General features: G+C 42.2%; 1 protein-coding gene across 5 annotated transcripts; it reads left to right on the top strand.

The window, feature by feature from the left end:
* The first annotated feature begins 31350 nt into the window (after positions 1–31350).
* Positions 31351–60636, top strand: LOC147434792 (uncharacterized). 5 transcript variants are annotated; one of them, XM_086491208.1, is made up of 9 exons: positions 31351–32282; positions 32407–32949; positions 33190–33602; positions 57613–57812; positions 58372–58438; positions 58546–58678; positions 58786–58881; positions 59265–59320; positions 59472–60636. In XM_086491208.1, the coding sequence occupies exons 1-6, from the start codon at positions 31487–31489 to the stop codon at positions 58597–58599; spliced, it is 2073 nt and encodes a 690-aa protein (XP_086347334.1). In that variant the 5' UTR covers positions 31351–31486; the 3' UTR covers positions 58600–58678; positions 58786–58881; positions 59265–59320; positions 59472–60636. The 5 variants fall into 5 exon arrangements, with proteins under 5 accessions (XP_086347334.1, XP_086347332.1, XP_086347335.1 ...); XM_086491206.1 differs by having other exon boundaries at positions 58786–58996; XM_086491209.1 differs by lacking the exon at positions 59265–59320.
* The last annotated feature ends 11453 nt before the right edge of the window (positions 60637–72089 follow it).

Below are 72089 nucleotides of genomic sequence, written 5' to 3'. Positions count from 1 at the left end.
TGAGAAGGTCTGATCCTCTGATGATCTATCATTTTAAACATAGGATCCTCTATTCCTCCTCTATGAGCCCTTTCTAGCCGAGCATATGGTACATGTTCCTCCCCTAGGGGTGCTCCTAATCCATAATGAACATCAATTTAGGGACGAATTTTTGTTCGCTCGTGCCATTTGCATGTAGGGTAGAGGTTAGAGGACTCAATAATATGGTTAGCCTTTTTGAAGAGAAAAGGCATGTGCATGAGTTTGAGAAAGAAATAGAAGCCAAACTATTTGAAAAGGCTACCTTCATATGTTCTAACCAAAGCTGTGCCAATCTTTAAGGTCCTATATAGAAAGATAAATGGAAATGCCCACCACATATGGAGACAGGAATTTCTACATTGATGTTGGAAAAGGAACAAAAGAGTGTATAATGTACAAGAGTATGAGAACTGAAGGAGTACGAGCGGAAGTGCGACGCGAGAGAGAGTGCGAGAAGAAGAGCACGATGATATGGTGAACTCGCTCTACTCTAATGTGTAGAGCATAGTGAGTTCTTGTTAGGTTTTTACAAAAGAATATGTGTACATACCTGGCGGCCCGCCCACTTACCTGGGCGACCACATTGGGCTTTATACCCCAACAACCTCCCACTTAAAGTCCAATGTGGTACTTTAAGTGTGAGAGAAGCTACTATACAAGCTAATACACAAGAGATGTAGAGAAGTGATGTACTACCCTACACCTAACTGCTTGCGAAAATGCGCAAAGCTCTCTGAGGGAAGTCCTTTTGTAAGTAGATCAGCAGGATTTTCTGTGGTGTGAACTTTGACAAGCTGAAGTTGCTTATCCTCAAGCATTTCCCTGATGAAATGATACTTCACATCCACATGCTTTGTCTTTGAGTGATAAACTGGATTGCGAGCCAATTGTATAGCACTTTGACTATCACAATATAACACGGGCATCTCTACTTTGATTCCCAAATCTGTTACTAGTCGATTAAGCCAAATTGATTCTTTGCATGCCTCTGATGCTGCAACATATTCAGCCTCTGTAGTAGACTGAGTAACACAATCTTGTAATCTAGAACGCCATGATACTGCTCCACCAGCCAATGTAAAGACATACCCTGACGTAGACCTTCGGTTGTCTAAGTCACCTGCATAATCTGAGTCTGTAAAACCCTTTACACTTAGCTCCTGACTCCCATAGCATATACGCATACTCTTTGTAGCTTTCAGGTATCTCAATATTCCTTTCACTGCCTCCCAATGTTTCTTGCCTGGGTTTGACATGTATCGACTTACTACTCCCACTACAAATGCAATGTCTGGGCGAGTAGCAATCATTGCATACATCAAACTACCCACTGCAGACGCATATGGAATCTTATCCATTTCAGCCTGTTCTTCCTCAGACACAGGACAATCTTGTTTGCTAAGTTTCACATATGGTGGCAATGGAACACTCAATGCCTTTCCCTTCTCCATATTGAAACGTTGCAAAACCTTGTCAATATACTTTGTTTGAGATAACCAAATCAACTTCTTTGATCTGTCTCTCTCAATGCGCATACCAAGTATATGACTTGCCTCACCCATGTCTTTCATGTCAAACGATTTTGCCATCTTTGACTTCAAAGCTGAAATCTCTTCCAAGTGCTTGCCAGCAATCAACATGTCATCCACATACAAAATAAGGATCAGCCAACTGCCATCCTTAGCCTTCTTTGTATATAGACAGTGATCGAACTCGCTACGTTTGTAGCCTTGAGAAAGCATAAACTTGTGGAATTTATGGTACCATGCCCTCGGTGATTGTTTTAAGCCATAAAGACTCTTTAACAACTGGCATACCCAATCTTCCTTGCCTTTCTCAACAAACCCTTCTGGCTGCTGCATGTAAATTTCCACATCTAAATCACCATGCAAGAACGTTGTCTTGACATCCATTTGGTGCAACACCAAATCTAATATGGCAACCAATGCAAGAAAGCATCTCAACGTAGTCATCTTGACCACCGGAGAGAAGACTTCATCAAAGTCAATGCCTTGTTCTTGCTTAAAGCCCTTGGCAACAAGTCTTGCTTTGTACTTTGGCTGACTATCATGAGCGGTGATCTTATACCTGTAAACCCATTTACAGGGTAGAGCCTTTTTGCCCCGTGGTAATTTAACTAGCTTCCATGTCTGGTTTTTATGCAGAGCTGTCATCTCTGACTACATGGCCAATTGCCAATACCCAGAGTCCTTCATTTGCACTGCTTCCTTGTAACATGAAGGCTCATTACAATCAGTCAACATGACATAATTCATAGATGGAACAAACCTATCAGGAGGTCGCGTGACACGTCCAGATCTACGCACAATAGGTGGCTCAGGCTCAGCCACAACCTGTGGTTCCACTCTATCCTGTCCTTGGTCCTCTTGAGCCCTGACATTTTGTCTTGCACGTGCAGGTCCATCTTCTTGGAAGACAACTCTTCTAATCTCCTCAACCCTCTCTGGTTTAGAATGATATTTGGATTCATTAAAGTGAACATCATTGCTGCGGACAACCTTTCTGGATTCGGGATCCCAAAGTCTGTACCCCATCTCACCAGAATTACCATAGCCTAGAAAGATGCACTTTCTACTCTTTGGCTCAAGTTTGTTCCTAAATTCCTTTGGAACGTGAGTATATGCCTCACAGCCAAAGACTCTGAGATGTTTGTATGAGGGCATTTTGCCTGACCATACCATCTCTGGCACTGAATCCTTCTACAAAACCTTGCTAGGAGATCTATTTACAAGATGAACAGCTGTTGATACAGCTTCAGCCCAAAACCCATTTGGCAGCTGTGCATTAGATAGCATACTTCTGACCTTCTCTTGTATGGTCCTATTCATCCTCTCAGCAACACCATTTTGAGGAGGATTGTAAGGAGCAGTAAGTTCACGTTTTATACCTTTTGACTCACAAAAGTCTTGAAAGGCCTTTGAAACATACTCTCCACCATTGTCAGTGCGTAAGCATTTAAGCTTCTTGCCACTCTGATTCTCCACAAGTGTCACAAACGTTTTGAAAACACTAAACGCTTCATCCTTGTGCTTGAGAAAGTAAACCCATACTTTCCTCGAGTAATCATCTATAAATGTCATAAAGTAAGAAGCTCCCCCTAGAGATAGGTTAGGCATAGGTCCACACAAATCACTATGAACAAGTGCCAACTGTGTATCTCTTCTACTGCTTCTATGCTTATGTGGCTGCTGTGTTTGCTTACCATACAGACAATGTTCACAGAATTCAAAATCATTAAATGAAAAGCCAAGCAAATAACCAGAACGAGACAATATTTCCATTCCCTTCTTGGACATATGTCCTAACCGGCTATGCCACAAAGAAACGTTCGGCTGCTCGGTTACATTGATTACATTTTTAGAGACATTTGATACATAAATCATGTAAAGTCCTCCAGACTTTACTCCATGTGCTACTGTCATAGAACCCTTGGATATCTTCCACATGATCTGTCCAAAAATGGTGACGTAACCAGCATCATCAAGTAAACCTGTGCTGATCAAGCTCTTTGAAATTGCAGGAACATGTCTCACATTCTTCAGCGTGAAAGAAGAGCCATTCTGAAACTTCAATTGAACATCTCCAACACCTAAGATCTCACATGTCTGCCCATTGCCTAGCCGAACATGATCTTTAGTGGGCACATAAGAGGTAAACCACTCCTTGTTTGGAGACACATGAAGTGATGCCCCTGAGTCTATAATCCAGTCACTCAGTGCATTTCCATCAGATGCTATAAGAAGAGCTGAGTCCATTGTATTCTTCAAGAAGTAGATGTCTCCTGACACTAGACTGTCATCCACTGCAACAGTGTTTGTCACATTTATTTCTTGGATCTTCACTGAGGACTTGTTCTTCTCACCATGGTCTTCAGCTTTCTCTTTGCCTTTTTCTGCTTTCCATTCTCTGCAGTCTCTTTTCATGTGACCCTTCTTGCCACAATGGTAGCATTCTATGTCACTCTTGCCTTTAGCACTGCGGGACTTGCTACGAGACTGATTCCTCTTTCCACCTTTGTACTTTTCTTTGGTCCTTCCCCTGACAACTAAGGCTGTTCCTTTGCCTTTGTCCATTGTCTTTCTATTGGTTTCTTCAGTAAGCAGACTTCCTTCTACACCTGCTATGTTCAAACCATCTGGAGGTGCAGAACTACTCAAAGTTGTGCAAAAAGTGTCCCAACTTTCCGGCAATGTGATCAACAGGAACATAGCTCTAACAGGTTCATCAAACTTGACACCTTGAGCTGACAACTGACTGTAGATTGTGTTGAATTCATTCAGATGATTGGACATAGGTGTCCCTTCTTTCATCTTCAAGTCAACAAGCTTCTTACGCCAGTATACCTGTGAAGCTGCACTCTGCTTCTCATAAAGATCACTCAGCTTTAACCATGTGTGATAAGCCGACATCTCGTCTGCTACATTGAAGTAAACGCTTTCTGCCAAAGTCAGCATAATGGTAGAAAGTGCCAATTCATCCATTTCGCTCCATTCATCTTCGTCCATATCTTCCGGTTTTATCCCCTTGAGCTTTATAGGTTTTATCTGCTTCTTTTGTACCAACACGTGCCAAATCTGCTTCTTCCACAATGGGAAATTGGTTCCATCCAGCTTCTTGATATTGTAAAGAGCAGTGTCCTGTGATCCAGCCATAGCTACGCTTCACAGTGGTTTACTTTCCTAGGAAAAATTCGGCAGAGTTTCCCCTGTAAACTGACCTCTGAACCAATATCAACCTGTCAAATGAACCAAGAAAACTTCAGATTCTGCATAAATTTTGGCAGAGTCTCCTTTGTAAAATGGCTTTGGTGTACTCAAAAAACATACCAAAAAACAGCTCAAAAAACACTGTCTCTCTGACACTGTAAGCTGCGGATAAACCTGTCCTGCACCTGTACTGTCTCTCACTGTCATGTCACTGTCCTGTAAGCATAGGCTGTGACAATGCCTCAACGGCAGTAAAGCAAAGATGCAATCCCAACTGTCTAACTCACAGTCAATACATCCTAGCTGCCTATCTAAGGGTGCTCGAGGGATCGCTCCAAGACCTGTATCACCGAAAGGATCTCAACATTCGAGAATCCCCCAACTCAATAAAACCTCACTCGACCCTCAACAAAGGCTGCAGTAAATCTGACAGTACATAGACTTCCCACAAAGTCATACATCCACAAATTTCCCACTATATGCTGTAATCGCTGCGGCGGTTGTTTGCTGCGTGACTCACAGCCAGCAAACCCTCAACAAACATACATCATCTCTGACAATACATCCCATGTGGAAGTACCTGCAATGTCAGGATGAAATCTGGAATATCAAGCAGCAAACACAAGCTACCTGATGAACTAGTGGATGTCGCCTACAGTCTGTGTGTAGATGCGCCCGTGTCATATGTGACACGCCTCCAAGAACTGTGAGTCGTCCTTCGATGTGTAGACAGCCACAAATCAACACTCTGGGAGTGTCGATATCCTCAGCACCTGCAGTCGCAGGCCGAAAACCCCAAATTTGCAGAGTCGGATCTGCACCCGTCGAGACCACGTAGTCGAAAATGGCCTGCGCAAATCTTTGTCGAAGCCGAACGGTGGCCGAGATGACCTCAGAATGAAATTCTGAGAACACCATGCCCTTTGGGCCTTCCCACAGGATTTGGGGCCGTGTCTTCGCCTGTCGAATTTCACTCCAATCTGAGTTGGTGACTCTAGCCTCCTGCAGTGCTGCCCCGAGCCTCGATCTGAGCTCTGATACCAGTTGAAGGAGTACGAGCGGAAGTGCGACGCGAGAGAGAGTGCGAGAAGAAGAGCACGACGATATGGTGAACTCGCTCTACTGTAATGTGTAGAGCATAGTGAGTTCTTATTAGGTTTTTACAAAAGAATATGTGTACATACCTAGCGGCCCGCCCACTTACCTTGGCGACCACATTGGGCTTTATACCCCAACAAGAACGAGATCAACATTTGAAGCCTCTATGATTTGGTTTCTATTCTATATGTATAAAGTTTGGACGTGTATTTTGTGTGTGATGTGTGAACACAAAAAGAAAAAGGAGGTAAGTACTAGTTTAAAGAAATGATAAGAAACAATCTTTATCATACATGCAACTAATGTTGCACTAATAGAATGGTAGCTTAGGGATAAAAGTGTCATGTAAAGCAAAGACTTGGACTCAGCTTGATATAGAGACCCTTATGTTGTACTCTACTATAATTGCCAATCAAACTTGTTAGAAGCAATGATAAAATTTTAAACACACGTGTTTAAGTGCATCATACATTAAAACACAATATAATTAAGCTTGCTAGCACTTTTAGAGGTCAATGAATCAAGGAATCTAGCTTTACCAGTTTCATTGATAGTAAAGGTCAATTGTTAATCCCATAGTCAATTCTTCTAACTATCCTTAGTCAATTAAGTTGTTTAATCACGAGAGCAGAGTGTTTCATGTCCTAGGGATGACGAGAAGCTATACCTAGAAGACTCTCAAGTTAAGGTATGATAAAGGAAATCACACATGAAATCATCGCCTAAATTGATTCCCTTTGGCTGACCCCAAAGTGTTTGTGCGACTTTTTGGCTCTTTTTGTTTTCTTTTTTTTTTTCCCTTTTTTGAGTGTCTATTGTTGATTTTCAATTGTATATCTTTGAGGGGTTATTTTGACATTGTTACCCTCCCCACGCTCATCACAATAGTCAAACTTCCTTTATAATACTTACTCTAAAGGTCAAGAGGGATCAAACCCACTAGAAAGCACTGGCATGTTGAGCTCATGTGTCTAATAATGCATTATATAGTACTTTCTCATAGGAGCTTATCAACTCAGTTGGGTAATGTAAAGGCGTTTCAAAGTCTATAGAATCGTTATCTGATTCAACTTTGAATGAATGTGTAACTCCAAGATTATCTTCTCATTGGTGTCTAATACATTGTTGTTGCTCCCGAGCTTCAATCCTCGCTTGCAAATTTTTAACCTCAGCTTATTCTTTTGTTGCTTTCTTGTGATGGATGGCATGTAATTCCTCTTGGCTAGGGGATCATAGTATCTTTTGAATTTACTCCCATTCAGGAATCCAATGGTTTCAACTCCGTCTAGAATCTCCACACAAACGATACCTTGTAGGGTAATTTTGCATACTCTATATGGCCCTTTGGCAGCGTATTTCAACTTTCTCTTTTTGTTGCACACTCAACAACATAAGAACTTTATCATTGACTTTGATGTCCTTGTTCTTTGAATGGCAATCAAACCACTTTTTTCTGCTATCCTTCTCCACAAGGGTATTTTGCTTAGCCAATGATTGTCTCTCTTCCTCTAGACTTTTGAGGATATATAAACGCTCGACTAATGGGTTACCATCTCAACCTTCTTGAGAGGTACTTGAATACTAAGAATGACAAACTCCCATGGCATTAGTGATTCTTGACAATACACCATTTTAGACGTTGTGCAGTCAATAGCCACTTTATAAGCGGTATGATAAGCCCATAGAGCTGATGTAAGCTTCAAGTCCCAATCTGTATGATGAGCCTCTACTATCTTAGTCAAGATAGAAATTAGAGTCTTGTTGGTACTCTCAACTTGGCCAGTCGCTTGTGGATAATAAAGTATAAACTTATGGTGGGATAACATGAAATCTGATGTGAGTTCTTTTATCACTTCATTTATAACATGGGTACCATTGTCACTCACAATCTCAAAGGGACATTCGAGTTGTGTAATAATATTTTCAAAGAGAAACTTGGTAGTTGTCCTTGCGTGTAGCTTTAGCTTTGACCCATTTTGTCACATAGTCAGTGGCAACGATGATATACCGAGATTGAGTATTACGAGCTATTAGACTAATTGGACCTACAAAGTCTAAGCCCCACTTTTCAAATGGTTAGGTCACCTTAATAGGATGTACAGGCATCTTATCTTTTCTTTGTGGTTTTGTATAATGTTGGCATTCATCACATCCTTTTGTAAAGAGTGATGCATCCTTAAATAAAGTGATCCACCAATAGTGAGATTGTACTACCTTTCTAACAATCAATTCTCTTAAAAAGTGACCACCAACTACATCCACGTGTGCTTCTTGCAAAATGTACAAATATTCATCCTCACGGGTACAACACCTAAGAATGTCATCTTTTCCTTGCTTAAAGAGAGTTTCGGCAATCAAGCAATAAGGTTCACATTCCTTGGTTAACTTTTGAGCTAGATCCTTTCAAAGCTCTTTGGGGGAAAGAACATTAACTAAAAAGTTGACAGTTTTTTCACTCCATTCAGGAATTATCTTGACTATGAATAGGGAAGTGTTGGGCAATTCATCATCAACTTTGATAGGGGCTTCACCATTGGTATGCAAGACAAATGGTCTTCCATAACATATTTTTTTGCTATGTACAATAGTGAAATCAAACTCGAGAAAAATTAACAACCATCATGTAATTCTTCTTGGAACATAAGTTTTTTATGAGAGAAGACAACACTTGATGATCAACGTAAAACACAAACTTGGTAGGAAGAAGGCAATATCAGAATTTCTTTAGAGCATAAACCATAGCTAAACCTTCTCACTTTGTAGTGGTGTAGTTCACCTCGGTATCATTTAATTGGCAACTTGCAAAGCTAATAGGGTAGCCCAATTTATGTTCTCCTGGTTGAGTTAGAACACACCCAATAGCAGAGTTTGATACATCAATATATAACATGGAAAACCAATATCTAGGATTGGGGCACTTGTCATGGCCTTTTTTAATAACTCATAAGCATGGTCACACTCCTCGGTCCAGTGAATTCGATAAGAAGCTTGTACAATGGATGAGCTTTCTTGACAAAGTTTAAAATAAACCGCCAATCATAAGCAACATGGCCCATGAATCTTTGAGCTCTCTTATAGTTTGTAGGTGGTGCAAAATTGGCAATGGCTTTAATTTTGCTTGCGTCTGTGGAAATCCCATTCTTGGACACTATATGCACTAAAATGACTTTATGTTTAACCCCAAATTGGCGTTTGAAAGGGTTCAATGAGATGTGATACAATCTACACCTTTCAAACACTTTTCATAAACATGATAGATGCTTCTCCCAAGAGTTTTAGGATTTTTGGGATAGTTCGTAAGTAAATGATCTATCTCACAACCATCACAAGACCCCAAAAATCTTTTTGCTCACCCTTGTGCGAACAAACTCTTTCCCAACGATTACCTCCACATTCATATCAAAGGACCTTCCTGTTGGGATGCTTGTTGAGCCCCCATTGGTTATCTTGTCCAAGGAGGATATCCTCTAGGTTTGTAATTATGACTTGCTATGAGCATGAGTGTGTCCTTATCTGTCATATAATGATTCTTTGATAGATGTGCAATATATGATGGCTCTACAACTTCATCTAAGCTTACCCACGAAGCATAACCTTCGTCAACATATGCAATTTCCTTTGGTTCTCTCTCGTAAGTGTCGATTGGTTCTTCATAATACGAAGTCGGTGGCACCATTTTCTGACTCGTGAGTGTTACCATAGGCTGTGTGTATCAAGCAATTGTCCGGTTCTCTTGAGCTAAAGGAGGCTATTGGCCAACATTGGTTGAGGCTTAACTCCCCGTTTGCTACCTCGGTGGTGGTGGAAAAGGTTGCACCACTGGAGGTCCATAGGGCCTTTCCCTCACATAATTCTTGTTGTAAAAGCACTCATTCATTTTGTGATTGGCATACTTGTGTGTTACCATATACATGTGGTAGTGATGTGTCTAAACACACTTAGGACCGCCACGGCATTTTTTCCCTCGTTTGGAGGTTTTTCCCCCGTGCATTGTATATACAACCATCACTCTAGGGCTATCTAATCTCTCCATTGCACACTATGTAATACACTCTCTGTTGTGTGCCGTGAGCTTCCTTCATCTTTTCTAAGCTGGGTGTGTTTTTTTGCAACCCTAATTCCAAAAATTGGTATTAGAGCAGGTTGTGTCCTCCCGGGCTTAGTCGCCAGCAACTCCAACACATGCCTGCTCACTTTCTCCGATTTTTGTGAGCTTTGGCGAGCGTTCACAGGTCGAAAATTGTTTTGGGAGAGCTTGAAGATCTCGTTCACAAGTCGAAAAGTATTTTGGGAGAGCTTGAATATCTTAGTCTGCTTAGATTTCTGATTCAGGCTCATTTCGGCCTCTATTTCCACTACAGACAGTACTGCGTAGGCAATTTCATCATTTTAAGCAAAATTTTTGTCAATGCCATTTTCTATATAGCAGGTCCCTTACAGTTTTCTACAGTCTGTGCTATATAGCACGTGTTGTTCCCACTTTCTTTCTCCTCTTTTCGGACAGTTTTCACCTCAGGTGCAACATTTACTATGGCTAACAACAACACAGATGTGTTCAACATGTTTGCTACTGAGGACAGATTAGATGGAGACAATTACCCTATGTGGGCTTACATGATGCAACAGGTCCTTGTATCCAATGGCATTTTGAACATTGTGCAAGGCATTGATGTGCATCATGGTTCTGAGGATGTAGGCGATGTTGAGGATGTTGTAAGTTTTGGTGGTAGGATTGTTGCGGCCAAAGTTGTTTTGCCTATGGTTGAGCAAGCTCGTTGGGATGTAAAGGATGCACAGCTCATGCATTGATTGCCTTGTCTATGAAGCGCACTATTACTCCTCACATTCCTTAAGCGAAATCTACAAATCAGGCTTGGGATATTCTGGCTGGTCTTTATGCAAGTCGCCAATGAGGCAAAAATTGCATTGCTGTGTAAAGAGCTGGAGTCAATGATTATGCATGAGGAAGATGACATGGACACTTTCCCTGCTGGTGTCAAGGATATCAGTGAGCAACTTATTTCTGCTGGTGAAGTCATTTCAGACAATTCCGTTGTGCAGACTGTTCTTGATGCCTTGCAAGATTCTTACTAGACTTTTGCTAGTATTTGGAGACTTATGACCCAAGGAAATCCTGAGGTTATCAAGTTTGATGCATTATGCACATTGTTGTTGCAAGAGTCGCTTTTGAGAAAAAATAGGACTAGACAGTGTGCAGTTGAACATGCCTTTATTGTTGCTCAAAGAAAAGGTGGTAACAATAATGCAACCACTTCTTATGGTTCTTCTGTGAGTGGAAAATCACATGTTTTTAATGCTTCTGCTAGCAGAAATTCGTCTGGAAATTTTGGTAATAAAGGAAAAAAGAAGATGTGTTGCCATTATTGTAAAGCTAAGGATCACTTGATTAAGCATTGTCCTAAGTTGAAGGCCAAAGAGGCTGGTTCCACTACTAATGTTGGTTCCACTACAAATGTAGCTATTGTTGAGTCTTCTGTGAAAGGAGACTATGATGCTAATGTTGATGCAAAATGGGCTTTCAGTGCATAGTGCACTTATAATCCAGTTGTTCATGATGCATGCATGTCAGTTGTTGCAGATTCACATGTGTGGTTTTTTTACAGTGGTGCTACAAAGCACATTACTTCACATCGTGATTTGTTCACCTCTCTTGAGTCTGTCCCTCATGGGAATTCAATTACTTGTGCCAACAATGTCTCTTGTTCGATTCAGGGAGTTGAAAAGATTGTGCTTATTGTTGCAAATGGCAGTTATTTTGCACTTGTTGATGCACTCTATGTAGCTAGACTTGGACTTGTAGTCAAATTTGTGGATGACAGATGTATTGTACATGATCTCAGTTTTGATGATGAAATTGTTGCATCTAGTCTTTTATGTTGTGGGCTGTATAAGCTAACTTTGTATGAAAAGTGTGGGCAGAATTTTGCAAATGCAGTTGTGGATTCTAAGGCTACTTCAGATGCAAAACTTTGGCATGCACATTTTGGACATCTGAATTTTGCCAGTTTGCTGCGTTTGCAAAAATTTGATATGGTTGCTTCTTTGCCGCCTCTTGAAGCACATGTCAAACATGTTTGTGAAGGCTGTATTTTGGGTAAGATGTAGCATTCAAAGTTTCCAAAGGATGGTTCAATGAGGGACACATGCAAGTTGCAGCTTGTGCATTGTGATGTTTGTGGGCCCGTGCAAACTCCATCCGTGGGCAATCACCTTCACTTTGTGACTTTCATTGATGATTACTCGAGGCATGCATGGGTATTTCCGCTTAAAGCAAAGTCCGAAGTGTTTATGTGCTTCAAACAATTTTTGGCTATGGCTGAACTTAGGACCGTCGGGTATTGCCCATCACTCTAGGGTTATCTAATATTTCCATTGCAAACTAAGTAATACACTCTCTATTGTGTGCTTTGAGCTCCCTTCATCTTCTCCAAGCTGTGTGTGTTGTTTTGCAACCCTAATTCTAGCATTCTACTTGATCACACAATAATTCAAGACTTGTAGTACATTTGCTACTACAGCTAGTGGTTATCGCAGGTTTGGATTTTGTCGATAGCTCTGGTTCATTCTTCTGATCACTTCTTTGACCATTTGATCGACATTTGGTACAAGTGGATCTTGAACACTCTGCTTTGTTGTAACTTCACTTATGGTAGAAGAGGCACTACTTGTTGTACTATCTACATCTTTTGATATCTCTCCATACACCTTACAATTGTCAACTAGATACAATGCTTCTGTAGTGACTTGCTCAAATGGAGCTCAAATGTGTTGCATGCTTTCAAGTGCACGTCCTTTTTTAGAGTCTCGTTTCTCAAGCCCTCTATGAAGAAAACTAATAACCTCTCATCTAGCGGTAGCTCTCTAACAGGACATCTCTCTACGTATTGCTTGAAGTGAAGTGAATCTTCCTTCACATTCTCGTTCTTTTTTTGCTTAAAAGTGTAGATTTGGTACACTATGTTGTGTTTGATTCCCCTTTCAGAGAATACCTAAGCAAATTCTCACAGAAGTTGTTGTATGTTAGAAAAATATTTTGTATTCAATGGTTGGAACCATGTTAAATTTTTTCCCTCCAATGTTAGCCCAAATCCCTCATATTGAATATGGAAATCCACCACTTGTTCAGCTCTCAAAACTTGTTTAAAGAGTGAGACATGTACATATGGATCCCCTTATCCATTCTACTTTTTGGCAACACACTTTGCCACTTGAGATAGTCGCATATGTCGTGTTTTGGCCACCAATCTCACAACTCCAAGTTCTCTTATGAGAACATCTCTTGCCTCATAACCCCCACTAGGAACTCTAATTGGAGTTCATTCTGTGGCTCTCTCATCAGGTCCACATCTCTTGATTATGTCTAGGTTTCTATATTGTGCTTAGAGCCTCACTACCCCTATGTGTGGTCATTAGAACCCTTGAACTCAAGGATCCCATTGGTCTTAGTACTAAAAACTCTGGGATCAACTAAATGAGTTCAACTCTCATTCTATCCGGACTCACTCTCTCCATTTCTGGTGTGGCTTCAAATATAATAGGCCTAACTGTGCTTGGAGTGACATAATATTGATGGAGTAGCCCCCAAAGTATGTATATCTCTCTAGCTCCTTACGGTCTACTGCAAAGTATTCTCGCCCATATTTATCAAGCATGATTACATGGGTTTCTCTGCCTTCTATGTTTGTAAAAGTTCCAATGTAGGGCTCATCGCACTTGTAATAGAGTATTTGCTTTCCTTTATTGTACTTGTACAACCCCACATGAGTGTTGTCCATGTTGACTCAAGTTGTCTCATTCACTCGCCTTAGTTCTGCTTTTGGAATGTCTAACTTAGGCGGCTTGTCCTCGACTCTATGTGAACTTTGTCCTTTGTGCCTATCAATCCCCATTTGTCCACAATGTAGGGATTTTGCACAGCTATATATATTATTCCTTTATCATCAAAGTACCACGATCACCATTGTAGTCCACCAACACTATGTCCTTGAACTCATTAGGTCTCTCTTCTAACTTTACACACAGTAGCAATCCATATCGTCTTTGTAAATTCTTGCAGAAACTAGTATTTCAAGTGTAACAATTTTGTAGTTCGTGCGGGTTGGGATGGTCCTGCTCCCATGTTTATTCCCTCTTTGAAACTCACACTCTTATACCCCTCAACCATGTTGGTATAGGATCTTTCTGATGAAGTACCAGACAAATTTTCCTCTAGAGTCGGCTCTAAGGTAGGCAATGGTCCCAAATTCACACTCTCTTCCATGGAAATATGGCTAGCTTGGTCATCTATGGTAGGGTTTCTATTTTGTAATAATATACCCAATTTCAAATATATCAAGAAAAAGCACGATTGCAAAACCCTGACCTGTTACGTCTTTGGTTGCTACCAGATCCTCAACTTGAAATCATATCACGTTGCTATGCTCTAGCTCTTGCAATCTATACAAAAAAAACTTGGTGGCTATGAGTTTACAACCGCTCTGTTACACAAAATCTATTTTAGCTTGCAAAATCCTCAAATGAAGTCCAAATTCAATTTTGAAAAGACCACTATGTTCCTTGTGACTAGTTCTAGATATGTTGCAATTCTGGTCTTAGTGTGTGAAAGTAGGACATGGATCATGATCCATGAACCTTAGTGGTTGTAGAATGTGATGAAACTTCACACACATGTTGCCCTTAGGACCCTGACACCAGTTGTGTGGTTTTTGTGCGGTTTGGCACTTGATTAGGCCAACTAAAAGTCAAACCCTAGGGTTGCTTTGGAATTTTATACTTGGAAGTGCTTTTGTCCCTTTAGAACCACTTTTTGTTCTTTTTTTTGCTTTGGGAAGTATTGCTTGCAATGGTTTTTTCTACATGCTGGTATAGTCTGTCCAAAAACTCAGATGGAGGACATGGATTGCGATCCATGTTCCATCACTTCTGGACCTGAAACGTAACCTATTGATTTCTTATGATGTTTGCAATCTACTTCCAACTTTTTTTTGGATTTGAATCACTTTTTACCTGGGTCTGTTTTGCGGTTTTTGACTTTTTTTAAAATTTCTCTCTTTTGACCAACTTTTTTGCCAACGAGTCTTTTGGGAAAAGTGTTTCAAATAGTCTTAGCTACCTAGTGTTTAAATCTTAGTCAAAAATCATGATGAGGTACATGGATCATGATCCATGTTTGACCTATTTTAACATGAAACTTGGTGTATTACAAGACTGGGCATCCTCTTGTTGTATGTGGTTAACTAAAATTGGAATAGGTGGCCTGTAATGATTAATTACTATGCTCTCTTTTTATTTTTACTAATGGTGAATTGATGACTTGTAGATTGGAATTTTTGGAGTTGAGGAGAAGGCATCGGTAATAAATTACTATTGGCCATTTTACATTTTCATAGTGTTTTAGATCTTTTATCCATAAGCCACTATGGTTGCTTTGTAAATAGGATGGTGAGAACTCACCCTAAGAGGGACATGCAATAAGTGATATGCTCCACTCATAAAAGTGTAAAAGAGGGGCCTCCAATTTTTGGCACCAATAAGCAATATCAAATATTAAATACCAAACTCCACAAAGGTGCCATGGAATTTGGGGCTACAATCTTTAGGCCATTGATTTGCAAAATTCCTCTCTCTCTCTCTCTCTCTCTCTCTCTCTCTCTCTCTCTCTCTCTCACTCTCATGCTATGGTATGCTATGTTGTGTACTCTCTAATCTTTTCTACATCATCTTCCCCTTGCAATCTTTCATTATCAATTCTATACTTGTGTGTGTCTGTGTGTGTGTGGTGTCATAGTGTAGGTGTTTGTACTTGGGATTTGGGAGAGATGGAGAGAGGTTGACAGATAAGTGTGCAAGGAAATTGGAATTCTGAAGCAATCATTCTGCCCCTCTACTCCCAACAATGGTATCAGAGCGACGGATTCAAGTTAATCGGCAAATTTGAATAGGAATTCTCAAATTGGTAGCATAAAATTTCCACATCAAAGCTTAATCGAAGAATTAATCAGCAACTTATTCAATAATTTCCTCTTTATGGAAATCGAAAATGGGTATGTGCAGCATTGAATTCCAAGCAACGGCTAAATTTCCTTGGATTTGTGAATTTACAAGCAAGGAAATGAGAGAAGGAGATCTCGAAGAAAATTAATAAGACGGTGAATCTGACTTGGCATCGGAGAGCTTGGAAGGAGGCTGTACTTGACATCGTTAAAGAAAAGAAGAAGAAGTGGAATTGGAAGAAGGGAATTGGTGATTCTTGAAGAATCCCGAGAAGAAAGCAGATAAAGCAAGGAGTTGCCTTGTATTGCTTCTTCTAACTCGATGGCAATCAACGGTGGGAATCACCCCTAGCATGCAAAGAGTCCCTCTCTGTTGACCACCATCAAATCGTGGAAATCCTGCATCATAAGGGGCACCCTGGCTTCCTTAAAACTTTTCTCTTTTGCCTCGCGGTCCGGGGGTGCCTGCAGGAGTCGCCATCTCCACTTTCTCTATCGCGCGCTGTCTTTGTCCAACTTGGTTGTTGCCTCACAGTTTTTTTTTTGCTTTACCTCATGCATTTCACACCTAACTTAAGTTAACAAAAAAAATTTATTGAAGTTATGGTCGGTCGTCCACTGAGCATTAGAGCCACCCATTTTAAGCAACAATTCACCCCCCCTCTCAACTCCTTGGTTGGCCGCCGAACATAAGAAGAAAATAAATAAATTTTCTTTATTTACGCTGACCGCCCAACAAAGAATTTAATTTTAGTTTGAAACTTCAAGGCCACATGCTATCAAAGTTGCTTAGCCATTTGTATAGCCACATAACCTTTAATTGCCGCCGTCTTTGATTTCTTTGAGCTACAAATTTTAAATTTCTTTCCAGTCGCCCACCAAGGCTTTTGAAGATGGCCTCCGAAAGTCGATGAATCTCGACTCATAAGAGCTTCGGCTGAATTTCAAATTCTAGATTCTAGTATTCTCGATCTCGTGTTTGTCGAAAACCCCAAAGGCAGTAGTATATCGTCGCGTTGAGCTAGCCATGACCAGGTTACCATATGCAAAAGTTGATTGTCCTCTTGATTGCCATTGCCATTGGGAACACAGAAGATTGGACACTAAAAATTCAATCTACTTGCATCCGACTTGTCATAATAATCAATATCTAATTCTCCTAAATGATTTTCTCATGTTAAACTGATCAGTTAATATGGGAAAGTGCCAGGGGAGAAAAAGCTAGAATATTGGTTAAGCTAGCAGACCGGCCACAGTAGGGATCCAAAGGAGGAAAAATAGGGAGCCACCTGCAAAAGAGCCATGTGCAACAATGGGCTAAAAAGATCCTAAGGTTCAACCCATTAAGACTTCCAAAATGCTAAGGTTCCAAAATTCAAAGGTTGTGTCCAAAGGTCAACCATGGGGGGAATTGGATGCTTTGTGTGTGTCCCAAAAGTCTTTACAAATCCCTACATAGTAGGGGGCGAACCTTGCTTGTAGGGGATGAGAGAGAAAGTCACACACACACACACACACACACACAAGCTCCCTTTACACAAAGGGAATGAGGGACACATGTCAGCTACCTAGCCCAGATGCCCACAAGGTGTACCCAATTCCTATTGGATGGCCTTGGAGGTGGACCAATGAGAATTAGGCTAGAGTAAATCTAGTTTAATTAATTTAAAAACACTTAATAAAAGAACCAATGAGGATTAAGCTCTCTAGAAGACTATTGGACAGTTTTCAGGGGTCCAATGAGCATTCAGCAGCCCAATGGCTTGCCTGATTCCTATTGGCCAGGAGGCAAAGGGGTCCAATGAGAGTTTAGTTGCATTTATTAATTACATCAAGCTCTCGCAAAAGGGGAAAGGGGGACACATGTCAGAAGGCTATCACTTATATTGTTTAATTATCATTGGCTAGACCTAGGGAGGTCCAATGAGAGTGGAGCATGAGCAAATAGCAAGAGGGGTCGACCCAGAGAGAGAGAGAGAGAGAGAGAGAGAGAGAGAGAGAGAGAGAGAGAGAGAGAGAGAGAGAGAGAGAGAGAGAGAGAGGGGGGGCTGATTTTTGCAAGGATTATCACACACACACTCACACAATCTCATGTGTGAAGTAAAGAAGACTCTCTCTCCTTCTCAAGCTTTAATGGAAAGCTTATCACCTACTTCAAGCTTGTGAGAAGGGAGGCCTACACCAACAACTCTTGGCTTTGTGATGCAAATCCAACCAAGAGCCAAGCTTCAATGCATGCTCATCTCCTCTACATGCTAATTACTAAGCTAAGCTATGCTAATATGAGTGATTATGTGAGGAGATGTACATCTTTCTCGTAAGAATACTCCTTCTTCCTCTCAATCTACTCTCATACCCCGCTAGCTCTCACCATCTTCGAAGGTGTGTGAGGTCTTGGGTCTGAGACCGGAGATAATTGATGTTGTGTTTGAGAAGTGTTTTGCTTGGTGCATGAAGCTTTCATCTTCATTGCACTAGCTAGTCTTGAAGGAACATAAAGAATTGTATTGTACAATGTCTCTCTTGATGGGAGAAACCATAATACAAAGTCTTTTGGAGGGGGGACCGGCTCCATGTAAATCCAGTCCTCAACTGTTGTCAATAGCTTAATTTCTGTCTCTTTTGAAAGTATTATTCATGCTATCTAACTAGGTGTTATGCTTTTTGTTGCTCTCTCCACCCAAGCACTCTTGTAATTCTCATTAGGAATCTATTCTAATGAAATGCCCACTGTGTTCATGCTAATTTTTGCTACACACAAGTATTTAGGCCATTTAATGTTACATTGGTATCAAAGCACAAGGTTTCTCTTTTCTTGCTCAAGAAGGTAGGTCCTCAAGCTAGCTATAAATGGTTGGTATTATTAATTGCTTGTGAGTAAGTAGAATAGGGATTTTTCAGCCTTGCAGTGCGCCTGCCTTCGTGCAGTTAACAGGGCATCACCGTCGAGAGCTATGGTCTTAATAGTGGAGTCCTACGGGGCTTGCCTACGGCTTAATCACTATTGAGCTATTAGAAGCTTGACAGGAGCCGGTGTTGTTTTGGTGTTGAACGACCCTCTCTTCTATTCCTTGCAATTAATGGTATTCGAGCCACGGGTACAGTAGCTTGAGTGCTTTTTCTAAAGGGGTAAAGAGGAGTAGCAACTACGGCTTGAAGTGCCAAAGTACACCTAAAAGTTGTTAGAATGGCTGACAATAGTAAAGAGAGTGAAATTAATGTTGATAACTTTGATTTTGCTAATGAGCAAGCTACTAATGATGCCCAGATGCTTGTTAAATATCTTGTTTCTAGGCTTCAACAAGCCATGGGCAATCCATCTCTCCAAAGTGAAGTGCAACGGCAGCTTTGTGCTCATGGGATTCTCCAAGCTCACCACCATGACGAGAGAACACCTAGGAAGCCTCCTCGTGAGACTTCCGAAAGAGGTCTCTCTCCGATTTGGGAAGAAGAAGAGAATCCATACGAAGGGCTCAAGAATTTACTTCTTGATGATGCATCTCCTTCCCAAAGGAGAACTCAAGAGCCTCCACCGAAGGAACGAGAAAGAAGTGAGTCTACATCCACCTCGGCGGAGATGGCTCCACGAAGATGGCGGGCTAAACGCTCTCCAACACCTCCAAACCGGAGAAGACCATCGCACCTTCTCCACGCCATAATTCAAAGAGGGATGACAAAAAGCAAGAGAAGAAAAAGGCGAGAAAGAGGACACCCTCTTCTCATCTTCTTCATCCTCTTCATCTTATGAAAGTGATGGTGAAGACGATGAAGATCAAGACAAGAAAAAGGCGAGAAAGAGGTCACCCTCTTCTTCACCTTCCTCAAATTCTTCACCTTCTGAAGAAAGTGATAGTGCAACCTTTGAACCAGCAAAAAGAAGAGGCCATAGGAAATCCTATGCCGCGTGGAAGAGGTCGCCCAAGCTCAAGAAGTTCAAAGAGGGAGGGAAGAGCATCTCTTTCCTTACCTATGATGGCACCTTTGGTGCTACGGACAAAGTCTTGGCCTTTATCCAACAATTTGATGTGGCGTTCGGAGATGAGGGCTTTACAGAGTCCTCTAAGCTACGCCATGTAGCTATGCACTTTCAAAAGTCTGCTAGGCAATGGTGGTCTAGCCTACGAGCCAACGGTGCAGCTCCACGAACATGGAAAGCTTTAAGAGCTTCCATTATGAAGCAGTTTTCGGCCACCGATGCCAAAGACAAAGTACTCACCGAATGGCGAATCTTAAAGCTCTCTCCCTATGAATCCATCCACAAATATGTAGACAAGTTTTGGGACCTACAACTCAAAGCCACGATCTTCAAAAAGTTGGATTTTGGAGAGCAAAAGCAACAATTATGTGCGGGCTTAACCGAAGAAATGGCGGAGTATGTCAACTCCCAAAGGCCACGTACCATATCGGTGGTAATACACCATACTATGGTGGCCTCTCGAATCAATTGTCAAATGGGGGCTAAAAGAAATCATAAGCCCACGGAAAACAAGGGTTCCAACGAGCCTAAGGGGAAGGACAATGTCCAAAGTCTCCTAAGGGAAACTCCAACAAAGCTAAAGAGAAGGGAGTTTACAAAGGTAAAAACAAACTCTCTCCTAAAGATCTTGAGCGTTATCGCAAGGATAACCGGTGTTTCAAGTGCGGCGAACAAGGGCATGCATACCACGCTTGTCCCCAAAAGAACAACCGCCAAGATCCTCCTAGAGCTACCTTGGTTGAAATCCAAGAGGAGGAGACTCACCAAAATCACCACAAAGGATCTCCTCTATGCCATGCTTGGGGAAAGGTAAGAGAACATGATGCTTTTATTCTCTTTGACCCTAGTTCTACTCACAATTTTATATCTATAGAGGTGGCCACCAAGCTAGGCATACAAGCCTACGAGATGGGAGATGTCCTACCCGCAGACAGTGCTTTCAAGGGGCAAGAAGCTTCAGTCACTCCCTTAATCGAGAAATTAAGGCTTCATGTCCAAAGCTATGTGGACAAAGAGGACTTCTTTATCTCTCCTCTCAAGCATGAGGATGTAATCCTAGGGGCAACATGGTTTGACCGCCTGGCTGCCAATGTTAAATTCCTTGAAAGGAGAATCTCCTTTAAGTTCAGGGAAAAAGACATGTATATAGATGCTAAGGAAATGGGTAACACTATCCCCATTGTACATACACTAGCTTTCAACAAGTCAATAAAGAGCTCTATTTCCGTGTACATGATTTTTGTTAAAGATTCTCAACATGAACCTAATGCTTTAGCAAAAGAAAATAAAAGCAACCAAAAGGAATTAGAGTTATCCAATTTTCTCAAGGGGTTTCAAGATGTCTTTATTGACGACATCCCTTGTGAGCTACCTCCTAAACGAGGTAATGATGATCATGCAATTGAACTTCTTCCAGAAAGTTCACCGCCTAACAAACCTCCTTATAGAGTTTCTCAAGCTCAACAAGAGGAGATTATGCGACAAGTGCATGAGTGAGTTGAGAAGGGCATGGTTAGGCCTAGCTCATCTCCATTTTGCTCACCTGTGCTATTAGTGCAAAAAAAAGAAGGCACATATCGTATGTGTGTCGACTATAGAGCACTAAATAGGATCACTATCAAAAATAGGTTTCCCTTTCCAAGGGTAGAAGACCTATTTGATAAGCTACAAGGGTTCACCTACTTCAGTAGGATTGACCTAAAAAGTGGCTATCATCAAATAAGGATAGTTGATCAAGACATTGTAAAGACCGCATTTTGCACTACGTTTGGTCTTTACGAATACATTGTCATGCCTTTTGGCTTGACCAATGCACCAGCCACATTCAACCGCTTGATGGAGAAGCTGTTCAGGCCTCATCGAACCTTCACTGGAGTGTTCTTTGATGATATTATCATCTACTCTAATTCATTAGATGAACACAAGCAACACCTCCAGGTAATATTTCAAGTTTTAAGAGAGAATAAACTTTATGTAAATCGAAAGAAAAGTGAATTTTTCTTGCAAGAGATTCAGTATTTAGGTCACATTATCTCTCAAGATGGCATCCAAATGGATCCATCAAAGTTAGATGTAATAAAAGGATGGCCTAAACCAAGGAATCTTCATGAACTAAGAAGCTCTATGGGTATGTGTGCATACTATAGACGCTTCATAGAAAAGTTCTCACAAATTGCGGGACCATTACATGACCTAACAAAGAAATGCGTTAGGTATACATGGTCTGCTAAGGAGAACAATGCTTTCGAAAAGCTTAAAGAAAAGCTTATCTCTCAACCTGTGCTTACACTACTGGATCTCTCAAAACCGTTTGAGGTCCAATGTGATGCTTGTGGTGATTGCCTTGGAGCTGTTTTACTTCAAGAAGGGCATGCCATAGGCTATGAAAGTCGAAGGCTCGACCCTGTTGAGCAAGCTCTAGGCATATATGAAAAGGAACTCCTTGCAGTTCTACATGCCTTAGACTCATGGAAGCACTATTTATTGGGGACTCCTTTCATTCTGCGAACGGATCACCAAAGTCTTAAGTACTTCATGACACAGACCAAGCTCTCCGACAAACAAATGAGGTGGGCAAATTTCCTTTCCTAATTTCATTTTCATATTGCTCACATAGAGATGTGATTTCAGCCCTTGCATTAGGGGAGAAAGAAGAACCATTTACTTGACAAGATGGTTATCTTCTCTATGGAAATAGACTATGCGTTACTAACTCACTACGTGAGAAAGTAATGTATGAATCTCATGCTCCTTCTTATGCGGGGCATAGAGGGATTCAGTCTACCTTAAAGAAAATTGAAACATATTTCTATTGGCCTACCATGAAAGTGAACGTACAAAAGTATGTTTCTAAATGTGTGGTATGCCAAAAGACAGAATTTGATAGAGGGAAGCAACCTGGATTGCTTCAACCCTTGCCAATCCCTAATTCACCATGGGAGAGCATATCCATGGATTTTATCTTTGGATTGCCTAAGTCTATCCATGGGAATACGGGAATATGGACGATAGTAGACAGGTTCAGTAAACAAGCTCATTTTATACCTGTCAAAAAGACTATCAAAGCCCATCAAATGGCAACCCTCTTCATTTCACAAATTTTCAAGTACCATGGCTTGCCAATGTCCATAGTGTCGGATAGAGATCCTAGAATGACCAGTAATTTTTGGAAGGCTCTCTTTGAGAATTTAGGGACAAGGCTAAACTTCTCTTCGGCCTATCATCCACAAACGGATGGCCAAAGTGAAATAGCTAACCTAACAATTCTCGATCTACTAAAAGCCTATGTATCGGAAGTAGATCAAAGATCCCAATGGGAGAAGTACTTACCCTTAGTGGAGTATGCTTATAATAACACTGTACATACTTCCACGGGAAAAGCACCTTTCGAGGTAATTGAGGGAAGATCAAAAAGTCCCTTGCTACTTAAGGTACATGGGAAGATCTTCGTTGTAGATGAGTATAGCCGAGACCTACAAGAATCTTTTCAAAAGATTAAGGATGCTATCTCTATCTCACAACAAAGGCAAAAGGCTGCTGCTTACAAGCATAGAAGAGCCCAAGCCTTTAAAGAAAATGATTGGGTCTTATTAAAATTTCCCAAGGCTCGATTAAGGCACACGACGCGCAAGAATCCTACGGGACACCAAAAGTACTATGCTAAACTAGCAAAAAGGTACTATGGTCCCTTCCAGATTCTTAGGCCAATCAATGAGATGGCCTATTAACTCAAGTTGCCCAATCATTGGCTCATACACAATGCTTTCCATGTGAGCCTATTAAAGCCTTACAAAGGAGAGCCACCTCAAGAACCAACTACTGAAGACCCACCGGAGATCGAGGACCAAGAAGAGGTGCTGCAGCCCGAGTCCATTCTCCGACATGAAGACAAGGTACTAAGAGGCGGTAAGACTATCCGACGATATCTTATTAAGTTTAAGAATTATCCTTTTGAAGATGCTAGATGGATGCAAGGCATACAATTAAAGGATAACCTAAACCTTGTCAATGCTTACAATGCTTCCCAAGAGTAAGCAAATGTACAAAATGTTAAAAATGAACAAAGTTTTTGTCTTATAAGACTCTCTTTTTCTTTATTGTGCACAAAAATGAAGTAGTATGCATGCTTAGATCAAGTTTGCAGAGACGACGTCTCCCAAACACCAAGTAGAGTTTGTCACTCTACTATGGAAAATTGATAGGACTAATGTGCAGACATGCTTGCGGCAGCCTCAGGCTCTCAAGCACCAAATGGACTAGTCATCCATTGTGGAATGATGTCGTAGGGTAACATAGGGATCCTCTACCCGCTAAGGAAAGGACTCATGAATATGCTTTATCTTCTCTACACCATAGTCGAGGACGAGTATGATTTCAAGAGAGAGGTAATGTCATAATAATCAATATCTGATTCTCCTAAATTATTTTCTGATCATTTAATATGGGGAAGTGCCAGGGGAGAAAAAGCTAGAATATTGGTTAAGCTAGCAGACCGGCCACAGTAGGGATCCAAAGGAGAGAAAATAGGGATCCAAAGGGGGGGCCATCTGCAAAAGAGCCATGTGCAACAATGGGCTAAAAAGACCCTAAGGTTCAGCCCATTAAGACTTCCAAAATGCTAAGGTTCCAAAATTCAAAGGTTGTGTCCAAAGGTCAACCATGGGGGGAATTGGATGCTTTGTGTGTGTCCCAAAAGTCTTTACAAATCCCTACATAGGAGGGGGAGAGCCTTGCTTGTAGGGGATGAGAGAGAAAGTCACACACACACTCACACACAATCTCCCTTTACACAAAGGGAATGAGGGACACATGTCAGCTACCTAGCCCAGATGCCCACAAGGTATACCCAATTCTTATTGGATGGCCTTGGCGGTGGACCAATGAGAATTAGGCTAGAGTAAAGCTAGTTTAATTAATTTAAAAACACTTCATAAAAGAACCAATGAGAATTAAGCTCTCTAGAAGACTATTGGACAGTCTCCCAAGGGGTCCAATGAGCATTCAGCAGCCCAATGGCTTCCCTAATTCCTATTGGCCAGGAGACAAAGGGGTCCAATGAGAGTTTAGTTGCATTTATTAATTACATCAAGCTCTCACAAAAGGGGAAAGGGGGACACATGTCAGAAGGCTATCACTTATACTGTTTGATTATCATTGGCTAGCCCTAGGGAGGTCCAATGAGAGTGGAGCATGAGCAAATAGCAAGAGGGGTCGACCAAGAGAGAGAGAGGGGGCTGATTTTTGCAAGGCATTATCACACACACACTCACACAATCTCATGTGTGAAGTAAAGAAGACTCTCTCTCCTTCTCAAGCTTTAATGGAAAGCTTATCACCTACTTCAAGCTTGTGAGAAGGGAGGCCTACACCAACAACTCTTGGCTTTGTGATGCAAATCCAACCAAGAGCCAAGCTTCAATGCATGCTCCTCTACATGCTAATTACTAAGCTAAGCTATGCTAATATGCGTGATTATGTGAGGAGATGTACATCTTTCTCGTAAGAATACTCCTTCTTCCTCTCAATCTACTCTCATACCCCGCTAGCTCTCACCATCTTCGAAGGTGTGTGAGGTCTTGGGTCTGAGACCGGAGATAATTGATGTTGTGTTTGAGAAGTGTTTTGCTTGGTGCATGAAGCTTTCATTTTCATTGCACTAGCTAGTCTTGAAGGAACACAAAGAATTGTATTGTGCAATGTCTCTCTTGATGGGAGAAACCATAATACAAAGCCTTTTGGAGGGGGGACCGGCTCCATGTAAATCCGGTCCTCAACTGTTGTCAATAGCTTAATTTCTCTCTCTTTTGAAAGTATTGTTCATGCTATCTAACTAGGTGTTATGCTTTTTGTTGCTCTCTCCACCCAAGCACTCTTGTAATTCTCATTAGGAATCTATTCTAATGAAATGCCCACTATGTTCATGCTAATTTCTGGTACACACAAGTATTTAGGCCATTTAATGTTACACGACTTATTCAACCGATCGCCGCTTTCGACCTTGTCTTAGTGCTCCTCATTTGGATTGGACAACATCAGACAGTCGAGCTAAGTACAAATTATTCTATTATTTCCTTTATCTTCTTATTATTTTTTGCATACCAATCGTTTACATCTGCATATATAGCCGTTTAAAAATATATATACATATAAATATATTTTAATAAGAAAAGGAAAGAAAAATATATATACATATTTTTAAAAAAAGAGAAAAAAGAAGAAGAGAAAAAAGCTTGGCATCATGGCCCATCTTCCACGGCCGCCCACTGTCATTGAACAACTCACAAACTTGCCTGGCTTGCATATGAACGCATGTAAAGGTAGGAACTAGAAGATAAGCTATTGCACGTTGGTCGCACCGAATTTGCACCTACTCTAAAGAAAAATAAAATTAGCGAAAAAACTTTCACTTTTAAAGATTTTTTATGGCACTAAATATTCCATCACAATACTGGCATAGGTTAGTCAATTGGATGACTACTTCCATGATGAAGACTTCCTCGGGAGTGACATGGTTAAGTGTGCATCAAATCACCTTACTGGTAGCGTTGCACTATGGTGGAACACCACCAAACAACACAATAGAAGACCTTGCCTTTACCCCATTTTCTACCCACACAGTACAAAGCTAAAGGTAGAAATGAAGACGTGCAGGCTTACACTGACAGTTTTTGGATTTGTCTCATTCAGCTTCAAGCTATCAAACATGTCAGCCGTAGGAAACTAAAGCGTAAGTATATATCTGGGTTAGCACTATAAACTAGTGCTGAAGTGGACATGTTTGAGCGAGATTTATTGTCAAAGGCCATCAACTGACACTCAATGCGGAGAAAAAGAAAGGCGAACATCAACGTCACGTTGATCAATCCACTAACACTAATCGTAACAAGAAAATTCCTTCCACTCCTAACTTTGACAGGAACAAAAACCAGAGTCGTACCTTCTTCAAGAGATGCAAATTTGACAACTCTGCTACCTCTTCTCAACCTCATGGCAACAACAACAACCTAATGAAGCAGAGGGGCAACCAAAATTCTTCCAACAATCAACACCCTAATCAATCTTCCAATGGTAATAAAAAGGTGAAACATTACAAATTCTTTCAGTTTGGTCATTATGTAGATAAGTGTCCAAACATCTCTGCTAAGAACAACGGTCATTCCAATGGCCAATCTAATCGAGCGCACGCAACCACAGCCAAAGACCATTCAACAAAAACCGCCCAAACGGTGCACAAATAAACCTCATCAAAGATGCTAATCCCGACGACAATGAAGTTGAGGTCAATCATGATGAGGGCTATGATCATGAGTATCATGCCAATGATGATCCTTCTCCAGGTATTTCTATATCTCCACACACTTCTCAAAGTAAAAGGCACAGTTAAAGGTGAAGATATCACAATTCTTTTAGATGATGGTACTAGCCATGACTTCATCTCTACACAATTGGCACATCAACTATCTCTTTCACAAATCAACATTATAACTGTAAAACTCATGTCATTGTTGAAGTTTGCACTGGTGAATTTTGTCATACACGTACATTTATAGTCGCACCTTTGCATGGTGTTGATATGATTTTGGGGATTCCTTTTCGACATGAATTTAACCCACCAATCAATTACAAAATACACACTTTAACTCTCACCCATGAAACCAAAACCTACTCCATCCAAGAAATCCTAGAACATCATAAATTTTCGCAACTCTCTCACACTCAAGCCATACGAGCAACTCGAAAGCAAGGAAAAACCTATCTAGTGCTTTTTGTAACCAACTTTTTGCTCAAACCGAAACTTCTCAAGACTCTTCACACGATGAATTTCTCTCACAATTTAAACATTTCTTCATGCATGATCTGTCTCCTAGAATACCATCATCACGACCCGGAGACCATAAAATTGATATAATCCGGGGTAGTGAACCTCCCTGTAGAGCACCATGTCGTGTAAACCCAACAGCTCATAGGGAAGTACAAAATCAAATCACAGACTTATAGACCTAGTAGTTCACCATGTGGAACTCTAGTACTTCTTGTTAAGAAGAAAAATGGAAGCTTTCGTATGTGTATTGACTACATGGCTTTAAACAAGATCACCATTAAGAATAGATTTCCTATTCCTAGAGTGGATGATCTACTAGACAAACTTAAAGGGGCAAACATCTTTAGCAAAATAGAGCTTAAATCGGAGTATCATCGAGTTAAAATGTTTGAACAAGTTGTCTACAAAGTTGCATCCAACAAACAGGACCCTATGAATTCCTTGTCATGCCATTTGGTTTGACAAATGCACCAACAACTCTCACTCATATGATGAACCAAATTTTCATTGACCATCAAGACTTTGTCATTGTATTTTTGATATATTGGTGTTTAGTAAATGCGAGCAAGAACATAAGGAGCATTTAAAATGTGTCTTTGACCTTCTATCACAAAACCATCTATACTTGAATCCCGAAAAAAATTCATTTTTCAATCCGAAATAGAGTATTTGGGACACATTGTATCGAGTAAGGTAATACATGTAGACCCCAAGAAAATTGAAGCTATACAATCATGGCTAGACCCAGAAACCTACATGAGCTACATTCTTTCATTGGTCTATGCAGTTATCACATAAAGTTTGTTCGTAATTTTGCTTACAAATCTCATTATTTGACTCTCTTGTTAAAGAAAAACACCCCATACGTATGGACTCACTTACAAGAAAGTTCATTCATTGTACTCAAGAATGCTTTGACTAATGCATCTATGTTACAATTGCTTAATTTTGACCGACCATTCTTTGTAGTAGTCACTATGGCACATCATATAGTGGAAAGTGTTAGCGTTAAAGGACCATTGTACCCAATCGTGTCCGGTCGCCCACTAACAAAACCATTCATTATTTTGTTTATAATACACTAAGAAAATAAAGAATTTCACACTACATTGTTGCAAAGCTCCATCCCATTCACTGTCTACTCTCTCGTCTCTCTCTCACTCATGGTGCACACATGTGTATTCCTACCTTTAAGTGGTATCAAAGCCAACTGTGGCTCGATCTTGGTAGCATAGTGATGGCGATGCTCTTTGTTGTTGTGGCTTTCTGATGGAGATTTGAAGCTTTATTTTGGATCCAAGAGTCGGGCATCAAGAGCTCAAAAGAGTGTCTTTAGCTGAAGATTGAAGAGCAAGTGTAGAGTGTGAGAAGAGGGATGTGTGTGTAGGCACACATATATGCAACCCATTTTTTATTAAATTTGTATCTCCTTGAAAAAAGAATTTTTGGAGAAACTTCCCACTTTCCCTACTAGTGTTGATGCAGTGTACAACTTTGCAAAAGAAACTTTTTGCAAATCATGCATGGTTTTTTAAATGCTATGCATAGACTGGATGTTTACAGTAAAAAACAACGTCAAATCTTGTTTTTACCAGAGCATTTTTGTTCGAACTCCGTTTTGCACAACCTTGGATTCATTTTTGAGGTTTTGGCACACTCCAAACTCATTTGTGACATCAAATTTATCAAATTTTGATTGTACAAATTTTTTGTAGCACATCTCATATGTTTTGGTCAATATGTATGCCATGTGTGCTGATCTCACAAAGCACATAAATTGCTTAACAAGCTAGAAATTCAGCTCTGCATTCCATTATTGAGAGCCTCTCTTGTGCAATTATGCTACTAGCTTACGTCAAAGTATCACATTATGCACATTTGATAATGATTTATGGTATTCGTGTGTGGTTGAAGTCGGCTCTTTTGCATCCTTGAGGTTCGAGTCATTGTTGTTGATGACTTGGTTTTGATGCAAGTGGATGTTATATTTTCAATAGTTGATGCATCCACATCTTGATGCAATTCATGCATGGAAAATTTCTTTTAGGGTAATGGCCAAGCGGTTGATCAGACAACCACTAGCCCATCTACTAACTCTATTCTTTCTTATCTATAGAATAAGGGGTCATTGAAATACTGCTCACTATTGAACTCCACCCACACACTATGTCTCCTTTGTCTCTTGCTCACTATTGAACTCCACCACACACTATGTCTCCTTACTCTCTACTCCCTACTCCCACACACTCTTCAACTGGTATCAAAGCTAAGGGGAGGGGCGGTTATCATCCCCCTCGCATGCACGAGCTCTTGGAGGAGCTAAGGCTTGCACCTTACAGTAGGAAATCGAAGAGAGCTTGTGAAGACTGTGAACTATACTGTACAATGCACACTAAGTTGGAGAAGGTAAGCTATTGAGCAAAAGACTCAACACAATGTTATGTATTAACTCTTACAAGATAGCATTATAAAATTTAACGCATATCTAGGAGGTAGCGACGAAGAAGAAAGGAAAATTTTTGTTTTCTTGAAGCAACAATGCAAGAAGCAAAGCATAGTGAGCATTAAAATACTTAGCTCAAGGCTTACAATAGCGGTAAAAGTCTTTACACAGTGGCGCTGGAACTAACTGGCATCACAAAATGTTGTTTAACCACAAAGGAATAGAGAGGGTAGCCGCATTTGCAGACTAGCCAGTTAGATAGAGCGATCTAGTTGGATCACACCCAGATTTCAGTACAGTGCTCAGTGGCACAAGCACCTCATGAGTTACTACCAATTCAAGAGCCTAATTAATAGTTGATAATTCTTGTACATAGCCTTCATTTTTGCAAGGTGGACCTCTACTTTCTATGAAAGGTCTAGCTTAAAACATGCCTTTCTTTATGAAGGGCACTTTTAAAAAAATTGCCCTGCCCTTCGAAATACAAATTGCCAAATCTACACTTCATTTTCAAAGCAAATTCAACAAAAAAATATGTATCAAATCACGTAAATAAAAGTGCAACCTTGGAGTTATGGGCAATTTTTTAAAATAACCCTTCATAAGCAAATCCTAAAAAATTTTCCATATCACAAGTGGTCTTGAAGCCACCAAACTAATTGCCACCTTTTTCTCCATAGGGATCAAGGGTGTGCAACATCCAGGGCCGTCTGATGGACAAGGGGAATAATTTAAGAATCTAAGAATTCTTCTTGGCCTAAAAAAAAAACGCCACTCGCGTGGGATAGTAGGGTTTGAACTCACCCACCTTAAACTTGTTGATCCAATGCCTTACCATTAAGCTATTCATCGCGACATAATAGTTGATGCATAAATGAAACATAAAAATCAAATCTCAGATTTTGACGTTTTCGTGGATCACACCCCATGTGTAGCTCACATGGCGATCACATTGTGATTATGACAAAATCACATGATGATCACGTTGCGATCACAAACTGAGCTCATCCTCGATCCGACGACGTGGATGAACATCGCCTGCACCTTTTGACAAGGACCATTGATCCCCACTAAGGAGGAGCGTGTCAATTAGTCGTGAGGGTCTTGAAGGGCTCTGCGACCTTCAAAAATAAACCCAAGATGTACATCAGAGATGTTGATGATGATCCAGTGTTCGGGAATAATTAATTTCATAACCATGCAAAATTCCCTTAGAAATTTTGCATTATAACCATCTCAAGCAGATTTTCTCCTTCTCCCCCTCCCGCCGGTTCGTTTTTCAACCGGCCCAGGCACACTTTTCCCGAACAAATTCAGATCGATCATCGATTGAATTTAGGTGAAAAAGAAGCTAACATACTTCACTGTTGTATGTAGTAGACGAACATGTCTGTGCAAGCGGCATACAGGGCCTTGATGGAGGGAGGGGCTCCGTCAAAAGAGGATGTGATTATGCAGGGCATGTGCAAGGAGTGGATTTGGGAGTTTCTGCTCAAGCACTGTAGCAACAGCTGCCTTCTTCGAGCCCTGGCTGCCGCCTACCCACTCCCGGATAGCAGCATTCACTTGAAACGCCTCTTGCTCCTCAAATCCCTCTCCTTTGATCTCTCTGAGGACAACCTTACTGATCGAACCCTAGAAACCATGTCTGCCCTCTCCTCTCTTTACCGTTCCGAGCACCGCGCCTCTCACTTTCAGGTTCCCGTCACCGACAGCAATGGAAACACTGTCTTGTATCAATTCTCTCTCTGGATGCTCCACCTTGCTGTTCGCGTTGAATGCACTATCCAGTACCTTCGTGCAGAGTCTGATGATTGGCCCAAATTCTATGAATCTCTTGAGAAGTATTGGAGCAATGTCGCCGGGGATACCGAAGAACCTGAGCACAGTGAAGACGCAGATGATGAGGATAGGGATGTTCACAAGCAGTTGAAGGAGGAATTGTGGGCCGTGATGAAGCAGCCTGAGCTCCGCCATAACCTGCTCAAAACTCGTAAACGGGAATTTGTGGTACGAATGATGCAGAGCTTTCTCAATGATGCATGGTTGGATGTGGGACTTGTCTTTTTGGAGGGTGTTGCACAGAATCTCAAGGAGGGTGTCTATGTACCTGATGGGTTTTCGATGGGTGATCTGCTAGGCACAAGAGAAGGGGTACTTGAATCTGAAAAGTTGCCACCAGGTAATGCAATCCACGCCTATCTGTTGACAAGGCAATGATTTGAATAGGTGATTAGATAATCAACCTGCTGGCAAGCTACTTTGGAATGTTTTGCTTTATGTGTGTTTTTTTGGCTTGTTCTCAGTTAGACCCCTTGAGGTGTCCGCAGTTGAAGCCCTAGCCGAAGGATTTCAGAAGGCTAGAGGGTCAGTTGCAGATGGACCAATGGGTGTCTTTGAGCGCAGGAAGGATGCTGATGAAACAGTGAAGCCACAGGAGGAAGCTAATGTTTCTATACTTAACAAGTATGGGAAGTCGAAACTTGTTGATGGGTCAACCTCAAAGGAGTTGGAGAAGGAACCTGATGTGGGAGGTAGGCATCCTGCCAGGAAGCATGCAAGAATCTCCTTGGGCTGCCCAACAGAGAACACAGATGACCACTTAGATATTGTGTTACCAAGGAAGAGGAAGATACCAACATCTCTTCAGAAGAAAAAGACAGAAGTGACATTACCAAGTGTCAGCAGGGATGTCTTGCAGGCAGAAAAGACAGTTCAATCAAGAGTTACAAGAGCTTCCTCTCTTATCAACAAATCACATTTGAGCATGGGAGAGAAGCCAAGAGATGAGGGTGTTCAAGACCTCGAGGAGGAAGAGCAGGAAGGTCTAAGTCCTCCTCCATGGGCAGGTGAGGGTGATGCTTATTACAGTGTATCTAAGCATATTTGCTTGGTCATATATGGGATTTCAATGCAAGCCTGTTTAAGAGAATTGATATCAATGCATATGCACCTTGTGTGACAAAATAGTGCCAGCTCATAGAATAAAGAACCCCTGCAGTGCACAGTTTCTGCATGATTAATGGCTGGATATGTTTTGTGGGTATTACTGTGACGACCTTTATGACGTCTCTTTTTGTATCTGTCAGGGTCCCCATGTCTAAATGAGACCATAACTGCTCGAAAGAGACCCATACTAGCTCCACTCTGTCTTGATACTAACAAGAATGTAACAGTTTGTGGGAATGTGAGCCTCGAAAGTCCAGTTATCTTGAAAGCACAAATAGAGCTCAAGGATGGTCAAGCAAGTTTAAATGCAGTAGTTCAAGATCCTCTTCCTGAAGCCTTAAAAATAGCCGAGGAAGCTGCCAAAATCAGCGGTTTAGTTGAGCAAGCACGTGAACGGACCTTTTCTGGTAATGATGTGAATCAAGGCATGCAACCTTTATCTGAGAATGTCAACATCAACATTGCTCAGGATAGAGGAGTTATGCAAGGACCTCCGGACAGGCGAAGCAAGAAGAGTATCATGGATCGAAATCCCACTGCACACACTGTTGAGGTAATTTTTAACCCTCAGTTTTTCATGAAAATTTGTTTGGCTAATTGTCCTCGCATGCTGTCACAAGCATGTTGAGGGAAAGAGTGAAAGAGAAACTAAAGCAGAAACGGAATGGCACTATTTAACGTTGGGGAAGGTGAGGACGTAAGATTCAGCTCTCTGGGCAGAGCTGCTAGAGCCCCGGTGCCTCCTAGTGGCAGATTAAGGGGAGTGAAGTGACTGTGCCCGGCATATATGCGGCAGTTTTCTCATATTTGGTTATCTGTGCCATGTATAACCAGACCCGTGTTTCTGGAGGTGTTCTGTAGATGTTTGGTTGTCCTAAAGTGTGGATATTTTTTCTCTGATGCCCAGTTTGGAGGGTGCCCACCGTAGGGATTTTTAGGGGGAGACTCCATTATTGCATGTCATGGAGGACAATATGGGGTCAGGCAAGACCCCTGCCCATTTATATATTTGTTTTTTTTTTGGGGGTGGGGGTAGGGGGCAGGTATTGAGGTTTCTAGTCTTGATTGCTATGGTGCCCTTGATTACCATAATGTGGGAGGAGATAGTCCCTATTGTTTTGGACCAAGAGGAGCAGTCGTCCAGCACAATTAGGGGGCTCCATGGGAGCGTGTCAATGCCCAAGTCAGATCCTTTGTCATGTATCCTGTACAATAAATGCAAACAATCCTTGGACCATTTGGTCTACCTAGGAACCGGTAATTCCTAGTTGCTTTCCGGCTGCATGGCCATTTCACTACTATCCTAGATGTTTCACTACTATCCTAGTTACATCCAGTATTTGGATTCTACTAAATTGCTAGTGCACACTGCATGCTTGAATCCCGTCATGTGGGAGGAGGTAGTCCCTATGGTATTGTACCAAGAGGAGCTGTCTTTTTGATCCAATTAGATCTTTTTCACTGAGGCTTTGGTGGGATCAGTAAATTGCAAAGTGAACCAAGAAACTCGTGATAAGAAGCTGAGGGGAAAGCTGTCAGAGAGATTGCAATCATAGCGGTGTGAGCACGAAAAAGAAAGAGGTAAGAGATTCAACACCTTTTAAGGGTCGTCCATGAATCCATCACAAGGTACAATCAATGAGGGTGTCTCTCATCAGAAAGTGCCATTAAAGTTAAGGTATACTACTAACTAAATTCCTAGCTGGAACAGAAATGAAAAGCTTTTGAATGGGAATTGTGGCTTGTGCTGGCAAGTTGTATGAGTTTATGGCATTATGCACAACACAATATTTCTATCAATTGTTGCTTGGCGAGGGAGAGGCCATTGAGTTCCCGCGCATTACTCCTCCGATGGCTGGCAATGATGGCTCAAACTTGTGATGGTGAGGAAGCTGTAAGAGAGGTCCTCGTGGTTATGGATGTCTCCCTCTAGAAATGGCAATGGCCCTATGACCGGATAAGTCTTTGTACGAGGAAACTGTCACAAATTGATAATGTGGCATATGTAACAAACTGCTGACGTGTCAAAGCCTAAAGAATGGAGTCAACTTACAATGTGGCCGAGGGGCCTAAACCCTAATTCTGCCAGAAACCCTAACTGCTGAAACCCTAATTCTGAAAACCCTAACCCTAAAACTTGCAAACCTGCAAACCCTAATTTTGGAAACCCTAACCCTAAAACTGCAAAAACCCTAACCCTAACCCTAACCCTAAGGCCAGTAGATAGATTCCAAAAAATGCGCCGACATGATGACGTGGCAGGCTGTACGGATTTCCGTAAATTGTGTTGGCAGCTTTTTGGCTTTGCTTTTGAACCAGAAGCTTTTTGAGTTTTAAAGGCTTTTTACTGTAACTGCTTTTAAGGCCAAGGGCCTTTAAATATGAGGCTAGGGCTCATTCTCTGGCATGCTTCATGGAGAAGGTGTAGAGTGTGGAGTACCGGCTTGTACTTTGATGATGCAATATAAAGAAATACCGAAAGGGGCGCCAAGGTTTGGGGCCAATACTCTCTGGGGTGGAATTCCGCCACTCCGTGTCGTGTGTCGTCTCTCTTTCAGTTCAGTTGTTATTGAAGTGCTAAAAGTCTGTTCAGTCTGTTCTTTTCTATTGGCACGTGATGCCCGCCTTGTGACAGTGGTATCAGAGCATCAGGCGTGTGCTTTTCTGAAAGCATACCGGTCCTACAAAAGAGCAGACAGAGCTATTGGAATTATTATGTGAGGTATCTTCGGCCTCCAACCCGGGCTAATTAGCCACTCCCACCCATACTTCATCGCGCATGGGCGCGCTCCCGTCTTCACCGCTCATGTCTTACAGAGCATAAGCCAATTAAGATCACTTGCAAGAGAAGGATCCATATTTGTTTCAAGTCACTGTTTTTCTTAGAAGCAGTGCCATGCAGATGTTGATGTCTACAACTACACAAGCAGCATATTCCAAGTACTTGGGAAGCTTTCAAGAAAAAAAATAAATTTGCCCGAAGTTATATGGTTTTTGACATCTTCCTTTGGAGTGCAACTTCTGGAAGTGTGGGGTATCCTGAAATGCTTGCCATGGAAACCCTAGCAGATTATAACTTGAAATTTCTCGACATCTCTCAGTAGATGTCTCTTCACGAGCAAATGACCTTGGAGGTTTAGTGCGATTGCTATCTTGGGACTACCATCGTTGCCAAAGTAACACTGTTCGTCCAAGAGCTGACGGACCATGCTGTGCTCGGCTACGACCTCATGGAAGAAACCTAACTCTAAATTTTGGTGCAGGTTTCAAGATGGAAAGTCAATCGACTTTTCGAGCTCGACTGATGTCGAGATTGCTTTTTAAGTTTGAGTTTTGTTTGATCTTGTTTGGTGATCTTGTTTGGAATTTGTTTGAAATGGATGGTATTTGTTTTGAACCTGTCTTGGTGCCGATTTGAATTGTTTGACTCTGGTTTTAATACTGGTTTCAATGATTGGTGATTTTACTCCCGGGTGGAGTAGTGAGAAATACTGTTTTGGTATTGTTTGAACCTCGGAACGACGCAGGCCGATGCCTGGGGAGCGTTTTGTTGTAAGTTGAAAACCTCCGAACGACACAGGCCGATGCATGGGGAGCGTTTGGTTGTATGCTTGTAAAATAATTGTTGTTTGACTCCCGGCCCAGCCCTGGATGGTTATGCAGGAGGAGTATTAAGAAGTCTGAGCAGTGGTTACTCTCAGCACCTCCAAACGACGCAGGCTGCGGTCTGGGGGACGTTTGGTTGTAAAAGGCCTCTATATCTCCCGGCCCGGACCTTTTTAGGTTATGCAGGAGGAGTGATGAGGGAGTTGTTGAATATCTCCCGGCCCGGACCTTGTTAGGTTATGCGGGAGGAGTGTTCGTCGGCGGCTTTATGTTTCTATGTCTTGTAACATGCATATGTGAGCATTTGTGTTGCATTGTGATGTGCCAACAACTGAATATTCCTAATTGGATGAGATTGCCTGGGTATGTAATTTTAGTGCATCAAGACACCCGTGGAAGATCAGTACGGTCTGGGTTTGATGGCTAATTTTATTATGCCGGAATATCAAGAGTTCCGATCTGGAGAAAGGAGAAGCTAACTCCTTGATCAAAACAGCCGAAAGAAGAAGCTAACTCCTTGATCAAAAGAGCAGAAAGGAGAAGCTAACTCCTTAATAAAAAGAGCAAACTGATTGTCCCTCGGAAATTTTTGAACTAACTTGAGTTGTTTTGTAGATATACTGTAATCGTGGACGATTACTCTCTTTCAAGAAGGGGAGATGTAACAAACTGCTGACGTGTCAAAGCCTAATGAATGGAGTCAACTTACAATGTGGCCGAGGGGCCTAAACCCTAATTTCTACCAGAAACCCTAACTGCTGAAACCCTAATTCTGAAAACCCTAACCCTAAAACCTGCAAACCCTAATTTTGGAAACCCTAACCCTAAAACTTGCAAACCCTAATTTTGGAAACCCTAACCCTAAAATTGCAGAAACCCTAACCCTAACCCTAAAGGCAGTAGATAGATTCCGAAAATTGTGCCGACATGCTGACGTGGCAGGTTGTACGGATTTCTGTAATTTGCGCTGGCAGCTTTTTGGCTTTCCTTTTGAACCAGAAGCTTTTGAGTTTTAAAGGCTTTTTACTGTAACTGCTTTTAAGGCCAAGGGCCTTTAAATATGAGGCTAGGGCTCATTCTCTGGCATGCTTCATGGAGAAGGTGCAGAGTCTGGAGTACCGGCTTGTACTTTGATGATGCAATATACAGAAATACCGAAAGGGGTGCCAAGGTTTGGGGCCAATACTCTCTGGGGTGGAATTCCGCCACTCCGTGTCGCGTGTCGTCTCTCTCTTTCAGTTCAGTTGTTATTGAAGTGCTAAAAGTCTGTTCAGTCTGTCCTTTTCTATTGGCACGTGGTACCCGCCTTGTGACAGCATAACCCGAATTGACGGGAAAAGAGGAGCAAGAGGCCCAATTCACGGTGTGAATTGTGGGTGGATGTATGGTGTGGTCATATACAACCAAACGCTTCCCAGTCTGCAACTTGTGTCGTTTAGCGGTTTCCATCTACAACTTGTCAAAGGTGTAGGGAAAAAGGGTGAATCGGGTGATGAACTTGTCTGCAACCGCGAGCAAACCTCCTCTCCGTATTGGGCAGTCAATAGGGTAGGGGGGCCAGTACTGTCACACCAAACTTCAAGGCATTGAAGACTCATGCATAAATTTTTTCATGTTAGGTGTGGCATGGCATAGTTTGCGCGTACAGATGCCATACAAAAAATTGGGGATCCATAAAGCAACATTTGGGAGCATTTTTAAAGGCCAACTCCAGCTTCCCTGTTAAAAAAAGTCCCGTTAAAGGGATGCACTGTCGCCCCCATTGCTGCCACGTTGACCCCCAATCCCAGAACACACGCTATCGAGTATAGGCACATCGAGTAGCTGGTTGGCGCAGGAGGCTGTCCAAAGAAAGCGAGGAGAAGAAAGAAGAGCACCGCAACCAGGTTCGTCAACCAGCAGGGAGGCTCTTCGTCCACGATTTCCAAGTGAGTTACCAAACTCACTCAGAACAGTTTGCGTTTTGCTCTTTTTGTGTGTTGGAATACAATTTCTTGACTTCTGCTAGCTTGATTGAGCTAATTCCTCGCGCGCGCGCACACACACTCACACACACACACACACACACAAAAATATTAAAATTGACATTTAATAGTGCTTGTCTGTGTTTAAGATTGAGCTTGAGACAATATCCGAGATACAAATTGAGCGACGATTTTGAGATTCTTGAGAAAATTGCATTCGGGGTTGAGCTTGAGCTTGTTCTTGACAAAACCTGAAATTTAAATTGAGTTGAGATTTAAATTGGGTTGAAAATCTGAGATTCAAATTGAGTTTTCAAGGTTGTTCTTGACAAAATCTGAAATTCAAACTTAGTTGAAAATCTGAATTCAAGGTTAATCTTGTGAGCATGTGTCTTTCCTCGATGCTTTTTTCAAGTGAAGTGCTTGTAAGCGTGCTGCCCTTCGAGCTTTTTGCCAAATGTTTGGCACATGTAGAGGATGTAGCGGTGCATGGGGAGTCTCTCCTTCCCATAAGATAGCTCGCATCTGGTGTTCAAATTGGATTTGTTGAGCATCCCACTGTCTTTTTGCTGCCCTTTTCAGCTTCTCTTCTTCCTTTTGTTGCTTTCGATGAAGACTTAACTCCATAGTCTCCTTGCGCTTTTGCTCCTTTTGCTTTCGACGTTCCTCTTTAAGCTGGTCTAGTTACTCTCTCTTGGCTTGCTTTGCCTTCATGCTTTCAATGTATTGAGATGATGTAAGGATAAGAGAATTGGTGTAGTCCACGAAGGCCTCTCCTTGCACTTGTCCTATTGTGACATTCTCATGTGGCACTTTGAGGATTTCAATCACACTAGGGTTTGTCGGAGGAGGTGGTAGGTCAGCCCCTAAAGTAGTCAAGACACTTGCCACATCACATGCTACATCATCCATTGGAGTGCATGGCACTTGACTACAATCTGGCTCTTCTTCCGAGCATGGCACCTGACTACAATCTGGCTCTTCTTCTGTTGTGCTGCTTGAAATGTGTACATCCATGTACTCACACGGCATGCATGAAAGGTCTATTACTTGATGGTTGAAAGGCCATATATGTGTGGCTCTAAAGCCTGCCATTATGTTACTTTCTGTGCAAGCAATCCTCAAAGCACGAGAGGCTACTCCTGTTAGCTCACTTTTTGTGGCTTGAGTGGAAAAGGTTCTTAGCTGCCAGAGATTTCTTTCTTTTTGAAAGTTGCTTTTGAAGGGCTTGAAAACAGCTACGTCAAGAGGTTGTAGCTTATGAGAGGTGTGGGCTGGAAGGGTGACTATGTCTAGTCCCCATTGAGATGCTTTCTCAACCACCTCCAACCGGGTGTGGCTGCCATGGCCATCTACTATAAGTAGGTGACGTTGTGTTGGTGTAAGGGGAGATGGCAACATAGCTTTGAAGTGATCAAGCCAAGCTTCAAACAATTGACCAGTCATCCATGCTTTGCCTTGCATTGACATCACAGCTCCATCCTCGCATTCCATCAGGTAGTTTTGCATTGCCTTCTTTCCCTTGAAGATGTAGTATCCGGGTAATGCACTCCCTGCTGCATTTACACAACACAAGATGGTCAACCATTCCCTAGAGTCGGGGGTGATTCCATACACTACCTTAGAGCCCTGCTTAGCCAACACCCTCATGCCCTTGTCTCTGCCTGCTTGCACTCCTGTCTCGTCTGCATTCCAAATGTTTTTTGGTGGGTAGTCATGCTCTCGATACATGATGCGAAGGTTGTTGTAGAAGCTTTGAAGCACCTCTGGACGTAATGCAATAGCTCTTGATTTATCAAGTGCCTGTGATGTACGGAATGTTATCTCGGGATGGCGGCGCCTAAATGAATCCCACCAGCTTTTGCTTGGTACTCCATTTGTAAAAGGTGTTGCCCGCATTTGGCAAAGCTCAACCACTTTAAGCTTTAAGCTACCAAGTGTCACCCCATGAGCGGCATCTTGCATTTGGAATGCCCAATTGACCAATGCTTTCTCTTCAAGAGGCGGAATAATTGTTGTTGGGCCTTTGCGCTTTGTCTTGGTCCTTCCCTCCATCCATGCCTTGATTGCATTGACACTCATGCCAAATTGACGACTGCATTCCCGTAATGACATACCCCCATCATGTGCTTCAAGAGCTGCCATGTCCTCCTCGGACCATTTTAAGCGGCGTCGTTTTGGTGGTGAGTCTGCTCTCACTTTTGCATGGGCAACATCTTTGGCAGGTGGATTTGTTGTTGGTTTCTCTCTTTGGTGCGAGAGATGAAGAGGAATTATGTATCAAAGTAGGACTAGGTACATTGCAACGCTTGTTGGAGACAAAACCAGGCTGTCTTCCTCTCTTCTTTTTGAACGAAGAGCGTGTGAGCGGCATAGCTGAGAGAATGGGGCGAGAAAAGGCAAGAAAGAGATGGGGCTTTGTGTTGAAAAACACAAGGAAAGAGTGCTGAGAAATATGGAGATAACACACTTTTAGAGAAACTTGATGGTTGTCTAAACCCTAAACATTCCAACAAAATAACCATGTCATGTTATTATTCAAGGTTTTTTTGATCCATGCAAAGAAGGTGAAATTATTTATTACCTCATATCAGCAAATAAGCGTAGTCCACGCAACGAAAGCGTTTTTTCGGATGCATCTCCATGTCATTGTTTTCAGCTCTTCGTACATTCTTTTCGAGTGAACAACTTGGGTTTGCGTTGTTGAACAAATCGTCCAAAGCGTCCTCTTCCTCTATGATTCCAAGAGAAGGTGCTTTTCTTTGTGACTCGTCGTTTCTCTCTATGGGCTTTGAAGGGGTTTTTGTGATGATATTTGACACTTTTGATTGGGCAACACTACGAGTGCAAAGGGCTGATGGTCTAACGTGCACTTGACCACATCTACATACTCTATTTCCTTTCCTATCAACTAATATTTGAGTGCATAAGAAGGGTGAAAGTGTTGGGTGCCTATACAAGAGGCATGACAAACATTCACATAAGGGTGGAGAAATAGGCATGGCAAGTCACGAAAGCAGCAATTCAAGATGGGTTGTGCCTTGTGTATGGGATTTCAGTTTACTATTTAAAGGGTTGAAGCTTGGTTTTGATTGGTCCAGCGTAAAAAGCATGGATTGAGGCAAGACTCAAAGGAATAGAGCATGATTGGTCATATTTTGAATTCTTGGATTAGGGTAGTTAATGTGTGAGACATGCTCTTGTAGATTAGAGGAGGGAATCTGTATTTTGAAAGTGGCTTCCTTGATGGAGGGAACTAGGTTTTGGAGGGAGGCTCTGAGGAAATTGTTTCTGATCGATTGGGTTCTTTTTTTAAATTAGTTTCTGAGCTTTGCAATGTTCTAAAAATCATTATATGAGCTGCAAACCTTTTCTATTTAATCGTTTTCTTAAATCTGGAATGAAAACGGAACATAAATTTGCTCTTTATAAATCTAGAGTTTGTTGTACGCTTCAGAATATTACTCCTGCTGTTAGCCAATTCTGATGAATGCTCCTGTTGTGTGTGCACAGGTCCATTAATGCGGCATGAAGAGACCGAAAGCAGTTGTGGTGCGTGCCAAACAGTGCACACTCTTCCCTCAATAGCGACGGCGAAGCTTTTTTCGTGCAGAGCGTTTTCTTTCAAATTTCTATGCGCCTTAATTGGCCTTGAGATGCGCTTTAAAAATGTGCCTTTATTGGGCCCCGTAACCTTACTAGCCCCTTACCCTAGATCTCGAATCTGTTCTGATGGATCTTGTCACGTGACACCTCCCAACCCTATGTGTCCGTGGACAAGCTACACCACAGCAGGGTTCAGTCAAGTCAAGTCAAGTTTAGATTAGCAATGATCTGGCACTTTTGTGAGTCTATTCATAGACCGTGCATGCCCAGTCACTTAGCATAAATGCATATCCTCCGGTTGCACACAGCATGATCATCGGAATTCTTATCAGAATCCATTAGCATCAGTTAGGGGAATTTTTTAGTGCATTTAGCCTATTTTCCTATTTATTGGGATTTTCACTTATTATTTTTAAGTGACTTTCCAACAAAAGTAGGTAGGGCAAGGTACTAATCCTTAATCAAGTACTTAAACCCATGATTAAGACTTAAGAAACTTAACTTGACTCAGAAATAAGACTTAGAAGACTCTATGTTTGATTGATTGAACGATTGCCTGAAAGTACAATAGGATCCTTATATAGGAGACGAAGAGACACAAATGAAAACACACGTCTTCTGGTGAAGAGACACGACTTTAACGTAAAGACACATCTTTTCGGCGAAGAGTTGCAACCATTGGGCGAAGAGCGAAGGGGTGTGACCAGTCGTTGAAGGAGTGTGGCTTTTGGTGAAGAGACATGTCTTTTGTGCGAAGGGGTGTGACTATCCAAGTGTAGGGGTCCTCCTTGGCATGGCACTTCGCGTATCTGTAACTAGGAGTAGATGTAACATAGTCACAATCGTGACAAAAAGACTTAAATGTAGGGCATGGCTTGCGAGGGGGAACTTGTCCAGCGTCGCGACGTTCATGACCGAGTACTCGAGTAGGGTCGGATATATGTGCTACTAAGTAAGCCCATCTTGATATGCCTGATTGCTTCTTAAGATGAGATCCTTTGGAAGCTTCATGTTGCTGCTTTTGTTGCCGATGATTCCGATAAGAAGTATCACGTGCACATCTAACCCTATGTGCATGTGGACAAGCTACTTCATGTCTAGGGTTCAGGTCAGCTTAGGAAGTGTTTTGGCACCTTTGTGAGTCTGTTCTCAGGCCGTGCATGTCCAGACACTTAGAGTAGATGCATATCCTCTAGTTGCACACAGCATGATCATCAGCATTACCATCAGAATTCACCAGGAGCATTTTACAGTGCACAGAACCTATTTTCCCAAAATTTTCACTCTTTTAACTTATAATTAATAAGTGACTTTGTTGGGAAACTGGGTAGGCAAATTTGCCAAGTTAATATAAAAGAAACATGGCAGTTACTCAGTAGAGCAGAAGAAGCAAAGAGAGCACAGGCAACCTCTTGCAGCAGGCCCTCTAGCACTGCTTCTCAAGCAAACCCTCACAAGATTTAGTGTTTTCTGCAAGCTTCCTCAGCCTAGCGCTGGGGTTCCCTACAGCCATCGTTTTTCAGCAGCAAGATCAGCGTTTCTATATCAGCAGATCAGCGTTTTCTACTTCAGCAGATCAACATTTTTCAGTAGCAAGATCAGCGTTTTTCAGCCTGCTGTCCAGTGCTTTCAGCCCTACTACAACAGCGTTTGCAGCCCAGAAGGAGCAGCGATTTTCAGCCCTGAAGTTAGCGTTTACAGCCAGCGTTTTTCAGCAGCTTCAGCAGATCAACATTTTTCAGCAGCAAGATCAACATTTTTCAGCCTGCTGTCCAGTGCTTTCAGCCCTGCTACAACAGCGTTTGCAGCCCAGAAGGAGCAGCGATTTTCAGCCCTGAAGTTAGCGTTTTCAGCCAGCCGTCGTCCTCGTCGTCTCCGATCTAGATCCTCATTGCATCATGAACTTGCATCAACATAATCAATAGCATAGACTTCTCTCGCCATCGAGAGAGGGGCCCTTGGAGGAGGGTTTTACAACTTTTCTGGTGTCGTATTCTTCTCTCTGTATCTCTCAGTCTCAATACCTTCATGCACAGTGTTTACCCACTTTATTTGTGATCATTTGCACTGTCTCACTAAAGGAACGGAAGGCTCTCCCTTCTGTAAGTAAAAGGAACCTGAGCGCAGTTCAGAGCACTCATCTTGAGCAAAGTTCAAAATTCACTTTCGCTGCACCTTACATTGGTATCAGAGCTTTTGCAGTGTTCTGTATCACTCAAGGAAAGAACCACAAGAATTTTTTTGCTTGTTGCGGTTGCACGTAACCCAAGTCCACTTGGGCGTGTCGATTCCTAATCGTGTTTTTGAAGAGTGACAGGTAACCCAAGAAAGAAGGGCTTGTCCAGCCTCCCCTTGTGTCTCTTTTCACTCATTGAGAGCGGATCGTGCACTTAGCGGTCGGCAATCGACGTGAGGTGGGAAAAAGCAACCTTGGTGTGGGTGCAAGCCAAGGGGTGCGTCCGCAGGAAAGAGTAGAGCTCGGGTAAGAGAAAAGCCTTCTCTAACACGGATTGCAAGCTAAAGAAGAACCTCAAGAACTCAAGAACTGAAGGACTCAAGACCCTCAAGAACCAAAGTTCCTCGTGAACTTAAGAACCTCAACATCTCAGTGTATGGTTGTAAGGTCAGCGGAAGTGAATGTTGAGCTTTGCTCAAGATGAGTGCTCCGAATTGTGCTCAAGGTTCCGTTTACTTACGGAAGGGAGAGCCTTCTGTTCCTTTAGTGAGAGAGTACAAATGATCACAAACAAAGTGGTAAACATTGTGAATGAAGGTGTTGAGACTGAGATAGAGAGAGAATGTTGTCAAACCCTCCTTCGAAGGCCCCATTCTCTATGGCGAGAGCGGTCTAATATTGATTGCACAAATCCCTACAATGCTTGGACTTGTCGAAGACGAGACGTGCTGAAATTTGAAAACGCTAATGGCTGAAATCTGCAAATCTTGTATCTGCTGAATTCTCACTCTACGTCGACGACGACGGCGATGACGATGATGCAACTACGATGCGTTAAAAACGCAGATGCTGAAATCTGCGTTTTCCGAGCTGAATCTGCAAACGCTTGCTGATCTGACCGTGCAGCGGGGATCTGCTGTGGGAAGGTGAGATCTGCGAGGTTCGGGACTTCTACTACGGTGTCTTGATGCTGAAAACTGAAAACGCTGATGCTACTTGTGGTTCTGTCGCGGAGGATCTGCAAAACGCTGGGTATCTGCTGATCCAAAAACGCTAGGGTTGAATGCTGTGCTGATGCAAAAACGCTATGGATCTGCTGTGTCTTGCTGTCGCCGGGGCTGATTTGCAAGGCAAAAACGCCAGGGACTGGATTGATGCGAAAGCGCTAGGCTGTCTGTAGGCTGAAAACGCTAGGCTTACCGCCGTGGAAGGTCTTGCTGAGAAGGTGCCTTTTGGATGTTTGGTCCCTGCTGCCTCTTCTGCCCAAAAGTGCTAGCGCTAGGTTTCCTTATTTATTGGGTTAGTCAAATTGCCCTACCCAGTTTCCCAACAAAAAGTCACTTAATAATATTAAGTGAAAAATGGCTAAAATAGGGAAAATAGGTTTTCTGCACTGTAAAATGCTCTTGATGGAATCTGATGGTAATTCAGATGATCATGCTATGTGCAACCAGAGGATATGCATCTACTCTAAGTGTCTGGACATGCACGGTCTGCGAACAGACTCACAAAAGTGCCAAAACACTTCGAAAGCTAGACTGACTGAACTGAATTGAACCCTAGTCATGAAGTAGCTTGTCCACGTATACATAGGGCTAGATGTGCACGTGACAATGTCATCACCTGAAGTGGAATGGATACTTTGCATGGAGGTGATGATCATGAAAGTGGCGAAGAAGAATTTTCTCCACCAGGAGGTTTTTCCGACCCTCCCCCTTCGCCATCTACGCCAAGGATTGCACCAAATCCTATGGAGGCTTTGGTCAAGACGATGATGGACACGATGTTACAATAGGAAGCGCAATGCGCCACCTTGGAGCGCGAGCGCAAAGAAAGAAAGGCAGAATTAGATCGCGAGCGCAAAGAAAGAAAGGCAGAATTGGAACGCGAGCGCGAAGAAAGACGGTTAGCCTTAGAGCGTGAGCGTGAGCAAGCGTGCTTGGCAGCCGAAGACAGAAGGGTAGCCTTGGAGAGTGAGCGTGAGCAAGCGCGCTTGGCGGCCGAAGATAGACGAGCGGCCTTCGAGTTAGAGCGTGAGGCGCAGAGAGACTAATGCATGCAAGAGTTGGTCCTCCAAATACTCATCTCGAAACCGGAGTGGGTCAAAGATGTTGGTGGTTCGTAAAGTGGCGTAAGCCGAGATTTGGTGTTAGGTGTAGGGGAATGAATGTTGAACTTTGCTCAAGATGAGTGCTCCGAACTGTGCTCAAGGTTCCTTTTTTCTTAGGGAAGGGAGAGCTTTCCGTGCTTTAATGAGAGAGTGCAAGTGATCATAAACAAAGTGAATAGACACTGTGCGTGAGGGTGTTGAGATTGAGAGATAGAGAGAGAAGAATATGACACTAGAATGTTGTCAAACCCTCCTCCGAAGGCCCCACTCTTTATGGCGAGAGTGGTCTACTATTGATTGCACAAATCTCTACAATGCTTGGACTTGCCGACGTTGTTGACGACGATGAGGATGACGACGAGACGGGCTGAAATCTGCAAATCTTTATCTGCTGAATTCTGACTCTATGTCGGTGACGATGTCGATGGCGACGATGCGACGGCGACGTGCTGAAAATGCAGGTGCTGAAATCTGCGTTTTCCGGGCTGAATCTGCAAACTTCGCGGGATCTGACCGTGCGGCGAGGATCTGCTGCGGAAAGGTGAGATCTGCGAGGTTCGGGACTTCTTCTGCGGGTACTGACTGCTGAAAACTGAAAACGCTGGTCTATGGGCTGGTTCTGTCGCGATGGAACTGCAAAATGCCGGTTGTCATGCTGCTCCAAAAACGCTAGGGCTGAATGCTGCTGTTGGAGGAAATCTACTAACGCTAGGGCTGATCTGCTGTTGTGAAGTGGTTTTGCTGTGTCTGCTAATGCCGAAGCTGCTTTGCAATGCAAAAATGCCAAGGCTGATCTGTCTTGCAAAAAACGCTAGCTTGATGCTGTTGCAAAAACTCTAGTCCATGCTGTTCTGGTCCTGCTAAGAAGTTGCCTGTTGAGCAAGGTGCTCCTGCTGCCTCTTTTGCCAAAAAGTGCTAGCGCTAGTTTTCTATACATACAAACTTAGCAAAATTGCCCTACCTAGTTTAAAGTCACTTGAAAATAATAAGTGAAAAATGTCAAAAATAGGGAGAATAGGTTCTGTGCATTGGAAAATGCTCCTGATGGATTTGATGGATTCTGATGGTAATGCTGCTGTGTGCAACCAGAGGATATGCATCTAATCTAAGTGTTTCGACATGCACGGTCTGCGAACAGACCCACAAAAGTGCCAGATCACTTCCTATTCTAGGCTGACTTGACTGAACTGAACCGTGGTCATGCTGTAGCTTGTCCACGGACACATAGGGTTGGATGTGTCACGTGACATCCCCTCCTTTTCAAAGTGAGGTACTGGTATCGAACTGTATGGCGTCGAGGGAGATCGCCAAAAGGGTCTGGAATCCTCAGAAAGACTCTTCGCCGGCCCACTTTGATGCGTGGGTTGTGCGATACTTGAACTTCATAAAGGTATGCAATGCCTTCTTCTTTGGGCCGCTCCGAAAGCGACACAAAGTCATATGAGTCTCCTTCAATGCTTCAACTTCGTCTATGGACGTAGGTCCATCTTCTTCAAGAATCTCCAAGGTTGAAAATTCCTGAAACCACTTCCAACACTAAAACATGAACATACCCATTCCATGTAAAGTGACTGGAAAAAATCTTGTCGTCTTCAAAAACTGTACATGCAATGTAGATGAACAAAGAGACGGAGTGCGAAACCGTTTATCAAACACACGTAAACAATGGGGTCGAATCGTGACTTTCTGATCTAAATCAATCAACTGTGGCAAATCACAATGGAAATGCCTATGCTTGATGCTCAATCTTTCTTGTACTCTTTCTACGACTGTGCGTGCCAAGGAAGAGACATGGAACGTGACTTCCATGAATGCATACTTTTCAGCTTTCATGAACAATCCGCATACATCCGTGCTCATTCATGAGTGAAATGTGCTCAACGTACAATATGTCATGCCTAGGAAAAGGGATCACATAAAGACGCTGACTAAAATACAGGAAACTATCACGAATGCAGCACTCGAACAATGCGTGCTGACTAATCACTCGAACACATAATACTTTCTGAGAGGGTTCTTTGGACCTAGGCTCGAGAGCCAAGACCGGTTCTTCGTGTTTGATCAATTCTTCCTGTGGGGTTCTGTGGACCTCGACTCGAGAGCCAAGATCGGTTCTTTGTGATTGATCGAATCTGCAATGAGGTTAGTTTCACTAGAGAAAGTATCAACTAACACATCATCCTTGTGAACAATCACATCATCTTCATGCAAATCATCATGCTTGTCATTATCATCCAAATCATCATGCTCATCATTATCATGCAATTCATCATGCAAATCCTGTGTTGCATGCTTGGAGAAGAGACAAAGAGAGTCTCTTTTTCCCGAATCTCTTGCATTTGTGCCTGCACTTGAGAAAAGAGTCGCAACATCTCTTGCATCTGTTGGGCTCTTTGTTCGGCCGCCAAGCGCGCTTACTCACGCTCACGCTCAAAGTCGGCCTTTCTTTTTACTTGTCTTGCTTCACGTTCTAACTTCATGTCCATCATCATCATGTTGAAAGCCTCCATAGGAGTTAGTGCAATCAAAGGGAGAGGGTCAGAAAAACCTCCTGGTGGGGAAAATTCTTCTTCGCCACTTTCATGCTCATCACTTTATGTGAATTATCCATTCCGCTTCGGGTGATGACCATACTCTGAGATCTTGGGTTCTTAAGTTCACGAGGAACTTGGGTTCTTGTGGGTGTTGGCCCCTCTTGGGTTCTCGAGGGTCTTGAGGTTCTTGGGTACTTGAGGTTCTTCTTTCGCTTGCAATCTGTGTTAGAGAAGGATCTTCTCTTCAACCGAGTTCTTCTCTTTTCCGCGGGCGCACCCCTTGGTGGCCTTGCGCTCACACCAAGGTTGCTTTTTCCCATCTCATGTCGATTGGCCGGCCGCTAAGTGCACGGTCCGCTCTCAATGAGTGAAAAGAGAAACAAGGGGAGGCTGGACAAGCCCTTCTTTCTTGGGTTTTCTGTAACTCTTCAAAAACATGATTAGGAATCGACACGCCTAAGTGGACTTGGGTTACGTGCGACCGCAACAAGGAAAAAAAATAAAATTCTATGGTTCTTGTGGTTCTTTCCTTGAGTGATACAGAACACTGCCAAAGCTCTGATACCATTGTTAGGTGCAGCGGAATGAATCTTGAACTTTGCTCAAGATGAGTGCTGCGAATTGTGCTCAAGGTTCCTTTTTCTTAGGGAAGGGAGAGCCTTTCGTGCTTTAATGAGAGAGTGCAAGTGATTACAAACAAAGTGAATAGACACTGTGCGTGAAGGTGCTGAGACTGAGAGACCACGTACACATAGGGTTAGATGTGCACGTGACATCCCCTCCTTTTCAAAGGGAGGTACTGGTACGGAGCTGTATGGCGTCGAGGGAGATCGCCAACACGTTTGGAATCTGGAAAGGACTCTTTGTCGGCCCACTCTGATGCGTGGGTCGTGTGATACTTGAACTTCATAAAGGTCTACAACGCTGGCTTCTTTCGGGCCGCGCCGAAAGCGACACAAAGTCATCTGTGGCTCCTTCAATGCTTCAACTGTATCTATAGTCATGCGTCTACCTTCTTCAAGAATCTCCGAGGTTGAAAATTCCTGAAACCACTTCCAACACAAACATGAACATACCCATTCCATGTAAAGTGACTGGAAAAATACTATTCCTTCGAAAAAACTGTGCATTCAATCTAGATGAACAAAGTGACGGAGTGCCAAACCGTTCATTAAACACACGCAAACAGTGGGGTCGTATCTTGACTTCTTGATCTAAATCAATCAACTGTGGTAAATCACAATGGAAATGCCCATGCTTGATGCTCAATCCTTCTTGTGCTCTTTCGGATACTGTGTCATGCCAAGGAAGAGGCATGGAATGTGAATTCCTTGGGTGTAAACATTTCATCTTTTCATGAATCGTTGGCATACATCCGTGCTCATTCATGAGTGAATCGCGTTCATCGTACAATATGCCATGCCTGTGAAAAGGGATCACATAAGGACGATGACTAAAATACAGGAAAGCATCACGAATGAAACACTCGAACAATGCGTGCTGACTAATCATTCGTACACATAGTACTTCGTGTGGGGGTTCTTTGGACCTCGACTCCAGTGCCAAGGTCGATTCTTCGTGAGTGATCGAATCGTCCTGTGGGGGTTCTGTAGACCTCGACTCGGGAGCCAAGATCGGTTCTTTGTGATTGATCGAATCTGCAATGAGGTTAGCTTCACTAGACAAAGTATCAACTAAACCATCATCCTTGTGAACAATCACATCTTTATTATGCAAATCATCATGCTTTTCTTTATTATCATTCAAATCATTATCATGCAAATCATCATGCTTATTATAATCATGGAAATCATCTGTGTCATGCTTTGGAGAAGAAGAGACTGAGAGGGTCTCTTTCTCATGATTCTCTTGCATCTGTGCCTGCACATGAGAAAAGAGTCGCAACAACTCTTGCATGTGTCGGTCGCTCTTCTCTTTTCTTGCTTTGTTCTCACGATCGAATTCTGCTTCTCTTTCTTTGCGCTCACGATCAATTCGGCTTGTCGTACTTTGGCTTCCAAGTGTGCTTGCTTGCGCTTACGCGCTATGGCTGCCATCTTTCTTCGTATTTACACACTATGGTGGCCATTCTTTCGTCGCTTTCTAGCTTCCTGTCCATCATCATCTTGTCGAAAGCCTCCATAGGAGTTAGTGCAATCCTTTGCGTAGATGGGGAAGGGGGAGGGTCGGAAAAACCTCCTAGTGGGGAAAACTCTTCATCGCCACTCCCATGCTCACCACCTCCATGCGAAGTACCCATTCCGCTTTGGGTGATGACCATCCACTGAAGTCTTGGGTTCTCAAGTTCAGTAGGAACTTGCGTTCTTTGTGGGTCTTGGTTCTTGGGGGTCTTGAGGTTCTTCTTTCGCTTGCAATCTGTGTTAGAGAAGCATCTTCTCTTCACCTGAGCTCTACTCCTTTCCACGGGTGCACCCCTTGGTGGCCTTGCGCTCACACCAAGGTTGCTTTTTCCCACCTCACGTCAATTGGCCGGCGGCTAAGTGCACGGTCCGCTCTCAATGAGTGAAAAGAGAAACAAGGGGAGGCTGGACAAGGCCTTCTTTCTTGGGTTTCCTGTCACTCTTCAAAAACATGATTAGGAATCGACACGCCCAAGAGGACTTGGGTTACGTGCGACCGTATCAAGCAGAAAAAATTCTGTGGTTTTTTCCTTGAGTGATTGGAACACTGCAAAGCTCTGATACCAATGTAAGGTGCACCGGAAGGGAATGTGGAACTTCGCTCAAGATGAGTGCTCCGAACTGTACTCAAGGTTCCTTTTACTTACGGAAGGGAGAGCCTTCCATTCCTTTAGTGAGAGAGTGCAATGGACACAAACAAAGTGGTGAACACTGTGAATGAAGGTGCATGAGACTGAGAGATAGAGAGAGAAGAATACAAGACAAGAATGTTGTCAAACCCTCCTCCAAAGGCCCCACTCTCTATGGCGAGAGCGGTCTACTATTGATTGCACAAATCTCTATAATGCTTTGGACTTGCCGACGATGTCGACGGCTATGAGGACAACGATGAGACAGGCTGAAATCTGAAAATGCTAACAGCTGAAATATGCAAATTTTCTATCTGCTGAATTCTGACTCTATGTTGGTGACGATGTCAATGGCGACGATGCGACGGCGACGTGCTGAAAATGCAGATGCTGAGATTTGTGTTTTTCGGGCTGAAACTGCAAAGTATGCTGGTTCTAACCGTGCGGTGAGGATCTGCCTGCAGGAAGGTGAGATCTGCGAGGTTTGGGGGTTCTTCTGCAGGTGTGAAACTGAAAACTGAAAAGGCCGGTGCTACTGTGGATCTTGTTGCGATGGAACTGCAAAACGCTAGGGGCTGCTCTGCAATTCAAAAACACTGGTTGAAATGTGTGTCCTGCTGTGGAGAACTGCTAATGCTAGGGCTGATCTGCTGTCTTTCTGTTGCCGAGGCTGATCTGCAATGCAAACGCCAGAAGTGACTCTCCCATTGTCATTCGTGGAGAGGAAGTTGTTCATTCTTCATCTCTCATTTCTAATGTGCAGGCGAAGATTGAAAAGAATCAGGAGAAGGAGACTCTCAGTCTTGTCTTCTCCAAAGCACGACACATATGTTTTGCATGGTAAAGATGTGATTCTTCACAATGATGATGATTTGCAAGATACAGATGTGATTGTTCACAAGGATGATGGTTTAGTTGATGCTTTTTCTAGTGAAGCTAACCTCATTGCAGATTCGATCAATCACGAAGAACCGATCTTGGCTCTCAAGATCTAAGGAACCCCCACAGGAAGTATTGTGTATGCGCACGATAAGTCAGTACGCATTGTTCGAGTGTTTCGTTCGTGACGGTTTCCTGTATTTTAGTCACCATCTTTATGTGTTCTCTTTTCATAGGCATGCCATATTGTACGATGAACACGATTTACTCATGAACGAGCATGGATGTATGCGGATTACTCATGAAAAGCAGAAATGTTTGCATTCAAGGAATTCACATTCTATGTCTCTTCCTTGGCATGACACAGTCTCAGAAAGGGTACAAGAAGGATTGAGCATCAAGCATCGGCATTTCCATTGTGATTTACCACCGTTGATAGATTCAGATCAGAAAGACAAGTTTCGATTCCAATTTTTGCGTGTGTTTGATGAACGGTTTGGCACTCCGTCTCTTTGTTCATCTACATTGCATGCAGAGTCTTTAAAGAAGACTAGAATTCTTCAGTCACTTTACATGGAATGGGTATGTTCATGTTTTTGTGTTGGAAGTGGTTTCAGGAATTTTCCTCCTCGGAGATTCTTGATGAAGGTGGACCTACGTCCATAGATGCAGTTAGACCATTGAAACAGCTTCAGATGACTTTGTGTCGCTTTCGGCGTGGCCCAAAGAAGCAAGCGTTGCAGACCTTTATGAAGTTCAAGTATCGCACGACCCACACATTAGAGTGGGCCGGCGAAGAGTCCTTCCTAGGGTTCATCCATACGCTATTGATGATCTCCCTCGACGCCATACAGTTCGGTACCAGTACCTCACTTTAAAAAGGAGGGGATGTCACGTGCACGTCTAACCCTATGTGCATGTGGACAAGCTACTTCATGTCTACGGTTCAGGTCAGCATAGGAAGTGTTCTGGCAGCTTTGTGAGTCTGTTCGCAGGCCGTGCATGTCTAGATACTTATAGTAGATGCATATCCTCTGGTTGCACACAGCATGATCATCAACATTACCATCAGAATCCATCAGGAGCATTTTATAGTGCACAGAACCTATTTTCCCTATTTTAGCCATTTTTCACTTATTATAATAAGTGACTTCGTTGGGAAACTGGGTAGGGCAAATTTGCTAAGTTAATATAAAAGAAACCTGGCAGTCACTCAGTAGAGTAGAAGAAGCAAAGAGAGCACAGGCAACCTCTTACAGCAGGCCCTCTAGCACTTATTCTCAAGCAAGAACCCTCACAAGACTTAGCGTTTTCTGCAAGCTTCCTCAGCCTAGCGCCGGGGATCCCTACAGCCAGCGTTTTTCAGCAGCAAGATCAGCGTTTCTATATCAGCAGATCAGCGTTTTCTACTTCAGCAGGTCAACATTTTTCAGCAGCAAGATCAGCGTTTTTCAGCCTGCTGTCCAGCGTATTCAGCCTAGAAGGAGCAACGATTTTCAGCCAGCCGGCCGTCGTCCTCGTCGTCGTCGGCCTCGTCGTCTCCGATCTGGATCCTCAGTGAATCATTACATCATGAACTTGCATCAGCACCTTGTATCAGATTTGTGCAATCAATAGCATGAACTTCTCTCGCCATCGAGAGAGGGGCCCTTGGAGGAGGGTTTGACAACTTTTCTGGTGTCGTATTCTTCTCTCTCTATCTCTCAGTCTCAGTACCTTCATGCACAGTGTTTACCCACTTTGTTTGTGATCATTTGCACTCTCTCACTAAAGGAACGGAAGGCTCTCTCTTCCGTAAGTAAAAGGAACCCTTGAGCACAGTTTAGAGCACTCATCTTGAGCAAAGTTCAACATTCACTTCCGCTCTAGTATAGGGTTTATGACTGGGCAACTTGAGGACGATGCGTTCAGGACTCAGTTAGTTGCCGCGGTGAATGTGTTTTCGCAACTGGTGCAGAACCCAAGGTTTATGGAGTTCTTGCAAGCGCCTCCAGTGCCACTGTCACCAGCGTGTGACTACTATCTATCCTTTTTGTTGATTTCTTTCTTATTATCTATTTACTTTCACTTTTTGGAAACACCCCTCGAGAAATCTAACTGCCCTGCATTGCATAGCTACTGTGGAACTGTCCAGAGGGAGTCCAGGCCTGAGGGCAAGAGAGCACTAAGGTTGGACAAGGACTATGGTTAGCCAAAGTGGGGTCATTGACTAGCCAAAGTGGAATCCTTTGCTACAGAGGCTACATTTCAGTTATGGGTGTGGCTGCAGTGTACAAAGGGGGTCAGATGACCTAGAAAGATACAATGGCAGCATCTCCTAAAATTTAGGGAACTGCTATTTTGGGACTTGAAAATGTGTTTGCGTCATTACCTCCGGAATGACAAGGAGAACATTTTCTTACTCTGCCGTGAAGTCAACTAGGCAACCGGTTGGGAGATTTTTAGGCGGCAACCCCGAAACGGGAAAATGCTTGTAAATGTGCCAAGTGGCACCTTCTGGTGCACTTTCCTCATGCAACAAGAAGTGGCGCTGAATTTGAAGCTGGGAGAGGCTCATTTTCAGATTTTGTCACAGGTTAAGAGCTATGGAGTGCTTGCTTTCCCTCCTATGTACAGTGCGGTGCCAGGAGTGATGCCCTGCACGCTACGCACTGCCCTCTCTCTCCCCTATGGCAGTATGTTATGCCCCTCTAGTGGGCTTTTTAATTGACCAATGTACAGTTGTGTGGGTTCATGCGCGATTGCCGAGGCAAGAGCCTCTTGCACAGGTACTGGATTAGTTAGCGGCTAATCCTCCGCAGGTACAGGTGAATTCGGAGAGATTTCATGCCAGAAATCTCGTCCGATTCAAAGGGCAAGTAGCCCTACAGGTGCGGGAGCTCGAGGACTTGCTACGGATGCGATCGGCACGCGAAATGGAGCCCGAAACAGTAAATTACAGCCTGCTGTGTATTTTTGCAGGTTTAGGGTTTTGGCCCTAAACGGTCCCTAATACCCCCTGGAGGTTCGGGGACTGAGGGGACCGCTACACAGGTGATCTGGCGCATTTTTGGGGCTGAAAACAGAGAATTCAGCGTGTTGCAGATTCTCGCCAGGTCTTGCAAAGTGCCCGTATGCGTCGGGAAAGTCATTCAATGCGTGGGAATACTGATTGTGAAGGAGGAAGTAAAGTCTACCGCCCTTTTTGGATTGAACAGGCCGGTTTCAGCCGCAACAAAATAGGCAACCTACACCGCGAACAGAGCTTGTTGAGGCTCAAGCCCAAGTACTTCATGCATCTCAACAGGATAGGGAACACTCGCATGTTGCGGAGTCGGGGGCTCCAAAACAAGTTCCTCCCGTCCTTGAATAGGTGGTTAGGACGCCTATTCCACAGGCTATGCTAGTTCAGCCTGCCACCTTTCAGAGCCCACATGCTATCTTGAATGGATAGGGAACTGGTTACTAGGCAATGCACCCAGTTTTTCCACCACCCACGGTACATCTTGGGTATTTCGGGGGTGGATTTGTGTTCCAGAGTATGGCTCGTTATGCGCCTGGAAGTCAGCCATACATGCCAAGAATAGTGTTTGGGTGTATGCAAGGCATGATGCCAAACCCCATGTATGGTAGCATCGGCATGTAGCAAGGTTTTCAGAGCAACCAGGGCCAGTTTGGGGTGTCACAGGCTCATTTTGGCATGGCTGGTTTTTCTAGACAGCAGCTAGATATGGCACCTCTGACGCAAAATGTTAATGGCCAAGATGTGCCGATGATGCCTACTACAGCGTCTATGTTGGAGACCATTCCTTATGACAAGTTCGGGGCACTGGAAAAGCCGAAAGCTTACAAAGAAGGTGATGCAGCTGTAAATTTAGCACTTTCAACGGCTTCGAGGATAAGGCAAAGGCTCTCACTTTCCTCCAGCAGTTTGATACAGCATATGCAGGAGGGAATTTTACAGAGGCCTCTAAGGTCAGGAAAGCTTCCACTTTCTTGAAGGAGAATGCGCTTACATGGTGGACGACATTGTTAATGCAAGGACAGGCACCCGCCACTTGGGTCTACTTCGAACAAATGTTTGCATCTGCTTGGCTGTCAAATGAATTTGAAGCCGACGTCATGACAGATTGGCACCAGCTTACTTCGGCTACATTCGGCTACATGCAAGAGCTTGCTGGAGTACAATCGGAGGTTTTGTAAAGCAGTACTCTCAGTGACCTACAAAGCAGATAGAGAAGAATTGTTGTGGGCTGCCTAAAGGGCTTTGGGACTACTGTACCAAGAACAGAGTGGCTACCCTCACTCAGCTTATGGAAGTTGCTAACACTGGTCTTGCCTTGTTGAAAGGAGAGGACAGTGGGTTTCAGAGCAACGAGAAAGGAGTGCAGCAAAAGTTATATTCAGCGAAGAAGCCCCTGCGTTAATCTTCTCACAAATTCTTTCTGCCGCTCACGATTCTGCCTCGCAATCCACATGTGCTTTTTCAACACTCTTCAAGACCAACTATGAAGTCGCCCCAACCTCTTGGTTGGGGACCTTACATAGGATGGTATTTACGAGGGTAGCCTTTTGAGGAGATTAGGCTTTGATAGATAGACCACCAGCTCTGGCTCTACTGGTTGACCTATTTGTTCACATTTTTAGGAGTTGTTACCTTAGTCTGTTGTACTTTCTACTTTTGGACATTTGGATCATATGATGATGATGATGTAATTTTCTGGTTTCTTAGCCTTTTGTGGATGTAACTAAATATTTCTTCAATGAAGTACTCAAAGTTTGTTGGTGGAATACTAATAAAATCCCCCCCCCCCCCCCCCCCCCTTTCTTTTTTTCTCAGAGATACCTCTTGCATGTATCTTTGTTTTATATTCTCAATTGTGAGTTTCCTCTTTATGACAAAGCTAAATGAATCTGTGAAACCCTTCTTTGTTTGCAGTGGGAGACCAGCGATGACATAGCTGACAGCTCAGATGATAGATCACCATCTAATTCAAGGCATATACGCCTTCCAAAACTGCAAACGAGGCAGAGCTTTGCTCGTCAAGGTGGCATAGCAGCTCGCAATGAACCACGGAGGCGCAAATTTAGACGGTGGAATCTAGAAGAGGAGAGTGTATTGAGGAAAGAAGTGGAAAGGTACAATCTTAGTGCAGTTTTTAAGGTTGTTGAAGGAAGTTGTGGTTTACAGAAGTCTGTAATGTCTCTACGATCCCAAATGACGAGCTATCTCTAGGCTGAGTGCATGAATCTGAAGACTCATGAATTCGCCTCTTTTCAAGGTTTACCTATTGTGCTCCTTGTGGTGGGGCCAAGTAAACATTTTTAGCACGTCTTACAACCACTGCAGGCTTTTGTGCCACTGAGAGCACTTCTCTATATCATATATAATGTCATGTCGTTGTTGCCTTCACATGGGATATACATCTTGATGTAGTGGCACTTTTGGTCGGTTGATGTGGTGGGGCCAAGTAAACGTTTTTAGCATGTCTTACAACCACTGCAGGCTTTTGTGCCACTGAGAGCACTTCTCTATATCATATATAATGTCATGTCATCTTTGCCTTCACATGGGATATACATCTTGACGTAGTGGCACTCTTTGTCGGTTGATGAATAGATACATGATTTCTCCAAGCTACCTGGAAATTTGCACTTAGATATTTGTGCTGATGTTTTTTTTTCCTAACATGTGTAGGTATGGAAAAGGGCACTGGAAGCATATTCTTCAAAAGCACAAGGCCATTTTTGAAGGCCGCACTGAGGTGAGGAGGAATGGTGTCAAATTCAGCTGTAAGGGATTGGGAATATTGTTGATTTTTACATGTCTTTTCTCTTTTACAGCTGAAGGTGTGTTTTGAAACCTGTGCAGGTGGATCTCAAGGACAAGTGGAGAAACATCGAGAAGCGTGAGGGTATCTCATGATGGATCTACAAAGTTATCATGGCTCTGCATCTCAAACCAGAACCGCTTAACATAACCACCTTGACGCGCATCAGAAGTGGTACTTGTGGCCCTTGATCAACAAAGTTGTGAAATTTTATGTCAACTTTTGAATTTGAACTTTAGTGATAAAGTATCAAAGTTGGGTTCTTCTGTTGCCTATTGCAGGCCTGGTGTACAAGATGGCTAGTACAGATGAAAGAGTGAACTCTTTTTTACGCCGTCTTGAAAAGCACCGTTCAAGGAGCTTCAATCACGTTTAAGGTCATTCTTATGTATATGCTGAGGTGGATGCTTTTGTATTGTACATGTAAAGATGGACATAATCAAGCCTTCTACTAGTTTGGCGACAAAAAGAATACAAGTCAAACCTACTAATGTAACTTTTATTCTTATGGCAAGCAAAATAGTGTTTACTTTCTGCATCCCCTCTGTTGCAAAGATGTTAGCGGTTTTTTACAATCTCTTGTATCCAACTCTATATATGTTTCACGTTTAATCATTGAATTGCTTAAACTGCGGTCTCAAGCACTGGAATGCCTATGTACTGCACTTTTTGTGTATATTTTTGTATGTATTGCACGTTTAGCCATTGAAATTGCTTAAACTGCGGTCTCAAGCACTCAAATGCCTGCATTTTTTGCCAGGTATCGTGTGGGTTAACTAGTGTGCACACATGCCAGGGTTTGCGCTGTGAAATTAGGTACTCGATCAGGGGAGTTTCACAAAATTTATTCCTTAGTTGAACTTATTAAATGCCTTAGTGAATTTAACTAGTTTAAGATGGAATTATTCCACGACTGTTTAATCATTCATGCGGATATTCTGATCTGAGCTGACTGGTGAATGAGCAGGACAACATTTTCAAGATGAAGGAATATAATCCGGCGAAAATCCAGAGAGGAGGAAGTTGATATCCAATAGGACCCTAATTGTTTCGTGGAGTACTTGGTAAGATTAAATGGGAAAGCCTTATTACAGGCAGCATGTCTTAATGACACTCTATGGATTGAAGCAAGCATCTAGAGCTTGGCACGAAAGGATTGCATCTTATTTGGCTACCATTGCTTTTTATATGGCTGATGTGGATCACTCTGTATATGTGGGAGGATGAGGCAAGTATTGTGATTACATGCAACTATGTGGATCTCTAGTTGGGAGAGTTATGCTATTTTTTGGGGAGTCCCTAGTTTTGGAGGAGATTCGGAATTCCTCTAGGTCCTGCGGTATCATTGAGTTACTTGGAGGTTGCTCATGCTGGTCTTTTGTTCTTTCAAGTTCACTAGCTTGGACAAGGATCGTGTGTTAGATTGAAACTCGAGGATCATTGTCATTCTCTCTTAAGCTTGATATGGAGTGTCCTCTATTGCTTGTGGGTTGCCTGCGTGCTTCCTGTTTTTGGTCAGGCGGTGATGTTGGACTGCCATTCAGGTGTATGGCTGCCACTGGAGAGCCGTGTGTTATATCCATTCTAATGCTAATTTTTTTTTCTCAACCATTATGAAATTTTGCTCTTCAGCTAGTACATCAAGCGAGGAGGGCTCCCTTTGTTTGGTGAGCATGAGCAAAGAAGATCATTATATGGCTCCTGAGGGCACATTACCCAATGAGATGAATCAATGTGCAGAGTAGCCATGCTTGTGTGTTTAATCCGTGAAGCGGAGATGGTTGTCCTCAATGCAGTCGTGAGCGTGAGATGGTGGTGAGCCTTCCGCATCAATGCAGAGCTAGCTTGAGCCCTCATCTAATAGGACACTTGTCCCAATTCTTTCTACCGTTCTACAAAGAAGTTCTTGAAGACTTTGTCAAGACGTAATAGTGTACGTGATTTTTGAAACCATGCAAAAATCTCACAAATAGTAAGATTTAATTTACTGTATGGAAGGATCATGCCTTGCCATAAAAGAGAACAAGACCTGGCATTTTTGAGAATTGTATGGATAGGAAGTTATTAAAAACTTTGCAATGCAGAGATTTGTGGAGATTCAAGTATAAATATAATATAAGATGTTCTTTTGAGTCCATGTCCTAGGTCTAAATTGATGGATATGGTTTTAATATTGCCTTCTGAAGCGTGTTTGCAGATGTTTGAGCATCTCGTAAGCAATCATTTTTGATATTGTGCCTCATGATGTTTTCCTGTTTTTGCTCCTCAACACGGTTTGGTTTCAAGCTAGAACAAGCCATTTGTTTGCCATAGGCTTTTCATTTTCTCGCATTTTTGCCGATTTTGCTTGCTTGCATTTTGGAGAGACATCTCAGCATGGGACAACCTGGATTAAGTGATAGGATGCTGGATCATCTTGTGTTGCCTTTATACCCATTTTAGAAGTGGGGATTAGAGTTTAGGGAAAATTACCAAATTATCCGTTTAATTTATGGAAATTCCCGAAATATCCCTAAGTTTCAAAAAATTCCAAAACACATCCAATATTTTGTCATAATTCCCAAAATGCCCCTCAAATTTTCCAAAATTCCCAAAATACCCCGTGTGAGATTAAATTTCTTTAAAGAAGATAAAAGAATTTGTAGCTTTTCATAGGAAGATTGATTGACTATCAATGCAAGATGCTAAAACTAAAATTTGAGTTGGTTATGTAGGCTTTGGAAATGAACAGCTTCATTATTTTGAGACATAATTGCCCTTTTATGCGAGGTATTTTATGACAAATTAAATTCTAAGCCATTGTCAAAAAAGAATAAAGAATAGAAAATCTTGAATAACCGAATCAAAATAGATACAAGGGTATTTTGGGAATTTTTGAAATTTGAGGGTAATTTTCCTTGGATTTTATGGGTCTTTTTAAACCCAAAGCAACCGGAATAGGTAACAGGTATATTTTGGCAGCAATGGATAATCCTACAAAATGGGTGGAAGCAATTGCTCTTTGGGATAATAAGGCAGCTAGTGTGTCAAGTTAAGAACATTATGACTAGATTTGGATGTGCAACAAGCTGGGACACCAGTGGGTGTGAAGGGTTACTTCATGGTGCACCATATGGATGTCCTCAAAAGAACAATGGTATCTGCCAGGTCTGTGTTCTCGCTTGGTATGACTGCATGAGCAAGGAGGATTTTCACCTTGTATAAACAACAGAGAAAGTTATGCCAGTAGATTGGGCAACCTTGCTTTTCAACAAACTTCCCGTGACAACAGACTCTCGGGATAAGTGGCACCATGTCAGCCAAGCAACACTTTCAGCTTATGTTCCGGGGTTGTTTGCAGCGATGAAAGTTTCCTTTGATAGTCCAAAGTGGGTTTGAGGATGAAGCCATCACCAAGCGCAAAGGAGGATAGGAAGCCATATAAGAGCTGAACCAGCTGAAGACAGAAAAAGCCGAGAAGGATAAGGCAGTGTAGAAATTGAAGCTAGATTTATTATAGGAGTCCACAGAAATGTTTGAGGACTAGACCTAGAGGTGAAGGAAAGTTATAGCACTACATTGAAGGATTTGACAACAAAAATGGGTGATGTGCAGGCGGAGAACAACATTTACTATAGAGGATATGGAAAAGCAGTTGTTTAATGAAGACATGTAAGTGCAGGGTGTGGTCATATCCGAAGAGGACATAGGTGTTATGAAATCAGAAGTGGGTAGGCAATTGTGGCAAGTCGTGGTTGGGAAGGTGAAAGTTGTCCCAATAAACCTCGTGAGAAACTAAAAGGAATATTTAGGTCAGAAGCAGATACTGAGTTATTGATACGTACCCAGGACCTTGAAGTGGAGAAGGAACGGTTGGATGGCGGTATGAGGATTAGAGAAGCGACTGGAAAAGTGCAACAATCTGCAATAATCTCTACCTCTGATGAAGATATTCCCGTGGAAGGTGCTATGGGGGGGCTATACCGAAGAACGGTAAGGTTCTAGGCAGAGGATTTACTTAGATAGATGCTCGCGGTGCAAATTAGCAAGTGAAGATCCCCCTCACTTATTCAAGGATTAAAGAGCTTTGGGGCAAAATTTGCAAATGGATACAAAAGACCTGGAAGATTGGATTTTTCAAGAACAATCTATTCTTGGGAGCAAAAATTATAAAGAAACAAGCTCTTCTTGTCTGCATGCAAATAGTTCTCTTTTGTCACTTTAAGAAAGTCTAGAGGGCTAGAAACCAACAGGTCTTTGAAAATGACCTCTCAACAGCTAGCTTCACAGAGATTATCTAGGGAAGTAGGGATGTGATCACATCCATTGGGAAAAGGAAGAACTTTGACGAGTGGAATCAAGCAATCCATGCTATCATGGTCACAAGTAGGTAGCATCGTGTAAGGAATCCTCCAAAGTGGCCTTCCTTAGTCTAGGCTTTATAGCTCCTTGATGTATCTTGTGAAAAGCTATGGTGGATAGACAAGCGAAGCATTCATCGTAGTGAGAGTTTCATAATGATTAGGAGCAAACAAATTAGAGAGAGTGCACTCAATGAAAATAGATTTGCTTGATTAGTTAGGATGAAAGATTAACTTACAAGTTAAGCATCATGGCCTTATATAGGCTCTGAATGGAAGGTGTCATTAAATGATAGATAGTGATATGTATCACATTTGAAAAATGGTAAAATGGCATATGGCTATAGTGAATAGCATGTGACTATAAAGAAGCATATGATTGAAAAAATCTATGTAGTGGGATGCATACATGCACATAATGGTGCATGATTGGTACGCTTGGCTTTAGGGCTTGGTCACATATCGAGTGTAAGCTAAACGGTTTATCCCAACAAATGTCTTTGTGAGTTGGATTCTGATCAGGAGTCTAACATGGGTTACATCGGGTAACTACATGGGTTACCTCCAAACGTCGGGTTTGGGACAGTGTCTAAAACCCATTACAATACATCCTCATAATAGACAGTGTTGGTATCCCCTTCTTCTTCTTCTTCTTGTTCTTCTTCCACAATGTGTACTTCATTTGGAATCTCTAGGATTCTTTTGGTTCCTAGCTAGCATTATATTTGAGAAAACATCAACTCGGTGCATGCCCTTTCTTGTTGCAATGAGGGCATACCTTAATGTGGAAGTAATCTTGTGATTTGGGTTGCTTTTGCCACAATGTGAGCAATTTTTCCCATTTACAACAAATGCATTATGGTGACCTCTCTTGCAGCCAAAAATAAAGAAGCAAGGAGTCACAACAGAGAGGCATGGGTAGAGACGGCCAGGAGTCCCCCACCGGGACAACCCCCACCCCTCAGGATAGGCCCCCCACACCCTCCTTGACCCCCGTCCCTTAGGACATGCCTCCCACTCCCTCCTTGACCATGAGCCATCGATCGTATTTCTTGCCACAATAGATCCTCTTGAGCTCCCCAACTCGTGACCGACCGGTCGTAGGCTAGATCCAACATAGCACAACTCGACAACAACCTTATGCAAACCCTAGGTCAAGTCTTAGAAAAGAAAACTTTTAAAGCTTGGTTAAATATGAGGTACCTTTTTTTAATTATAGCCAAGGTTGAAGAGTTTCTTTAACTCCCAACTCAAAAAAAGGAAGTACTCATGAAAAAAAAGGGGAAGTACGTATTCCACTTAGTCTATTGTTATAATTTGTTTTTACATTGAGGTTGGAAGCCTACGAGGTATTGCAAAGTACTTGCGAATGGAGTGTGCCTTTTAAAATTGATAAGCCTACGAGGTGCCGTGTAACTACCAATGTATTGGTGAATGCAATACCTATTGTGATTTTGGAAAATAAAATAAAAATTGATAAGCCTAACCCTCAAATATTCTCTTTGTTGAAAAAGAAAAAATGAAGAGATTCAACTCATTTTTGAATAATAAGATGGAATCCAAGTCCCATAAACAAAATGTAAACATAGCCATGACCGTTTTTTTCAATACTCTTCTCTCCTCTCTCCCTAAGAAATGGTGAGATAACCAAAACAATAGCAAAAATTGCTTTTGTCAAGAAGAAAACAATGCCTCCTCACTTGGCAAAACTATTAAATCAGCCTTTGTTTGGAGGGGAGATAAGAGAAACTATTGAAAAACTTGAGGTTGGCAAAAATCATGCCGGGTGGAGTCCCTAATGAATTCTACAGTCTTTACCAATACATTTTGACACCTTTTCTGATGTTGGTTTGGCAAGAAGCCATGCCAGTAGGAGCTCTCTCGTTGTTAAACTGATACACTCAGCCCTTTGATGGATCAATTTATTCTTAAAGAGCAGAAGAGTTTCATCAAGGGAATGTTTATACTTGATGCTATAATTGCATTATGGGAAGGAATGGACTATACAATGGAATTTGATCAAAAGTTTATCTTTTTTAAAATTGATTTTGATCGAGCATACCATATATTTGAATGGGACTTTAATCTTCAAAGCTTACATGATGATATTTGCCTAAGTAGAAGATTCATCAGATTTGTGCATATTCTGTTTCATAATGCATCTCCTAGAATTTCATTGATAGCACTTTAATTGAAAACATTCCTCTGCATAAATCTATAAGACAAGGCTGCCCTCTGTCACCTCTTTTATATGCCATTTTCTCCGACTCATTGGGCTAGCTGGTCATAGGTCTGCTACAACAAGGTAAATTGAAAGCCATTAGAATATCAAGGTCTACTGAGATGAGTTATGCTTGCAGTAGTTTACAGTTATACCAATGCTCTAGTAAGGAATGACGCACAATCAGTAGAAGGATTTTGAGAATGCTTAAATATTTTTTGTTTGGCTAGTGTTTCTATGATTAATTACACAAAAAAAAGGATATAGAGTGTCAAAAGATTGCCCTGCAATTGTCACCCAAACTGGATGAAGATGGTCAAATTTTTAGACTTTTAGCAAGTCTACCACTTTCTTGAAAGGAAATGCGCTTCAATGGCCGACCGCATTGTTGAATCAAAGCCCCTACAACGTGGGTCCAGTTCAAAGAGCTTTTTGCACCTGCATGGCTTACAAACACTTTTGAAGTGGATGTGATGACAAAATGGTACGAGTTGAATGGTAAACACTGTGCAAATCTTGAAGAGTACAATAAACAAGTCTGGGCTGCACTATTGCCAGTAACCTCGTACAGGTTGTGCCATTGTCAGAACAGATTGAGAACTACTATTGTGGATCTCCCAAGAAAATTAGGGACTACTCCACAAAGACTATTGTCATGAATATGACATAATTGATTGAGAATACAAGAGTGGCCAACAATTTGTCAAAAGGAGATTCCGATGGATTTAATAGCAACAAGAGAGGGTCCCAGGCAAAAAGTTTTCAACCAAGGGCAATACTACAACAAAGTCTTTTGTGCCTCCCACAAAGAAACCCTCGACTGATGAAGCTGACACGTCCAAGAACCAGTCTAAACCTTCTTCTGTGCGAGGACAAAGACAGAAAAGGCATTTTTTCCTGGCAAATCTTTTGAAGAAAGAAATCTCTAAGAGAAGCCAAGAAATGCTTCATTTGTGAAGAGGAGGGACATTTTGTGAATGAATTTCCACAAAAGAAGTCACACGATAAGGATGACAAGTCGGATCATAAAGGAAAGAAGCCAAAGCCCAGTGCAAGACTTGTCCCAGATTTGGTTGGTGACCAGCCAAACATAGAAGCCACGGAATTGTGCAGATCTTGGGGCAAAGTTAGAGACCAGACAATATTGGTTTTCTTTGATCCAAGAGCCAGTGCAAATTTCATATCACCAGAATTGGCATCAAAGTTGGGAATTTGTGCAGAGGAGATGGGTATGGCAGGTGAAGCAGGTTTGGCATGCCCAGTTCATTCAGAGCCTGTCACGCCCATTTTAAAGAAAATTGGTTTGCACATTCAAAGTTATGTGGATGCGAAATAATTTCATAGTATGCCACTTGAGGGATGGGATGTGCTATTGGGTATCCCATGGTGTAACGGGTTGCATGCTATGGTGGATACTTACAAGAGAAAGTACTAGAGGTTATGATTGATGATCAACAACCAGAAGTTGAAAAAATAGAAGAAATCCTTCAAGCAGAACAAGTTCTTGCACATAAGGGAAAGAGGGTAAAATGTAATATCCATCAAAGGCACTTGGTCAAATTCAAAAATTACCTTGCTTTGGATGCCAAGTGGTTGGAGAAGGGTGGTGTGGCAGATTATTATTTTAAATTGTTGGATTTCTATCTTGAAGATTTTGGCTTGGAGCTTACTATTTCAAGAGTCCAGGCGAATTTAGCTGTTGAGTGTGATGTAGACCCTGTTGCATCGAGGGGAGTCACTACACTCCCTTGTCTCATCAAGTTAACAGATTGGGATGAAACTTGACTATTTTCACATCAATTGAATTATGCTATGCCTGGGACTGCCTTGGTTGGCCGTTGCCATTATGAGCCTCAACGCGTTTGTCACAAATTTGTGACGTGGCATACATTGAGGACAAGAGGGGCTAGGGTTTTAAAATCCTAACCCTATGGAACTTGGAACTAACTTGAAGGTGTGGCCGAGGGGGGGCAGGAGATGGGGTGGGTTAAACCCAAAAATTAAAGAACTTCGAATCTGAGTAAGAAGAAGGGAGTTGAAGGATAATGGTCAATTAGTCAAGTTTGACACGTTTTCAGGCTTCAAGGATACCCATCGAGCCCTTGCATTTATACAATTGTTTTACATTGCTTTTTTGGATGGTTGGTTCTCAGAAGCCTCCAAGGTACAAAGGGCGGCGTCTTTTTTGAAAGGAATTACATAGACATGGTGGTTGACCTTGTTGTTGCACATAGAAGCATCTATGAAGTGGATCAAATTTAAACGAATCTTCATTTTGGCATGGTTAATATAAGAGTATGAAGAGGATATCATCACGGGTTGGCATCATATGAGGATGACAAAGGAAGACACTTTGGTTGCTTATTATGAGAGGTTTTTGGATACATCTTTGCCAGTAGATTCTTTTTGGAAGATCACCTTCAAGGGGTAGGTAGAGCGGTTTTTTTGTGAGCTTCCAAAGGAAATTTAGTGGTATTGCTTGAAGCAAAAGTCATAATCCATTAAGAGGCTTGTGGAATACGCCAAGGAAGGCTTTGGCATGCATTCTGGATCTTTGACCTATCTGACAAACAAGCCAATGTCCAAGGCAACGTGAAGGGAGTCTTCAAGGAAAAGAAGGACATGAATCAAGAGAAAAAATTCATATGGCCCAAATTGACAGAAGAGCAGCGTGCTGAGTACTTCAAAGAGGGCAAGTGTTATGGTTGTGATGAACATGCATATATCTTCGCAAAGTGTCCAGAGAAAGAACCAAGGGAACCAACTGACCAGAGTTACCCCAAACACGGAACGTCAACTGCGACGGGATCCCGACGGAATGGAGAACGGCTGAGGGGTCGAGAAAGGAATGGCACGAAATAGGAGGCATAAAAAACACCAAAATAATGCAAATTTTTAGTTCAATATGATTGAATACAAGTAGTATTAGAGTCCTCTGACTCTAATAAAAAAAAAAAAACACACTTTTAAGACCATTCAACTTTATTATGACTTGATGGTGATTCGGGGTCGTCGGTCATACACGACAGACACAATGCTCATACACATGCAAGTTAAAGTTCTCAAATAACTACAAGAGTAGAAGCTAAGAGTCAAGATTTGAGCCATGACATTGAGCAAAATTTAGTTTTCCATTCATTTTAGCTAACAAGGCCCGTCAAAGCGCTACAAAAAAGATAAAACTCGAGAATAGAGAAGTCTAGATTCTAGAAAGCCAAGGCCCAAAAGACTTAAGACTAACGTGTAATGTACTGCAATACAAAAAAACCAAAGGTGGCATATACCACAAAGAGACTAGAAAGGGGGCATTGCAAAAAGATATGGAAGTCCTAAAGTCTCAAGAGCCACTAGCCTGAATAGCTTCCCAATCAATAGTAGTCGGTTGCATGTCATGTACATTCTCTCATGCGTCATCATCGAGCTCTGGTGGCTCAATCTCGGCCATGGAGGAAGTACCTGGTGTCTGTGCCTTTGTATCTCCACCTGCCTGAGGAGCCTCTTGCTCCATCTCCCACGGTGTAGAAGGATATGCTTGTCTAGTCGCACTCTTGCAAAGCATTTTTAAGTTTGCGCTAACAAAGAGAAGATTATTTTCCTTCTCTACTTCAACTCGATTTCTTTCTTGGAAGCAATGTGGCTAAAGGTACTCCACAAATGCTCCAAGCATGAGGTACTGATTGACTGGATGAGAACATGGATCTCCAGTCTCTGAAGCTCAGGGCCTTTAGAGCCATAGTCGTTTAGCATTGAATCTATTTTCTTGCGATCAATCTCAGTGTCTAGAGTGCCAAATGATCCCTGCATCTCTATGTATTGTCTCAACTGTCCCTACCGATGCGTTGCCCATCTTTGCCTAGGACCATTTTATTCAAGATCTCTGTAAATTGATTCATGACTTCTTTATCTATCTCTTGCGCTACACCTTGGAACTCTGGATCCACCATGTATGCTGCCCCATGTAAAGGAGGCATATGAATTCCACCTCTTCTTGCAAAGCATGATAATCTCTGCATATCGATCTACATCCGGCTCGAGCCTCGATCATGTGATCCATGGCCTCATAAACCTTGCATTCCATGCCATCCACAGCCCAAAGCAAATGAAACACCAGTCTAACCTGTGTCTAGACTCTTGCGCTCCTTGCAAAACTCTAAATCCTCTACCTTCTCCTTGCACTCAATCCCTGCACTAGTCCTTGCATAGGAGGAGGTGGTGAACTCATACTAATGAAAACTTGTCGGACCACATTTTGACATTTAGGCATAGTTGCAGAAAAGGATAACAACCCCTGAGAGTACAGAAAATGTTGAATACTTCTAATGCCTTTCCTAAACATGAAAACTCCCTGTTTTTTAACAACAAAAGTACGAGAATTGTTAAATGCAAGGGCTCAAAGAAAATGATTCAGCAACTAAAGAATGTCCAGTGTACCTTTGCCTTCCATCCCATTCAAGTAATGCACCAACTCTTTTCCAAACATCGATTAATAGTTGAGCTACTGAAGAAGAAACTTTAAATATCCTAAGAACCATGATAATAGACCACAACATCTCTTATTAGCTCCCAAATGCATTTAGACAAAAAACAATCACCATCCACAAATGTTTTCAGCAGAGTACATCTTCTAGCCATAGCATGAGTGTGCAATTGTAATATGCCTGTTTTTTTCTCGGCATGGCCATTAAGTCCCAACTGATAAAAGCACACACTCCCTTTTACAACTCAAAAAAGCTTCATAAGAAGGGATGTGAACTGCACATAGTGACATTTTTTCCAGCAAATTGTACATCAAATTAGGATTAAAATTTGATTGTATTATCTTGAGTCTAACATGCAAAGGCCATTCATATGTAGTTTATTCATAACACAAGATATCAATTGCTTGTTATGCACATCAATCCCTAGTGGATAGCCTAGATATCTGAATACATGTCCCCTTTGAAGAATTTGCCCATGCCAAATCAGTCTATCAAAGTGTTTAGTTGTAACATCTATCAATGTGGATTTGGTCAGATTTAAATTAAGACCAACGGCTTAAGAGAATAGATTCAAGTTGGCATTTGTTGCTTTAAAAAACAGGGCAGTATGACAAGCATTTAAACAAGTTGGCATTTGTTGCTTTAAAAAACAGGGCAGTATGACAAGCATTTAAACAAGTTGGCATTTTTTGCTTTAAAAAACAGGGCAGTATCGCTTGCAAATCCCAAACCTAGCAGCTCTCTACCATTCATCTTCAGGCCAGGGATATTACCCAGTTTAGGAGTATAGAAAAGTAAATAGAGGATATGTTACTACAACAAAAAAGAAGGGGCTCAAGAGACATCCTTGCCTTACAGATCTACAAATATGTATAAACTCAGAAAGTCTATTATTCAATAGTAATCTAGAGCATACCCCCTCGCCTAGCAGGTATATGCAGTTGGCCATCTTTGGCCCAAATCCCATATGTTTTATGACAAGGGAGATAAAATCCTAGTTAATGCTATCAAAAGCTTTCTCATAATTAACTGTAGCATAACAAAACCCTGTTTAGATCTCTTAGCATAATCAAAAGCCAATTGGACCGACAAAATATTGTGAAATATGATCTTTCTGCTATGAAACCAGACTGACCCTTGTGCACAATTTCTGTCAAGATAGTCTAAGTCTGAGTGCCAAGTTTTAGCCATGAGCTTAAAGAGAGTATCCATCATATTGATAGGTCTCTAGTTTTAAGTGACTGAGGGAACAATTTTTTAGGAATCAGCTTTATTAATCCTAGCTTGAGAGTAAGATCCATGTGCTGAGAGAGCCATATATTATTGATAAGAGGTACCACAATATCAAAAATTTGATCCCAATATTGAACCATAAATTCCTTGGTAATGCCAGAGGCTAGGGGTCTTATCATTGCTCATTTTCTGGAGAGCACCCCAGAGTTCCAAAGTATCAAATTGTCCATCCAATTCAGTTGTAGCCTGCTCAACACATAAATCCATCCCGACCAAGCATTGTTTTGATGGCTTATTTTCTTTCTTCAGAATTATCAACATGTGCATTGAGAATGCCTTCATAGAAGTCAACAAACCTCATCATAAGCTCATGGCCATCTGCGACATTACACCCATCATCCATGAAAAGTTTATAGTAGACAATTTCCCTAACTCTCTTACATTTCAACTTTTTGAAAAAGCTTTTGGAACAGTTGTTCACGTCATCCAATTCTTTGATTCTACACAATATCCTTTGTTTTTTGACATGTTTAGCCTTAGCTGCCTTTAGCAAGGCTTTTTCCTGGTTATACATCTACACATCTGTAGTGTCTAGATTTTGATAACCTTAACAACTAGCTTTTGAATACAATCTTGAGGCTTCAGTAAGTTGAGAAAGTCTTAGGATGTAACCCATTTTCCCACATGTCTAATACATTTTTGAATTCCTTTACAGAGTGCAAGCCATCTGAACAATGGACTATAACTGCTTGCCTTAACCTCCTTGAATGATGCATTGACATGCTACACAAATAGTGGATAATTTTACCCGCTACCCACTTTTTGAAAGCTTGCCACATTAGCAATTTCTTTAAGGCCCAAAAATGAGCTCAAAATTTTCCTAATGGGACAACATAAATGGTAGTGGAATCAACCATCTATGCACAAAAATTATAAAGGAAATAAATTCATAACCAACACATGATCAACAAGGAGTTTCAAAAGGGAGACTCCTTGAAGCAACACTCCAAGAAATTGAAAAAGCGAGGTAATGGCCTATTTGTCATCAATGACAAATCACCAAGTGGCGTCGTACAACTTGCAACATTAGAGGGAGAAGAGATGCCTAACTAGATTAATGGTTGCAGAATGAAGAAATACCCAAGCAAAGGAACGGAAGAAAAAAGCTCAAGCAATTCAGGAATAAGCAAAGGAGGAAGCTAGGTTGCGGATTTTAAAGTGCAAAGAACGACATAATTCAACTCCACTTCGGCATTCTACCTATTGTGCAAGAATTTCATCTCCTTCTTCAAGCTTGAGAAGTTGAGAGCCTA

The sequence above is a fragment of the Adiantum capillus-veneris genome, chromosome 19 (genome assembly GCF_014529385.1).
Source record: "Adiantum capillus-veneris isolate H3 chromosome 19, ASM1452938v2, whole genome shotgun sequence".
Taxonomy (NCBI): Eukaryota; Viridiplantae; Streptophyta; class Polypodiopsida; order Polypodiales; family Pteridaceae; genus Adiantum; species Adiantum capillus-veneris.
Note: the sequence above shows the minus strand (reverse complement) of the source record. Positions and strands in the feature narration are given on the sequence as shown.

What these genes read in the sequence shown, in the direction of transcription:
- LOC147434792 (XM_086491209.1), top strand. Translation starts at nt 31,487, where the DNA reads ATGTCTGTGCAAGCGGCATACAGGGCCTTGATGGAGGGAGGGGCTCCG. An exon ending in TTGAGGAAAGAAGTGGAAAG is followed by an intron (nt 57,813 to 58,371) that starts GTACAATCTTAG and finishes TAACATGTGTAG; the next exon opens with GTATGGAAAAGGGCACTGGA. An exon ending in TTTTTGAAGGCCGCACTGAG is followed by an intron (nt 58,439 to 58,545) that starts GTGAGGAGGAAT and finishes AAACCTGTGCAG; the next exon opens with GTGGATCTCAAGGACAAGTG.